A 72089-nucleotide genomic window follows, 5' to 3' on the forward strand; every position below is an offset into this window, starting at 1 on the left:
AAGTTTCTCGTGACTTCAGACCTAGCACCCTATCCCTTGTACCACCTAGTGGCTTACTTATACCAATGAATCACAGGTCCTAATCTTAGCCCTAAGTTTATATACAAACACATTGTATTAAAATATTTGTGGATAATTTCTTAAAAAGCATTTTCAGATAAGATTCACATTATTCAGTTTACAAAAGAGGACATAAACATTTCTTGAGGAAAGTCTATATAATTAGGTAACCAAATAGTTTAATTTAAGCTAAATCACAAGTATTCCATAAGTGAAAATTAGAGAGGTAGATTGGTATGGTTTTTAGATGATTGGCCTTGGAATCAGAAAGATCTCAAATTTTCTTAAGCACAACTGCAGAGTTTCTCTTGTGGATGCCTGGGGAGCAGTTTGATTTTACTTGCCAAGGGTGGTGGGGGGTTACAAAGGCCAGTGAAAAGAATAAATGAGGTTGGGAGCTGTCACAAGGGAGGGAGGAAGAAGAAGGGGGAAATGTTGGGGGATAAGGATAGATGTGATTATTTTGGAGACAACTCCTGTGTGTGGCTATTTTGAGGAGGGCAGGATGCAGCCAACTTCTCCCTTTTTTATTTGTCATTTACACATTCCTTGGGGTCAGGTCTGGCCCCCACTTTGTAGAGCATTGGTAATAGAAGATGGCTGTGTAAAGGGTCTAACACAATGATATTGAACTCAAATGGACAGGAGGGGGAGAGCTCTGCTTAGGGATGGCATATTTACCTAAAAGATCACACATTAACATTGTCTGTGTTAATTTGTATTTTCATTTATTTTGTAAAATATTTCCCAAATACATTTTAATCTGCTTTCCCTGCACTGGGATACACTGATTCTCACAGGATTTGACCGTTTTGGGCTAGCAGACTAAGTCATTCTTCTCTCCCCAATTCACTGCTGGCTCTAAGTCTTCTTTTTTAAGTTAACCCCTGTCCTTACATTCATGGGTTATATACTAGATGTTCAGGGAAGACTAGCAAATAAGGTGTTAAGACTTGCTGAGTACTTTTCAGGGCTGCTCATCCACCTTTGTTGTCCACCTGGCAGTCAACTCTCACCTGTGGCTCCAAGAAGCTGTAGCATACCCAGCACATAAAGAAGTAAAGTGACTTACCTATAGGGTCACGTAACCAGTATAAGTCCATGATGTGTATGGCATGTTCAGGAGGTCTAGCACCTCTGATATGAGGGCTTTCCAAGCACTTTCTGGGGCTGCTCATCCACCGTGGTGTGTGTGCACTTGATTCAAACAACTCTCACCTGTGGTTCCAAGAAGCCAAAGCATGTGCAGTGGCCATACCCTGGTAAACCATCTCAGCAGATAGGCTGAACCAGGTTAAAGGTAACCCAATAGGACTCAAATCTATAGGCAAGTTATAGGGAGATGTTTACCCCAATCATGGGAAGACTTCCCCTGGCAGCATGGGTGGATGAGAACAATTTTTTCAGATGGCCATGAAGGTAGCTGAAGTAACCACTGTGGAATGCTTTAGAGTTTAGTCAGACATGAAAGACACGAAGGTCATCCACTGTATCCTGGGCAGACATTGAATCCTGACTTTTGTCTTTCCACTGGACTTTGATGGCTTTGGAAGAGAACTTGGGCTGATGATTTTGTGCAACTGTACCTTACTTAAATCCAATTTACACATAAGTCAAGACATCATCTTCTGAAATCACTAGTCTTCTGAAAATGAACAACATTTAGGGACTTTAGTTGACATTTTGTGCCCCCTTCAAATTATCTTTCTTAAATCCCACTAGCCACACATGAGGACAGTCATACCTTTGGTGACATAATATCCCACAATTGTTCTAATTTTGACTTCTAAACCTCCTATCCTTCTATCTGTGTGCCTCACTCCTCAACCTACTCTTCAACATCAGTGTATCATACAGTCATCTCATGCTTCCACCTTTCCCTGGTACTTCCTCTTCTTAGTTCTATACTTTAAAACACCTCCATAGAAGTCCTCACCTTCTCCTTCATTTAAGAATTAAAGGATGAAAGGTCTGTTGCACCAGCCTGAGAGAGGAATGTCTGGCACACAGGGAGCAGCACAGACCCAGCCTGAGCAAAGTGAGAGCAGACGTCAGAAAACTGAATCACCAGCAGCAGTGTGGATTCCAGTCTTCTCAGCCCACAGATGTCAGAGACAATTTAGAAGGTCAGCGGTAGGGGTCTTTTGGAACTGGGTGAGAGAACTAGAACTGACAGTCCAGCGCAGGGCTTCAGGGTGTATCAATACAGTCACAGTACCAGAAAACCAGGAATAGGCCTTAAGAGTGACTGAATCAGAAGCAGTGGTGGCTGCAGTAGTTGTGGCAGCAGCTGCGGCAGGTGTCAGCACTGCCCCTGAAGCTATTAACCCCACAGACTTAATGTTTGAAAGTCACCCATTTCAACTTCCAGTAGCCAAGATGGCGGAATGAGCAGTAAGTTGCTCTCATCCTCCCTTACTGATCTCGAAAAACCCAGAGTATTGCCCCATGATAAATCCTGAAATAGTAGAGTCAGCAGAAGTTCTAGATACAGCAGTCTTTTAGCTCATGATGCTAGAGGGACTAACGAGAAAGTTCCCTCTTGCTGTGGCTAAAGGGGACCAGTACAAGAAGGGAGGAGTGCCAGCAAGCCAGTGGCAAGCCCTATCTCAGTAAAACGGAGATAGTGATGGGCTGGTTGTAAACAATAGCAGAATGGTATATGGAATATTTTAGAGGTATAGAATGCTATACGAGGGAGGGAAAAGTCAACTTTAATCCATTGAGTGGAACACTGAAGGCTTAATGGAGAAGGTGGCATTTGAACTGGTTCTTCCAAAATGGGAAAGATTCTCGAAGGCAATTGTTGAGGAGGGATGTGTTTGTGGCAAAGTAGCCATAAGGGAAAGACATGTATAAGGCAAAAAAAGTTCTAGACATGTACCACGAATCATTCTTAATAATTTCGGCTGAAATATTATACAGAAGGAGAATAGTATGATAGTATGTGATGTAACTTTTACCTTAAGGCTTTCAGACACAATACAATACACACAATATATATATATATATACATATATATATATATATATATACATATATATATATATGTATATACATACATATATATGTATATACATACATACATATATATATGTATATACATACATACATATATATGTATATACATACATACACATGTACATGTGTATATATAAATATATGTATGTTTATGCATGTATATATAAATATATATTTTATGTATGCTTGTATAAATTTATTTATATTTATGTGTATAAATACATGTATATAATATATTTGCCTTACTCTTTTAAATGTATTACTGGAAGCCATGACTACAGTTTAATTCAGCTGGTAAGTAATGCAAATCATTCGTCCAGTAGCCAAAATTAAAAACAGTATACTTTGGGTTTTTTTAGGTGAGTTTTTATTGATGCCTTCTGGGTTTTTTATTTTACAACATCATAATTATCCCCAGCATACTTCTCCTTCCTCCTAGAGTGCCATCTCATATAACAAATAGTATTTTTAAAAGATAAAAAAGAGAAGAGAAAAAAAAATCAGTACATATGGTCAATATGCTGAAAACATCTGAAAACATGCAGTGTGTAACATGTATCATTACTCTTTGTTTTGTTCATTTTTAAACAAATAAAAGAATTAAGAAATAAAATCATACAAAGTGTTATGAACATCCATTTTTGGATTTATTGCGTTGTGGTTTATGTAAATGTAGCCAGGTCGCTACTCTTGTCCTTGTGAGCTCTAGATTGAGATTCAGAGGAACTGGTCTTGAGTTCTGCTTGGCTGCTTGTTACCTTTGTGACACTTGGCAAAGAACTTCACCTTTCCTGGGACTCAGTTTTCTTTTCTCTAAAGTGAGTGATTTGAGCTAGTTAATGTCAGAGATCCATTTCATGTTGGTCTTAGGAGCCTCTAGTTGGGTCTGTGAGTTGCTTTGTGTTAAGGAACTTTGTCATTTGGCTATTCCTTGAGCAAAAGTTCTTCAGAGGTTTTGGTAAAGTCTGTTAGGGCTTTTGTTATTGAACCCTGGTTAATTCTTGGAGGATCTGGTTCTCCGGACACCTGCAGCAGCAGAAAACAGTATTGCATTAAGCTAGTTTTCTCATGTTTTTTGCCTTACACCATATCTTAGAGTCCCTAAGATAGTTAAGTTAGAGCTAGAGGGGAATGCCAGGTCCAGCTGGTCTACCTTTGTGCCTCCCCCCCATTTTACAGATAAGGAAACTGAGGATTAAAGACTTTAAGTGACTTGCCCAAGGCCAAACAGATAGTAGCAGAGGTGGAATTTAAACCCGTGACCTCTGAAATTAGAGCCGTTGATCTGTTTACACTGGTCGAATAGAATCCCTCTCTGCCCCAATCTAGTATTCCACATTTGTTCCAAAGGAAAAAAAATATAATTATATGTTGCCATTTTAGGGATAACCATAACTGAGTCTGTTTGTAACTTTATGCCTTTGGATAAATATGTATACACACAAACATATATATGTGTATATGCATAGATTTAACTTATGGTTTATATTTAAATATGTATATATTTGGGCAGCTAGATGGCACAGTACATAGAGTTTTGGGCCTGGAGTAAGGAACAATCATCTTGAATTAAAATCTGGCCTCAGACACTTACTAAACTGTATGACCCTAGGCAAGTCACTTAAATCTGTTTTTCTCAGTTCCTCATCTGTAAAATGAACTAAACAAGGAAATGGCAAACCACTCAAGATCTTTTGTTAAAAAAGACCCCCCCCCAAAAAAAAACAAAAAGGGTCATGAAGAGTCAGACAAAACTGAAAAACAAATGATATGGTTATATTTAGTTCACACTTCCTGAATCTTTTTCATCATATACCATTTCCTTGATTGTATTAAAAATTTGCTTCATCAGTTCTAAGGTCTGAATTTAGAAGCTGATATGCACATTTATTGTGCTATTTTCTAGGGAGAACATACCTTTTTTTACACTTGGAGGAAAATGAAGAGGCAGTTCTGAAATTCTAGAAATATTTCATGTATCCATGTTTTTACAATTTATCTAACATCTGATCTCATAGTTTGGGGACATGGAGTTGGAGACATTAACAATGTAGCATTTCAAGAAAGGAAATTATAATATGCAGATAGAACTCATCTGCAGTGAACTACCATATATCATTCTTGAAACCCATCTGCAAGAGAGCTCCTCCTCATTCAAGCCATTTCTGTTTTTATCTTTCCTGGCTTTGCATGCTGTTATCCACAGAGACTCTTTGTGTATAGCATTTTTAGTTCATTTCCCACCCCCACATGATTTGCAGAAAAGGAAAATACACAAAATTCTTTAGATTCAAGTTATACTTATTCTAGATTCTTAAAAGAATATGTTCACGCTCTAGCACTGTGAAGCTATAAATTCCTGCTGGCTGTGGTGTACTTTTCTCAGGTCTTCATATACAATAGCTACCTGCAATGTTAATCACTTCAGAATTCCTTGACGCAAAACAAACTATAAACCAGGTAGATTCTTTGGCTGATATGATTGATTTTGGAGCTGGAAGGAACCTCAGCGAATTGCTGGTCCAGATTTGACATTCTGATTGTATTATCACTGTAAGAATCATAGCTGGTTCCAGCAAAGTGTCTAGGATGGCAATGTCAGAAGCAGACTTAATGGTATGGACTTGTGGAAATAGTTGTAGTTTAGTAAATTTAGATGTGATAACCTTTATTTAAATCCTGCCTTTGCTGTTTACTACTTAAATGAAATCACACAAAATTATTTAAACTCTCTGGGCCCTAGTTTTTTTTTTCATCCACTAGAGAGGGGGTTGAATTCCAACACTCTACATGGAGTTATTCATTTCTAAAATCTATACTTTTATGTGACTACCCTGACTATTGAGACAGGTAGACATCCAAAGTGAGTGACAAATAAAAATTACAACTGAGGTAAGTCAAGTGGCACTTTGTTCTTATTTGCAGTTTTTATTTAGGGTTGAGATAAAAATTTGCTGAAATAATATGGCATATCCTCAGAATTTATTAAATTAAAAGGTCGGTATTTTCTATCCCAGCCATAGGGTTAACCTCTTGGGCTTTGCTCTTAGGATGCAAAAGTAGCACCATCTAGACACACTTCCCCCACTTAGCTCCTCTCTTGGTGGTATCCTTGAATCAGGGTCCATTTGCTTCCAGTTGAGTAAGGAAATTTAGAGAATATAGACAGCTTTGTCCTTTTCTATATGATGGCTTCTGTGTGCCTGCTGTCTTCCACCCACTTCCCTTCCCCTTCTTCTCCTTTCTAGAACAGTTAGTCCATTAGCAGTATGTGGTTGCACACCTCACTCTGCCCTCACCCCTACCTTTGAACCCTTTTTTTTCCTCCCCAGCACCCAGGACAACCTCTCTCCAGTAGGTAATTCTCTCCTCTCTCCCCCCAACTACTTAACTGGCTCTAGCAGCAAATATAATTAGTAAATATCATCAACAAAATCTGTTGCATAGGGACATTTGGATGGACTAAATGACCTTTTGAGATCCTTCAAATTTAAAATAATCTAACAATATTTAAAGCTGGTAGTCTGAAAATTCTCAAATGGAGTAATTCCTCTGTCATGAGCTGTGTTAAGCACTGCCTAGTAGTCACCAATCTCATGCTTTCTCTTTCAGATTAAGTTAATAATGTCAACCAAGCTGAAACATGTTTTACAACCCGATAATTTTATTTCCTGTCAGGATCCTTTAATTATATCATATAATATGAGCCACATAAATAAAATCAGTTCTCATTATCATATGCACAAGGTATTCAACACTAATTATTTCCTTTTATGACTTCAAAACCAAAAAAATTATTCAGAAAATGCTGTTATTTAGCAGAATTGATTTCAAACCTTTTTAACGATAATTTTTCTCTCTTGTTATCTTCTTACCTGCTGCTTCTTAAAGTAGAAAAACAAAAGAAACTAAATCTTTTCTACAGGCCAACAGGAAGCACTTAGATGCTCTATAGTTACTTGTTAGTTTACTAACCATGTTCCTGTATACAGGTAGGAATTAGAAGAATTCTGCAGGACCTCTCATCACCTCTAATAATGTATTTTTTTCTGCTCCAGCAATCAGTTTGGTAGAGAGAGTTGTTTACAAATTGATATTCTCTAAAAATCAGAACTCATTCCAGTGGGGTTCTGGAATAATCTGATTCCTATAGAAACTAGTTTAAAATCCAGAATTGGGAGTTGATCTCCATCTCAGTGATGATGATCTTTTGAGTTGGCTCTATATTTTTCAGACGTGCTGTAAATATGGGCATTGTTTTTGGGCCAAAGATATGTACTACAGCCATGGGTCAGTGGCATATTAAGACATGAGGGGATTTTCAGTTAGCTTACAGTGTTTCAAATTTTTGAATAGGATATCTAAATACAAAACTGCATCTTAAAAAGTTTTTTTTTAACATTTTAAGTTGTATTTTAATATGAATTAATACAAACATTTTACTTATTCTGGTCTGTTTTACTTTTATAACATAAGAATTTAAGGTTCTGAGAAAAATGGATAAACTATATGAATTATAAATTGAATGCAATTACAAGTAGTGTAAGATGAAAGAAAAGGAAGTTGAGAAAGTTTGAAAATGATTAAATGGAATCCTGAAATTGAGAAAGGAATGTTTTCCCTGAAATAAAACAACAATTTTTATGTATCTATTTTTTTAGAAATGTTGCCCCAGTTACATGTAAAAACAATGTTTAAAAAGCAATCTGTAAGCGTTCATTTGTTAAATTTTGAGCTCCAAATTTTCTCCCTCCTACCCATTGAGAAAGCAACCAGTTTGATATACATTATACATGTGTAGCCATGCAAAACATATCCATAATACCCATGTTGTGAAAGAAAACAGACAAAAAACCTCAAGAAAACAAAGTTAAAAAAAAGTATGCTTCAATCTGTATGCAGACACAATCAGATTTTTTTCTCTGGGGATGGATAGCTTTTTTCATCATAAATCCTTCAGTGTTGTCTTGGATAGTTATATTGCTGGAAATAACTAAGTCAATCACAGCTGATTATCTTACAATATTGCTCTTACTTTGTACATAGTACATTTCATTCTTCCTCAGCTCATGCAAGTCTTTCCAGGTTTTCCTGAGAGTATCCTGCTGATCATTTCTTATATGCAATAATATCCCCCCATAATCACCTGCCACAACGTGTTCAGCGATTCTCCAATTAGTGGGCATCTCCTCAGTTTCTAATTCTTTGCCACTAGACATAAGGTGTTATAAATATTTTTGTACATACAAATCCTTTTCCTGTTCTTTAAAAATCTCTTTTGTGGTACAGATCTAATACTGGCATTGCTAGGTGAAAGGGTATGCATGGTTTTCTAGCCCTTGAGCATAGTTCCAATTGCTTTATAGAATGGTTGAATTATTTCACAACTCCACCAACAAGATGTTAATATCTCATTTTTCCCACATCTCCTCCAACATTTGTCATTTATCTGTTCTGTCCTATTAGCCAATCTTATAGGTGTGAGGTAGTACCTCATAATTGTTTTAATTTGCATTTCTCCAATCAGTAGTGAGTTAGAGTATTTTTTTCATATGACTATAGATAGTTTTGCTTACTTCAGCTGAAAAATCTTCATATCTTTTGATCACTTATCATTTGGGAAATGGCTCTTATTTTTATAAATAAGACTCAATTCTGTATGTGTTTGGGAAATGAGGCCTTTATCAGAGAAACTTGCTTCAAAATTTGTTCACAGTTGCTATTGCTAACTGTATTTCCTCATCTTATTCCTCCCTCATGTCCCTGCTTCACCCTGTCCTCCTCAAAAGTGTTTTCGTTCTGACTACTCCATCTCCCAATCTGCCTTCCCTTCTATCATCCCCTCCCCAGTTCTTTCTCCTTCCCCTCCTATTTTCCTGTAGGGTAAGATAGATTTCTATACCCAATTCAGTGTGTTTGTTATTCTGACTTTGAACCAATTTGATGAGATTGAGGTTCACTCACTTACCCTCAATTTTCCCCTTTTCCCCTCCACTATAAAAGCTTTTTCTCACCTCATTTACTTGAGATAATGTACAGCATTCAACCTCTCCCTTTCTCTTTCTTCCAGTACATTTCTATCTCACCCCTTAATTTTATTTTTTAAAATATCATCCCTTCATATTCAACTCACACCTCTGCCCTCTTTCTATATATATGCTCATTCTAACTACCCTCATAATTGGAAAGATCTTATGAGTTATAAGTATCCCATGTAGGAATATAAACAGTTTAAATGTATCAAGTGCCTTATGATTTCCTGTTCCTGCTTACCTTTTTATGCTTCTCTTGAATTTTATATTTGAAAGTCAAATTTTCTGTTTAGCTCTGGGCTTTTCATGAAGAATGCTTGAAAGTCCTCTATCTTAATGAATATCCATTAATTCCCCGGAAGGGTTATACTTAATTTTGCTGGATAGATGATTCTTGTTTGTAATGCTAGGTCCTTTCCCCTCTGGAATATCATATTACAAGCCCTCTGATGCTTTAATGTAGAAGTTGCTGAATCTTGTGTTATCCTGTCTGTGACTTCACCATACTTGAATTGCTATTTTCTGGTTGCTTAAAATATTTTTTCTTGACCTGGGAACTATGGAATTTGGCTGTAAAATTCCTGGCTGTTTTCATTTTTGGATCTCTTTCAGGAGCTGATTGGTAGATTTTTTTCAGTCTCATTTTACCCTCTGGTTCTAGAAAATTGGAGCAATTTTCCTTGATAATTTCCTGGAAGATGATATCTAGGCTTTTTTTTAAAAAATCATGGCTTTCAGGTAGTCTAATAATTTTTAAATTATCTCTCTTGGATCTATTTTCCAGGTCAGTTATTTTTACAGTGAGATATTTCACATTGTCTTCTATCTTTTTTCAGTTTTGTTTTATTGTTTCTTGATGTCTCATAAAGTCACTGTCTTCCATTTGCTCAATTCTTATTTTTAAGGAATTATTTTCTTCAGTGAGCCTTTGGACCTCCTTTTACATTTGTCTAATTCAGTTTTTTAAGACGTTCTTCTCATTGGCTTTTTGGACCTCTTTTACCAAATCTATCTCTTTTTAAGATGCTATTTTCTTCAGTATTTTTTGTATCTCTTTTACCAAACTGTTGTTTCATTTTTCATGATTTTCTTGCATCACTCCTCTACCTCTCTTACTTGATTTTCAAAATCCTTTTTGAGATCTTTGATGGCCTGAGACCAATTTGTATTTTTCTTGGAGGCTCTAATAGACAAGAAAGAGAAGATGAAAAGAAAATTGAAATAAATTAAAAACAATTACATCATTAGCCTATAATAGACTATGTAAATAACCCATTTGACACAAGTTATGCTATGAAGTGGCAGTCACAGTAGTATATGTAAAACCACGATTTAATGCCCTATAAATATTGTTTTGGCTGCTGTATATAGAGAGTTGGTCTGATCCAGGAAGACCTGCCTCTTACTCTTGCTAATCAAATGGAAAAGTCATCTGACCTCTCAGTTGTTTCTCTTTAGTATAGAACACTTCTTACTGGAAATGTCATAGGTCTAGTCCAGGGGGAAAAATGCAATTTGTATTTTCTACATAAAATACAAAGCTTTTAATTGCTTGATCTCTTCCTTCTTTTCTTTTAAATTGCACGTGGTAGCTTTGATTGTCAGATGCCATAATAGCTTGATCTCCATCCTTCAACAGGAACTGATTCTCCCAAAGTTTTCTGTGATTTCTTACTTGCCACATTTAATGACTTTTAAAAAACATTCTTCTTTCTTAACCTCTTTATTGTCTTTGTCACTATTATTGGTCAGTCAATAAACATTAAGCACTTCCTCTGTGCCAAATGCTGTGCTAAGTGATGATAGTGGAAAAAAAGGCAAAAGATGATTCCTGCTCTCAGAGAGCTCTCAATCTAATGGGGAGAGAACAGGCAAATAACCATGTGAAATGGAAATTGGAAATTCCCCTTTAAATTAATAAGATCACTCAAATAAATAGGTTCAGTTCAAATCTCGGTCATGACCGTTCCATATCTCCTGAGTGTTCTTGGCCTAGCATTCCAGGAACTAGCCATTCCTAGGTCACGTTGACATGGAGGGTTGGCTCCTCTCCTTGTGAGACATGATGTTATCAAAAAAAACAAAATACCAAGCCTCAGGCGGATGGGAGCGTGGCTAAGGTCAGATGTGTATTGGACAAACCATGAATAGCGCAAGCATCAAAAAGGGGTTCTTGGCCCCAAGCCTTCTTTGTTTAGAACAATATAAAAACACTGCGTCCTGTAAGCCCGCTGAGCCTCACCCGCGGGAAGGACGCTTCGCCCGGGAAAATCTTTACACAATTCAAGTTTGTACAGGCTGCAACGGGGCTCCCAGCCGTTGATTGATTTTGGAGGTTCCCTTGAATTGGTGATGTATTCTCTTCCATTACCGACTCTCTTGATCGGTGCTATATTATTGATTGTTCTTATTATTTATGCTTTCTATGCAAATTCAAACTATCTGTGCTTTGCTTCTTCTAAATAAATTATCTATTTCCTATTATTTTCTGGTGCATTGGAGAGTGTCATTTATAGGAGCGAATCCGAACCTCACTAAATCCTATTAATACAAAATTGGCGTCACGAACAGGATTCGCTGTATAAATGCCTTTCTTTAAGAGCCCCGGGCTCCGGTAGAGGTCCCCGGTTGGGAGGACCCTCCGTTTTCCTCGCTCGCAAAAACCTGGTCACAGTGTACAGGACCTAGTGAGGATTGGGGGTGTTGGGGGTTCTCGTTTGGGGTGCGACGGATGGGCCGGTTGCCAGCAGGGATAATGGGGGGATACGACCAGTACATCATTTCCCTCCCTTTTGGGTTGTTTGCAGCCAGACAGCCAAAGGCTGCAGCAGGACTCTGAAAAGTTGCCTTCATTCTCCCCCTCTCCCTCCCCAGGTAACAGCAGCTTCAAAGCAGTGCGTGGATGGGAGAGGGAAAGAGAGAAGAATACTTTATTACTTAGGTTATATGGTTGGTAGAGGGCAAGTTGGGAAGGATTGTTGAAGTGTTAGGTCAGAATTAGAAAGGAATGAGATATGTACAGGTTTTAAGGGGATTTTAAATCATTAGAAAGAAAGGCAAGGAAGTTTAAGCATGTAGGAGAGAGGAGTGTGTGTAGAAAATTTGAAGGGTGAGTAAAAGGAAAGTGCGTGCTGTAATAGCTGTAGCAAATATGAATTGGGACCCTGATACTTGGGAAGGTGATATTTGGGATGAAGATGATGATAGGTGGGGGGAAGTGATAGAGGAGGAAATTCCGGACGTTAAGGATGGGGAAGCTCGGCCGATAGTTAGGAGAAAAGCCGAAAAGGAGGGAACTAACCCACCCCGGGTGACTGAAATCACGGAAGATTACTCCCAAAGAGAAATTACTGATTTGCTTAGTAGGTTTTCACAGCGATCAGGAGAGCCTGCAATCTCCTGGCTTGTAAGATTAAGTGATGGGGGAGCTGGAGGAGTGTGGCTAGACCCCAAGGATTGTCTAAAATTTTTGAGTTTGACCTCTATATTTTAATACAGGCAGAGAATAAAGAGGTGGTAGAGAAAAGATTAACTCAACTAATAGAACATATGAAGGAGAAGGGATGGGAGATTAATCCTGATAAAATTCAAGGTCCAGCTCAAAGTGTGAAGTTTTTAGGAATAATTTGGAATAAGGGTCATAGAGAAATCCTCCCCAAGGCCAAGCAAAAAATATTAGATTTTTCACCTCCTAGGGACAAAAGAGAAGCTCAAAAGTTCGTTGGGTTGTTTGGTTTCTGGAAGAATCACATTCCTCATTTAGGTCAGATTTTGAAGCCATTGTATAAAGTTACCCGGAAAAAGTATGCATTTGAATGGGGGGAAACAGAATCGAAAGCCTTTGAGGAAGCCAAAATAGCTATTCAAACTGCCCTGGATCTTTGGCCTGTACAGCCAGGGCCGATGGAATTGCAAGTTACAGTTTTGCATGGATATGCTGATTGGAGTTTATGGCAAAAACAACAGGGCAGGAATGTTCCTTTAGGATTTTGGTCGCGGAAACTGCCACCTGCTGGCCAAAATTATACTCCTTTTGAACAACAATTATTGGCTGCATATTGGGCCCTGGTAGAGACAGAACATTTAACTTTAAACCATGAAGTTGTATTGAGGCCAGCCATACCCATTATGAGTTGGATTATGGGACCCCCGCCTCACATAAAATAGGACATGCCCAAGAATCATCAATTATTAAATGGAAATGGTATTTGCAAAATAGAGTCAAGACAGGCAGATCGGGTATTTCCACCTTGCATGAAAAGGTATTAGAATTACCAAAACATTCAAATGATATTGATATACCACCAAAGTCTTATGATCAATCACCTGTTTCTTGGAATAATGGATATGATTCTCTAACCCCCGAGCAGAAGAAGCATGCTTGGTTTACTGATGGCTCGGCTAAATATATAGGATCTAAGCGATGTTGGAAAGCTGTAGCCTATAACCCTTCATGCAATACTATTTTGGAAAGCTCTGGTGAAGGCCAGAGTAGCCAATGGGCCGAATTAGTGGCTGTCTATCAAGTAATTCAAAAGGAACAAGGTGGCCAATGTTATATATATATATATACTGATTCCTGGGCCGTAGCCAATGGCCTAGCAGTTTGGATGCCAATTTGGAAGAAACACGAATGGAAAATTAGAGACAAAGATGTGTGGGGAAAAGAATTATGGGAACAAATATGGGAATGGTGTCAATGTACTAATGTATCTGTATTTCATGTAGATGCCCATGTGAATCAAGATTCTGTGGAACGTGAGTATAATGCCCGTGCTGATGAATTATCCAAACTTCAAGGAAAAGCTTTAAAGGTCACCCCCAGAGAGGAAAATGAAACACAATTAGGAAAATGGGTCCATATCACCGCAGGACATCTTGGCGCTCTTGCATCTTACAGTGTTTTACAGTGTTTGCCTGCTATACGCTAACTATGGCATGGACTCCAGGTATTCCAGTGGGAAATCCTCAGCAAGGACCGCGTACTGATTCCATCTACGGTGGTGAAAACAACACCCACATCATGAATTGGTCATACCCATTCAACGTAGAAGTTTGGGACGCCCCTTTATTTCCCCTAATGAGAATCAATTTAACTAGTTTTAATCTAACTGTTACTGCAGCAAACGGTACCAATATATCCTGTACCCTTACAAGTTGGCCACCTAGTCCATATTTTCCTAAAAGGTTAAGATCTGTAACATATAATTGGACACAAGTAAACTCCACCTACACTGTCTCACTATCACAAGCGGACGACAGAAAATATTTTTATTGTCGTAACACCTCCAATGGGATGGTATGAAGAATATCTAAACCAATTAGTATGGGTTGTACCTGTGACACCAAAACCCCCCGGAATAATTCGTGTCCCCCGCTCATGTACTAACACCTCTATCTTGCAACACAAAATAGTGTTTCATTATACTGTAACTTTTCCCTCTTTAGAAAGTTGTGTCAGGAAAAAAAGAGCTTGGTATGATACATTACTTGGTGGTGCAGGAACTGGTTTGGGTATAGTTAATTCTATAGACCTTGAGACCTTGGCTAGCAGACTGCGCAGTGCTGGACAAGATGTTTCTCAAGCTTTGACTGTGAATGCCCAATGGTTACCCACAACGATCCTGCCACACCAAAATACATTACAATATCAAGGCCAATTTTTACAAGTCTTTAATAATAGCATCCTTGTTAATTTACACCTTATGAAAAACATTGGTGTTTTATTTAATTGGACTAAATGTTCCTTGCAAAACTTATATACCCTCATACAGAAGGAAAATGCCCAAAGATTACTACAGGAAGGTAACTCTCACATATGGAACAATATACTTGACTTGTCAGATGTATGGAAAAAGCAAAAACCTGAGAATGCTAGATGCACTCCACTTTGGTGTGCTGGAACTATTATACTCTACCAAGTTAGAACTTGGACTGTTATGTGTCAATTTCATGTAATACCTTTTGTCTTACATAAATACTTTGCTTTATCTTATATCTATGGAAACTATATAGATTGGTATAATGTAACTCATACTCTGTCTGATTGTGTTGTAACTAATGGAGGGATTGTTTGTGGGATGATGACTCGGCAGATGGAACCCTGCCTTCTCTCACATTCATCCAATTTGTGTGATCTAACTTTATACCCAGTGAGTAACTTTTCTATGATATATGAAGTATCTACTCAATACATCTGTATAGCTTCTAATAACCGTTCTGACTTGTTATCTGTAAATGTTACTACTGTCCCATTTTCTGGTTGCTTACATAATGTATCTTTCCTACGCTGGCAAGGAAATGATTTTTACTTTCCACCAGACACTAACCTAGTTAAAAATTTTGCTTGGGTACCCCAATCTTTGCCTCTACCTCATGTGTCTCTATCTCTATATCCCCTTATGAACATCTTGAATCAGTCGACTGAAATCAAAAAGTTATTAGAGTCCAACCAACGCGCGTTAAATGAACATCGAATACAGACTCTTATAGCTGCAGGAAGACTAGTCGAAGCTTCTCATTTAGTGATCTCAGATACTAATCATCATTGGTATGATTTTCTTTTTAAATCTCCTACTGCTACTATGTATTTTAATTCCTTAGCTACCCCCATACTACTACTTGCTTTGTTCTTTTTATGTCTTTGTATATGCAATTGTTGTATGTATACCAAAATACGCACTATATACACTCCTGTCACACCTTTGCCCCTCACCTATTATTCTCATGATCTTAAGGCCAAGTGAAATGGAAATTGGAAATTCCCCTTTAAATTAATAAGATCACTCAAATAAATAGGTTCAGTTCAAATCTCGGTCATGACCGTTCAATATCTCCTGAGTGTTCTTGGCCTAGCATTCCAGGAACTAGCCATTCCTAGGTCACGTTGACATGGAGGGTTGGCTCCTCTCCTTGTGAGACGTGATGTTATCAAAAAACAAAATACCAAGCCTCAGGCGGATGGGAGCGTGGCTAAGGTCAGATGTGTATTGGACAAACCATGAATAGCGCAAGCATCAAAAAGGGGTTCTTGGCCCCAAGCCTTCTTTGTTTAGAACAATATAAAAACACTGCGTCCTGTAAGCCCGCTGAGCCTCACCCGCGGGAAGGACGCTTCGCCCGGGAAAATCTTTACACAATTCAAGTTTGTACAGGCTGCAACGGGGCTCCCAGCCGTTGATTGATTTTGGAGGTTCCCTTGAATTGGTGATGTATTCTCTTCCATTACCGACTCTCTTGATCGGTGCTATATTATTGATTGTTCTTATTATTTATGCTTTCTATGCAAATTCAAACTATCTGTGCTTTGCTTCTTCTAAATAAATTATCTATTTCCTATTATTTTCTGGTGCATTGGAGAGTGTCATTTATAGGAGCGAATCCGAACCTCACTAAATCCTATTAATACACCATGTTAAAACAAGCAGTTTATAGAATAAAGAAGAAATTATCAACAAAATGAAAGTGTAAGAGAGATTGGGAAAGGCTTCCTGTAGAAGTTGGGGTTTTAGCTGGGACTTGAAAGATACCAGGAAAGCCAGGAGGTAGAAATGAGGGAGAACATCACCTTCTTCTCCTTGGCACTCTCTTCTCTCCAGGTGTTTGCTACATTGCTTTCTTCTGGTTTTCCTACTTGTTTGACTGCTCTTTTTTGATCTCCTCTGCAGGATTTTTATTGAAATAATGATCACGTAAGATGAGTACCCCCTGGGATCAGTTCTGGATCTTCTGTCCTCCCTCTATACTATTTCACTTGATGATCTTTTTAGCCCCTATGGATTCAATTATCATCTCTATGTACAAGATTTCCTTTTTTTTTTGCTGAGGCAATTTGGTTTAAGTGATTTGCCCAGGGTCACACAGCTAGTGAGTGTTACATATCAGAGGCCAGATTTGAACTCAGTTCCTCCTGACTCCAGGGCCAGTGCTCTATCCACTGCACCACCTAGCTACCCCCATGTACCTCATTGTTAGTTCTTATCCAGTCCTAACCTCTCTCCTAATTGCCACACTCAGAACTCCAACTGCTTATTGGCCTAAATCTCAACTGAGATCTTAATTTTAACATGCCCAAAACTGATCTCATTATTTTTTCCCAAACCATCACCATTTTCTAACTTCCCTATTACAATTGAGGATACCATAATCAGCTAAATTTCATCCTCAACTACTCACTCTCTCACCCCGTCATGTCTAATCTGATGCCAAATGTTATTCATTGTAACATCTATCATATATGCCTTTTTTGCCTTTGACATGGCTGCATGATGCAGTCCATCTGAACCCTCATGCTTGGGTAACTACCAAAGCCATGGATTGCTCTCCCTGTTTCAAGTCTCACTCCAGTCCAATATCCATTCAGCTGTCAAAATAATCTTCCTAAAGCACAGATCTGACCATGTCATCCTCCTATTGTATAAACACTAATGGCTCCTTGTCACCTCCATGATCAAATGTAAATTTCTCTGTTTGGCATTAAATGCCTTCACAATCTGTTACCCACCTTCCTTTCTAGCGTTCTTATACCCTTCCGTGAAATCCAATGACAGTGGCCTCTTTGCTGTTTCCCACAAGATGCTGTTCCAGACTCTAGGCCGTGTTTTTTTTTTTTTTTGTTTTTGTTTTTTTGCCTTTTCTTTTGCCTGGAATATTCTCCTTATTCACCTCTGCCTTCTGACTTCTCTGGCTTCCTTTAAGTGCCAGCTAAAATCCCATATTTTATCAAAAGCCTTTGTTGACTTGCCCCTGATCTTCCTGAAGATCTTTATCACTTGATCATGAAAGCTGTTGTTGTTTGAAAGCATCTTGAGAGAAACAGAAAGGACAAGGATTCTAAATTCCATCTGATTCTGAGCGAAAGCCGAATTCACCGGCTGGCTTGGTACTACAAGACCGAGAGAGTGCTCCCACCCAATTGGAAATATGAATCATCTACATCCTCTGCTCTGGTTGCATAGATTTTGGTTTATGTACTAAAATAATAAAGTCACATCTAACTGGAAAGAAAAAAGAAAAGAAAAGGCCAGAGCTGAATAGAAAATTTGGCATTCAAACACAAGGCTCAAGAGAATCATAAGAAGGTAAATAAATATGAAAGAAAAATCACAAGGGACTAGTAAAATTAATTGTGCTCCTATATGGGAAGATGATACTATGTAACTCCTAAAAACATTATCAATATTAATGGACTTAGAAGGAGTCTACATGGATAGAGGCCACTGGTGTGAATTGATTATGTTGGGGTGATATTAAAAAAAATTAAGAAGTTATAAAGAGGAATACACTGGGAAAAGAGGGGAGGGAGAAGAATGGGGAAAATTATGTCACAAAAAAGAGGCACACAAGGAAGAACTTTTACTGTGGAGGTGAAAAGAGGAGGTTACAGGCAATGCTTGAACTTTATTCTCATTGGAATTAGTTCAAAGAATACTCTCTCTCTCTCTCTCTCTCTCTCTCTCTCTCTCTCTCTCTCTCTCTCTCCACTGCATATAGAAGTGTATCTTACCTAACAGGGAAATAGGAGGGGAATCTGCCCTTTCTTTTATTATCTCCACCTTTTTCTTATCCCCTTCCCACTCTTGTTTCCCTGTTTTCCCCTTTCCCATTCATATTCACACTTATGATTACTAATGGCATTTCCCTCCATCCTCTTTTCTTCTGTTTATTCTTCTGCCTTTCTTTTTTATCCTGTCCCCTCTCTAAATTCCATTTTGCTACTTTTTTGTCTAACTCTTACTTTCTTCCAGAGTAATGCAAAACGTTCAGGTTATCCCATAGACCCAGGGGCAGTTTCCCCCTGAGGTAATCCAACTCCATTCTTCCTCCCATCATCTCCTTCTCCTTTTCTCCCTGATTCAAACTCCTCCCAAAATATAAAGAAGCTTAACAAGATTGAGCTCCATCTTCATAACACAATAAAGCTACCCTGCTAGATATAGACAGAAATAAAATGTACCAAAGAATGCATAAACACTCATATCAGTAACCAATTTTTACTTATTTCAAGGAGACCTGAATAACTTATTCCATTTGTCTTTATCAAATCCTTTTTTGTTTCCTCTACTATCTCTAATGCTGAAGAAGTGTGGAAACTCCTGCTAGTGATTGCAAAAATGAATAAATAATGATTTTCCCCAGTAGTGGAAGGTATTAAACAGCTATTAAGGGTTTCCTAGCCATTTCTGTTGAGGGTGGAGGAGCTAATAATAGAATGTGTCTATCTACTAACAAACAAATGGAAGCACAGTAGAGATCCAAAACTGAAATAATTACCCCACTTTGGGGACCAGGAGAAGCAGCTAAGTGTTGTAAATTAAAGGAAAAATAAGAATAGTTTGTGCTAGGGAAAGGTAATAAAATCTCTTTCATCCTTAATTCACATTATAGAGGAAGGGAGGATGGGAGGATGTCATCATGGAGAAGTGAAGTAATGGAGTACCTTATCTGGCAACTTATGCTCTAGGAAGCTTGTTATTGGGAAAATTTCATCTCCTAATTTTTTTTTATCAACTTTGGGACTCCATCTCATCACTCCCCTGTGTCACTCCCTTGTTTCCTTCTGATTGGAGGTGGAACCAGAAACTCCAAAACCTCCATTTCAGGAGGATACCCAGGTTATAACATCTTCTCATTTCTCCTCTGGCTGCATTACTTTGAGACTTCTCTTAGTTTTTAACTATGCATCTGGATTGGGTACTTTCCCTGCATCCCCATCATCCCTTTTCAGCCATCCACCATTAGATTAAAATTCCTTGAGGGCAGAGCCTGTCTTTTTTCATATTTCTATCCCCAACATTTAGCACAGTGGACCATAAAGAGCAGGTGCTTAATAAATTTTTGTTGACTGACTAACCTATAAAAGGGATGGACTTAGTTTTAGCAGTTCAGGTATTATATATATAAAATGGAGTGGAGAGGAGATAAGTTAGAAATGTAGCAGCAGTTTAGCCCAATTTTTACAGATACCACTTAGAAGGACAAATCACAGACTAAACACTACTTTCTCTGGCTGAAAAAAGATGGACACAAGTAAAGATGTTTGAAGGAGGATTGGAGGTAAAAAGATCTTACTTCCTCACTCAGCTTACTCTAAGACATTCTTCTCACACTAGCTTTAGATTTTGTAAATTGTGAGTATCATTACAGTATGAATATATAATTCCCCTTCAAGTAGCATGGGGATGTGGGTGTACGTATGTGCAAGTTTTTGTCTGAAAAGGATAAGGAAGTAAAATGAGCAAAATATAAAAAGTGCTGAAGCTCTTTGGATTCATATTTTAGCTACTTTTAAGACATTTAGATGGAGGTCATTCTTGACTAGAAATCTTGCTAAGAACAGAAATCAACATAATTTATATAAAATGAAATATTTTCAAGTAATCCATGTGTGTGTGTGTGTGTGTGTGTGTGTGTGTGTGTGTGTGTGTGTGTGTATTAAGCTATTACTGTTTATGACTACCCTAAGAGTTGAGACATATATGTGTGCCTTTGTGTCTTGGTACTGTTGTACCGAGAAATCAGCGAGTGAGATCCAGGCATAATTTAAGATGTGGTTTTATTAGCGTGGGGCTGCCAGGGGTATTTACATCCAAATCAAGCAGCCCTGATCAGGGGTCAAGCTAGGGTTTATATAGAAAAGAGCATGGGAAAGAAATGTGAGGAACACTGATGAGGTAATCCAAAGATGCAGGTGTCTTTGAGCTATGGATGGGAAAGTACAGGGAGTATATAGGACAGGGAGGGGCATGGATCTTTGAAGTCTGGCAAGAGGAAGAGTTCTTGGGCTGGTCAAGGACACCCATCTCCCTCTGTCTTGATGAGAGAATGCTCTGCAACAAGGGAAAGCTTTCTCACAACACAGGAACTTACTGAGGAATTGGGAGGCTTCCAGAGACATGATCTGAGGTCTGGGGCCTGAGCAGCCCAGCTCTGTGTAGCTGTACCAGGGAGAGAGATAAGGGTCATTCTGAGGCCTATGCATGAATAACTGCTAAGCACAGTGTCCTTGGGCTGGGGAATGGTTGGTAGAGACCGTGTTTCTGAGACTAGTAAGATATTGGGGCACAAGTACAAGCACAAGCACCCAAGCACCCCATTATTACGGATCAGAGATCACACAAACCAGACCAGGTGTCCTGGTATCTGGTATAAACATAATTATCTAAAGCAATTATATTGCAAGCTTTCTTATCCATTTGCATTGGATGTACGGGCTATGCTGAGGTATACAATAGTACATTTCACTATTGTTTAGATTTAGGAGGAAAGAGGTCTTGGGCAAGATTAAGCACCAACCTTTGCTTTCCATGGCTTAAAGGGCCCTACTACCTAAATGGCAAAATAATGTTCTGCATTACAATACACAAAATAAAAAGGTCTTTATTTGAAAAAAAAACCTCAGAGTTTTAGGGGACTGCAAGCTTAATATGAGTCTCTTGTGCTTTACAGCAGCCAAAAGGAAGAAAAATAAAAAGTTAATTTGCTCTTAGGCTTTTGATCAGGAGAGGAAGAGTATTTAGCCAGGGGAGATGGCCTTCCTGCTTTATTGGGCTAGGATCACATCTGCTGTATTACTCAAATTTAGTCACCGCATTCTTGGAAGAATATTGATTAGGCAAAGAATCTCTTACTTGAAGGTTTCTATAATGCTTTACATAGATTATCTCATTTGAGGTTGTCAATGACTCTATCAATTTGGTGCCACAGTAAGTCAAATCAACAAGTATTTATCCCACACCTGCTAGGTGCTAGGCACCTGTGCTCAGCTCTGAGGACACAAAAAAGGTTGAAAGCCCCTGCTGTCAAGGAGTCCACAGTTGAATGGTGGAGACAAAATGCAAAAAAAAAAAACATGTACAAACAAGGCAGATACAGGAGAAATTCGAGAAATCTTGAAGGGAAGACCCTAGCATTGATAGGGATTGAGAAGGAGTTCTTGGAGAAGGTAGGATTCTAGCTTAAAGTTGAAGGATGACAGGAGGTAGAGATGAGAAAGGAAATAATTCCAGGAAAAGGAGACAGTGAAAATGAGGCAGTCCAGAGAGGTAGTTTCAAGTGAGAGGAACAAGGAGTCGAGTGTCACTGCTTTGTAGAGTACAGTAAAGTGGGAATAAGGTGTAAGAAGACTGGAAATATAGCAGGGGTCAGGTTATGGTGGTTTTTGAATTTGAAACAAGATCTTTTGTTTGATCCTGAGGGTGATAGGAGGTCACTGAAGTTTATTGAATTGGTGGAGGGGTGACATAGTCAGATGCTTTAGAAAGAATGACCCTCATCTAAATGGAGTATGAACTGAAATAAGGGAAGACTTGAAGCTGGGAGACCAACCACAAGGTTCTTGCAATATTCCAGACATGAGAGGTGATGAGGGTCTGCACCAGAGCAGTGATTGTGTCAGTAGGAAGGCAGGGGGTGTATGTGAGCACTTTTATAAAGTTAGAATTGATAGAAATTTTCAACTGATTCGATATGTGGGTGGGGTGTGAGAGACTGAGGAGTTTCAGCTGACAGTTTGTGAGCCTGGATGACTGGGAGGATGATTGTGCTCTTAATAGTAATAGAAAAGTCAGGAAGAGGTAAAGATTTGTTGGAAAATAACAATAAGATTAATGTGGGTGTGTTGAGTTTAGATTGTCTATGGGATGTCCAGTTTGAGATGTACAATAGTCAATTCATGATGAGAGATTTCAAGTCAGGAAACAGGTTTGGACTGGTAAGTAAATTTCAGGATCATGTGCATAGAGATGTTGATGATATCACCAAACAAAATAGAGTAGAGAGAAAAGAAATGAGGTAGTAGGATTGAGCTTGGGGACATCCACTGTTATCAGCAGTGACTTGCATGAAGATTCAACAAAGAAGATAAGGAAGAAGCAGTCATCCAGGCAGGAAGAAAACTGGGAGAAGGGGAGCAGAATCATGAAAACTTGAGAAAAGAGAATATTAAGAATAAAAGGTTGATTGACAGTGTCAAAAACTACAGAGAGGTCAAGGATAAGAATGGAGCAGAAGCCATTAAAATTACCAAATAATAGATAATTGGTAACTTTGGTGTGATCATTTTCAGTTGAATAATGAGGGCAGAACCCAAAGTTTAAGAAGTGAGTGAGAGGAAAAGTAGAGGTTATAGGTATTATTCCCATTTTCCATATGAGAAACCTAAGGCTGAGAGAGGTTATTCATATAACCTGGGTTTAAAATATCTAGTATGAGGTGGCATTCAAACAGAAGTGTTCTTGACTCTGAAATCCAGAACACTATTCTTGATACTATAAGTGCCAGACATGTGTGTCACACACACACACATATACACATATGCTCACATATATGTACACATGTATGCATGTGTGTACACATACATTTGTATATGTGTGTGTATGTATGTATGTATGTATGTATGTGTTTGTTGTTCACTCATTTCAGTCATATCTGTCTCTTTGTGACTCCATTTGCTGTTTTTCTTAGGAAAGATACTGGAGTGGTTTGCCATTTCCTTCTCTAGCTCCTTTTACAGATGAGGCAAGTGAGGCAAACAGGGTTAAGTGACTTGCCCAACATCATACAGTTAGTATCTAAGGCTTGATTTGTACTCAGGTCTTCCTGAACCTAGGCCCAACACTCCATGCACTCCCATGCCACCTAGCTGGCCCCAGATAAACACACACACACACACACACACACACACACACACACACACACACACCCGTTATATTTATCTATGTATGTGTAGAATGAAGTAAGGGGAGTCACATGATATACTGAATAGATTGCTCTCCTTGGAGCTAGGAAGAAGTGTTTATCTTGCCTCTGATACATATATGCTGGTTCTATGCTCTGAGCAAATCAATTAACCTGTCAAGTTCTTAGGCAATTCTAAGACTATAAATTTCACCACACTTGCTAACCTGAATTGCTACAAAGAATTTCCTCAACAGTTTAGCCATTCCAATAAAATGATGGGTCAATACAAAAAGCATAAAAGTATATGCATATGAGCATATTTGTATGCTAAAAGACATGCTTGTAAGTCAATGGTGTTAAACAAAAGTAAAAATGAGGGTCACTAAAATGGATGTAAGCATCTCTGCAAGGCAGCATATTGACATAGGAAAATACGTATTAATATTATCCATGTTTTAGTGGATTCTTATTCTGTTAACTATATCTGAATTGCATTTAATCTCTATTGGTCTCACTCAGGAGGCACTTATGAGTATTATAGATCATGTGTCTGATAACTCTTCTAGTTAATAAGTTCATGACACTTGTTGATTTTATGTATAGGTATATGGCAACTCAGCTTACACGCTCCAGAAATATTGTATATATTTAATCATTGAATTGAGAGTGTTTTCAGTAAACTTTTTTTAAATTAAAGGATGTAATAAGAATCACATTTAATCCTAACATTTACTATTAGAATCATTTTGTCACTCTGCCTACCCTCACACCTTACTGAAAGATTCTTCAAGGTACATGACCATCTATTAGGTCAATTGTGTCATTTTTCTATATTTTTCTGTATTAGAAGTTCTTAACAAGCTTTTCTGTGTCGTAGACCTCTTTGGTAGTTCAGTGAATTCTATATAGTCTTTCTCGGAGTATTATTTTTATGTACACAAAACAAAATATGTAGGATTGCAAAGGAAGCAATTCTGCTGAAATAAAGTTATCTAAATCCTTTTTTCTTTTAAAGTTGTCAGACCTCATACTAAGAGGTATTGTAAACAGAAGGAACAGAGGGATGTTTTCTTTTTGTTAGCCTAATCCAGAGGTTCCCAAATTTATTTGGCCTGCTGCCCCTTTTCAAAAAAAAATTACTCAGTGACACTTTGGAAATATACTTTCTTTCTCCCTTTCATTTTTTTTAAAATTTGCATCATTTTAAAACATAATTTTTTTAAAAAAGTGACACATCTGAAATTTAACAATTTATAGTAAATGTATGTTTTTTCCTGTATTGGAATTTAGATGACACAATATTGTGTCATGTGAGCAAATAATATTGTATCATAAATAAGTCATTACAGGCACATATTCCTGCTGTTTGCATGCTGGACTTCCCAACAACGTGCAACAACCCTCACTGCCAACACTTCCTTGTTAAGACCTGTTTTGCAGACTTGACTACTGATGAGTTATAACTTGCATTTTGTGTGTTTATTTGGAAAATAAATGCAATCAGTATGACTTTAACTCTTATACAACAGATGGAACATGTACAAATTTTTTTTCAAAATTTTCATATCTTCCTTCCTTATGCTTTCACCACCTACTTTTTTGATTCAATGTCCCCCATTTTCCACAGAGCTACCACCCCCACCCTGCTGCATCATTCTAGCACCCCCCAGAGGGCAGTATCCCCTACTTTGGGAACCTATGTAAAATCTTTGTTTTCAGGCTAGGGGGAAGAAGGATGAGGGAGAAAGTTTTAAGGGCTTATTGCCTGATTCTTGGCAAATTTCAAAGCTTTCTTTTTCTTCTCCTCCTACTCCTCTCTTCATTCTCTTCCTTCTCATTCTCTTCCTCCTCATTCTTTTACTCCTCCTCCTCCTCATCTTCTTGTACTTGTTCTTGTTCTTCTTCTTCCTTTTCTTCTTCTCCTACTTAATTATCATCATCATTGAAGGATGGTAAGGTAACCACTGGATATTAAAAGTGATGGAGGAAGGTCTTTAGCCAGTTGGGTAATGGGGATGGTGATACTTAGCTCTTTAACCTTACACAAGTCACTTCCTGTTGTGGGCCTCAGCTTCCTAGACCATGAATTAAGGAGGGTAGTCTAGATGATCTCTAAGTTACCTTCCAACATTAAATTCTGTGGTCTTCTGACTTACCCTACCTATTTATTCTGGTTATTTTGAATATCAAATGAGATGATGTACTTGAAAGAGTTCTCTAAAAGCTAAACAAATGTAACATTTTAGAATTATGTATGAGATCCTCTTTTCTTTTCCTCCTCCTCCTTCTCCCTCTTCCCACAGCTCTTGTAGCTCCTAGGATTATAGCTTTTGAGCTGAAAGAGACCTTAGAGGCCACTGAGTTCAACCTCCCTCATTTTACAGATTAGGAACCTAGTCAAAGGTGGATTATGAGTTCTTCAGAGTCAAATAGCTTTTAAGTGTGTCTGAAGTAGGATTTTAATCCCCAGGTCTTCTTGACTTCAAGTCCAATATCTTATAACGAGAGTAGAACACTGTTCCAATTCTACATCCTCCATCCCTAAAAGTCCTTTATTTCCCTGTGCTTGGGACCTAGGAAAATTGAATCTGGGCTGACACAATCTGTGCATCATGCCACTCACCTGCAACGGCTCTGAAGGAAAGAGTGAGGCTGATGATTTAGCACAGCCCTACCTCACTTAAATCCAATTCACTTGCAAGTCAAGACATCACCTTCCTGATGTCATTGGTCCTCTTCCAGAATGAAGGACCAACAAAAGGACCTTGGATAATTCACTTAACCTGTATAGGTATCAGTTTCCTAATCTGTAAATTGAGTGAGGTTTGACCAGATGAGGCCTGCACAACTCGAGGCAAGCTGGCTATCTGTGGTGTTGCCAAAGGCTTTCCTCTGTATATAAAGGATGTTTTCCTTTACATTTTTCATGGGCTTCCTGAAATATCTTTGCATGCACTAAGTGTCCTGAGGGTTAAGGACCCATAGGGCCACAAGATGTGTAGGCCTGGACTAGATTGCCTCTAAAATCCATCCTGATTCTTAATGTATGATTCCAAGATTTTACAAATTGCCCTTCTCAGGTCTGTTTCCCACAACAGTCCGCATGCTTCCAAATGACTCTTCTTTTTTTCCTTCTCTCCCATAAAAATTTAAGTTTCCACAATGTGTTTATCTCAATTAGGGTAACGGACTTAAACCTCAGATGGAGTTTTGAATTTTTTAAAAAGGGAACTCTTAAGTATGATGAATTGCTGAAACACATGGATGAAGTATTTTTTCTCTTTTTTTCTTTTTGAGCTCCAGAGAACCCTTTGCAGACAGCACCATTCACTGTCTCTTGTCTTTCTCTACACCCAACCCATCCTCTGCTAGAACAAGGGGTCAGCAGCTTGATGTCCCACATTGTAAAGGTTGCAGATCTCAGTTCTAAAGACATATTGAAGGCAATTAATGAAATACTTATAGCAGCCTCATAAAGCAGATGCAAAGAGCCAAATGTGCAACTTCTTTCTAGATCACGTCATTCCCCCCTACACAGTGTAAAACCAAATAGCCCTCATCATAGTTTTATTACAGCCTCTAGGATCACAGAAGAAGCATTAATGTTGAAATCTGAACATTTGCCTTTAGAAGGAAAAAAAAAGAAATCTTTAAAAAATACTCTTGACATACAACCCTTGCTGTGCCTGGCAAAACAAATGAAGTGAGACAACTGATTTACATGACAAATGCTGGTAGGCACCTAGGAGTCCTTGGAGGCTTGGCTTGCTGTTTTGTCACAGTTATTAAATATTCTATAGATTACCCTGGAGGGGAAAAATTTCATTGTGTATATTTTCATTTCCCCCCTCCCTTAAATACTAGTCTACTATACTGCTATGGAGAAAACTCCCTGCAGTTAACTGCCTATCCAAGGCTGACCTGCATTTTGCTTTAGACAGTTTGACAAAACTTAGAGAATGGGCTTTGGTCTTTTGGACCCTTATCAGTCAGTAAAGACAATGACAAGTCCCTCTCTCTTTAGAGGCCTGCTTTCACAACTTCAAAGTATTCTCAGTGCATAAGTATGAAACTCTCTGAGTCCCTATAAGGAGAACATGTTTGTCACTTGCTAAGGATGTTCCAGTCTTTGTGTTCTTTCCATAATATCTTGGTTGGGGGGCTAGGGGAAGACGGAAGCAAACATATGGCCCTTAGACTTGTCAGACTGGGAAAAGAAATTTATAATATTATGTTAGCAGGAGTGGTTGACTGATTGATAGGAATAAGAGATATACTAATGCTTTAAGGTCTTTAAAACTTTTTACATATGTTAGGTCATTTGATCCTCGCAACAATGAGTGAGATATAATCATTAATAGTATTTTGCAGATGAGGAAACTGAAGATGGGGAAGTTGTGAATTGTTCAGGGTCTCAGAGCTAGTAAGGATCTGAGGAAGAATTTGAACTTGGGTCTTCCCTGACTCTATCCAACTCTCTTATCTACTGTGCTAACCAACTAGAAGGGCTAGACCTGAGATTTCTTTGGCATGAGGAAACTCCCTCCCTCTGCCAATGAAAGTTAACACTTTCTCATCTTAGAGACTTGCCCAGAGCATGGAGAATTTAATTAACCTGATAGGTTAATGTAGCTATTGTATGTAAAAGGTGGGACTTGAGCCCATATCTTTAAGACTTCAGTTTTCTATCCTCTGCTACATCAAGGTTGGTTGATACTTAAATAAAGACACATAGTAAACACATTCAATTACCTATGCATTGACCCAGCAATACCATTACTAAGTCTATTTCCAAAGATGATTAGGGAATAAGGAAAAGAATCTTTAATGTTTATGAAATTTTTAGAAGCCTAAAATGTTTATAGTTTCTTTGTGGTAGCAAAGAACTGGAAAGTGAAAGGTTGCCCATCAATTAAGAAATGGCCAAACAAGTTATGGTATATGATTATGATGAAATACTACTATGGTATAAGAATTGATCAGCTCAGTGATCTTAGAAAAATGGGTTCTTGGACTTCTGGGAGCAAGATGGCAGAGTAAGAAGTAAGTCATTCTCAACCTCCCTTATTGATCTCTTAAAGCCCAGAAAATATCACCCTAGTAAAAACCCTGGAACAGTTGAGCCTGCAAAAAGAGAAGTTGCAACAGTCTTGTAGCCCATGAAGCTTGGGGGTAATGGGAAAGGCCCTTCTTTCTCTGGGTGAGGGGAGCAGTACAGGACTGGAAGCATCCCACCAAGCTGTCGGCAAGTCCCACCTCGCAAACCAGGGGTGAGCTTCAGGGTGGTGGGACAGGCAACCACCAACACCAGGAATCCCATGCGCTCACTCCAAGTGCCTCCAGAGAGGCAAGGTAACCGGAAAATACCAGCTCCACATGCACAGCATTCTCCATGAGATAAATTTCCCAATGCTTCAGCACAGCGCCAGTCTGGCAGACATCCCCCAGCAGCCAATCATTGGAGTGCTTTAAGGAAGCCTGGGTGAACAGGTGTCCCCAGGGAGAGACTCCCCACCCTCCATCCAATAGCTCCAGTGCTGCTGACCCGAGCTCAGTACCAGGTTAGCTACCAGATACCTATAGTCTCCGGCTGCCAGCACCTGAGGCCCCAGGACACAAAGCCAGTGACCAGTTCCCAGGCTCCCAGCATAAGAAGCTTGGGTCAGTGTTCCTGTGCTCCAGAAGGAGACTCAACCTTAAAAGTCAGGAGTAGGTAAATGCCAGGAGCAAAAAGCAGAAATGGAGAATGACAACAGATTGTTATTGTGGGAAAGGGAAGAACAATGCACAAATTCAGAAGAGGATAACATTGTTTATATACCCATATCCCAAACCTGAAATGGGAATATGAACTGGTGTCAAGCCCAAAAACCCTTCTTGGAAGAGCTCAAGGAAGGATTCTCAAAGTCAAATAAGAGAAGTAGAAGAAAAATTGGGAAAGGAAATAAGAGGTATGCAAGAGAGAATCAATAGCTTTGAAAAGGAAGGACAAAAATTGACCGTAGAAAACAAGTCCTTAAAAAATATAATTGGGCAAAAAAAAAGTGCACTGAAGAAAACAAGTCCTTAAAGATACAATTAGTCAAATGGGGGAAAAGTACACCAAAGAATTCAACTCCTTACAAAGTAGAATTGCCAAATGGAAAAGGATGTAGAAAATCTAATAGAAGGAAACAATTCATTAAAAATTAGAATTGGGGAAGTGAAAGCTCATGATTCTATGAGATATCAAAAATCAGTAAAACAGAAACAAAAGAATGAAAACATAGAAGAAAAATGTAAAATATCTTATTGGGAAAACAACCTCAAAAATGACCTGGAAAATAGATCCAGGAGAGACAATTTAAAAATGATTGGTCTGCCTAAAAAACATGATGAAAAAAAAATAGCCTGGACAGCATCTTTCAGGAAATTATCTAGGAAAACTGACATTAGGTCCTAGAATCATAAGGTAACATAGTCATCAAAAGAATCCTCTGGTCACCTCCTGAAACAGATTCCAAATTGAAAACAACAAGGTATGTTGTGTCCAAATTCCAGAATTCCCTTGTCAAGGAGAAAATCCTGCAAGCATCCAGAAGCGAACAATTCAACTATCATGCAACCACAGTAAGGATTACACAGGACCTTCCAGCTTCTACATTCAAAGACTGGAGGGTGTGTAATACTGTATTTCATAAGGCAAAGAAGCTTGGGATTACAACCAATGATTAACCACCCAGCGAAATTACGCATAATCTTTCAGGGGAGGAGACGGATGTTCAATGCAATAGGGGACTCCCAAACCTTCCTGATGAAAAGACCAAAGCTGAACAGAAAATTTTATTTTCAAATACAAGTCTCTAGAGAAGCATGAAAAGGTAAACAGGAAAGAAAAAAATATTATTAATAAGGGTGAACCATTTACATCCCTATAATGAAGATGACACTTGTAACTCTTGAACTGTATCTTTATTACAACATTTAAAAAGGGTATATATAAGATAGAGGATTTGGGCTGCCTTTATCTTATGATAAAAAAAATCTTAAGTGGTAAAACGGGATCGTTCTGGGAGAAGAAAGAGGAAAGGAGGAGGCGAACAAGGGTATATTACATCCCATGAAAAAGCACAAAATTCATTACAGTAGAGAGAAAGAAGAGAGGGAGATGAGTATTGTTTGAACCTTACTCTCATCAGATTTGTCTCCTTGAGGGAATAATATAAACATAACTACGTATAGAAATCTAACTTACTGTATATGAAATAGGAGGAGAAAGGGGAAAAAAATGGATGGAATGGATAGAAGGGAGAGACAAAGTAGTTAAGGGCAAAGGGGAAGAAAAGAGAAGGAGCTGATAGATGAAAGGGCAGACTGAGGGAAGGTGCGGTCAAAATTAGAACTCTAGTGAGGGTGGAAAGTGAGAAATGAGAGATAAAAAGCATAAACAGAATGGAAAATAGAATGTAAAGACACACAGATAGTGATAACTGCAAATGCAAATGGGATGAACTATCCCATAAAATGGAAGTGAAGAAAGAGATAGCAGAGTGGTTTAAGAACCATAATCCCACAATATGTTGTTCAAAAACTGGGAAATACTTATACGAACTCATGCGGAATGAAATGAGGAGAACCAGTAGAACCAGCAACCAACTCATTGTGTGATGACTGATTTTGATAGACTTATCTCATCTCAGCAATGCTAGGATCTTTGCTCCAAAACACTCATGATGGAAAATGTAATCTACAACAATAGAAAGAACTTTGGAGTCTGAATGCAGATGGAAGCATACTCTTTGCTCTCCTTTTCTTTTGTTGTTTTTTTGTTTCTTCTTTCTCATGGTTCTTTTCACTAGTTCTAATAATGTTTACATCATTCCTAATGTGAAAATGTGTATGATATGAGTGTGTAAGTAGAGTCTACATTAGATTGTATGCTGCCTTGGGGAGGGAGTGGAAGAGGGATGGGAAGAAAATTTAAAACTGAAAATCTTATGGAAGTGAATGATGAAAACTAAAAATAAATAAATTAGTTATTTAAAAAACATAAAGGAAGAAAACAAAAAGAAAATCCTGGATAGACTTGCACGAAATAATGAAGAGCAAAATGAGCAGAACGAAAGAGAATGTTGTATACAGTAACAGCAATATTGTTTTAATAATGACTTTGAGTGATTAATTTGACTATTGTAAATGCCCAAATGAACTGTAAAGGATATATGAAGAAAGATGTTATTTACATCTAGAGAAAAAGTTTTGAACAGAAGTATGTATAAAATAATTTTGAATACACATTCATATATGTATATATGCATGTGTGTGTGTATAATGGTAGCCATCTCTAGGGTTGGGGAATTAGCTGAGGAAAAAAAGCAATTTCTTCATTTTGTGGTATATTTGAAAGGAATAGCAAATAGTGCATAGTAGATTTACAGTTTTGTGTTTTATCTTTTGTATTGTATTATGTTATGGAAATGCTTGTTTTATTCCATAAGATAAATTTAAAAAAAAAAACGCATAGGGTGGCAGTATCTTACCTCTGCTGTTTGTGTCATCTCTTTAGGTAAATGATAATAATAGCTTACACTTAGAAAGTACTTGAAGATTTGGAAAGCATTGTATATGGTATAGTATCACTTCGAGTTCAGATCACTTAAAGAAATGTCAAAGAAATCTTTCCTTGTGTCAGACATTTTAGCAAATAATGGGGATGCAAGGAGAAAATGAAATGCTACCTCCTCCTTTTCTGGGTTCTCTTAACAACCTTGTGATGTTGGTACTACAGGTGTTATTATTATCATTTTTATATGATAAGGAATCAGAGGCCAAGAGATTAAGACACCTTGGTACAGTAAGCAGGGAGATTAGATTTGAAGTCAGAGATTCTAAATTCAAAATTTAGCTAAGCCAATTTTCCTCCTTTGTGACTTTGAACAAATAACTTAATCCTCCTAGGTCTCAATATTCTCATCTGGAAAATGAGAGTGTTGGAGTAGAAACCCTGTAAGATACCTTAAAGTCTTAAAACTGTGTCCTTTTAATTCTAAATACTTTGCCTATGACTACATGGTTAGGATGCTCATGAAGTTAAATGGTGACTGAGATTTTACCTGTTTCCAAGTTATGTTCTTTCTACTATCCTACACTTCAGACTTCAACTTTCTTTCTAAATGTATAATATTGGAGAGAAATGGAGGGAAACCAGGAAATACTGGACTGCAAAGAATGAGATGTGAGTAGAAAGAGAAGATAGTACAGGAAAGATGTCAAGGAAGAATGAACATATACAGAAAAGGAAGAGGGAGAGATACTAAAATATAGAAGAACAATACCATGCACCTCTTCCTTAAATAGTGGTTTTAATGCTGAGGTTCATAATTTGAAGTTGGATTTTTTTTTTTGCCAAAATTTGTATTACTTATTGGCAGGGACAGGAAGGTTTCCTTTCCTCTTATTTCAAAGCTTTTTCTCATTAAACTACTCTGTTTCAATTAACTAACACACAGACACACACACACACGCACACACACACACACACACGCACACACACACACACACACACAGTATTTGCACATGGTACCAGGAAGTACCGTAGTGTAGGGAAAGATCCTTTAGACTTGCCATAAAAAGGCATGTGTTTGAGTCTTGATTCCACAAGTAAATGGCCACATTATTTCATACAAATAATGGTTCTGGGCCTCAGTTTCTTTACTTTTAGAATGGAATTGTATGAAATGATCTCTTAGATCTCTTCTTATTTGAAATACTGTAACTCCAAGTTTATTTGTGTCTACCTTTCAGTCTCAAATACATACAAATATAGAAGGAGCAGGAAGAAGTGCAGTACAAGAATAAACAGGTATACCTGCTTGGAAACTCCTGTTATAAAGGCCAGGGACTATTTCTGATTTCTATCGTCTAATCCTTGACAATAATAATGCCTTTGGCTCCTTTATTGGGGATAAATTACCATCCATCCTACATAATGAGAGGATATGCTTCTGCAAATGGTTTATTTAAATCAGCAAGTACAGAACACATTCAGAAATACTTAGCATAAAGCATCTAAGTGGATTCAAAAATTTGACACCTATTAGTGGTTCTGCCAGAAAACTTTCTTAATTGTAAGTTTATAGTTGCCCCTTGATAAGAACACTGAAGCTGGAAATGATTGTGTGAATTTCATATTGTACAGTAACTCCAAAGTACTGTCACCTTATGAACAGGTTATGCAGACTTGTACTTTCTGAAAACTTCTTTTTTTTTTTTGTATAAAAATAGGACTATTTGAGCTTAATAGGCACTGGGCACTCTAGCTGAGGTGCATATCTTACTGTTCTAATATTTGAAGGCTCTGAGATATAAATACAGGGAACTCTTCTTAGATCTAACTTTTGCCATTCTGTATAAATTTTTGAAATACCATCATTTAGTATCAGGTATAAAGTTGCAAAATCTAGACATATAAAAACATTTTCACCTCTCTGTTTCTCTTTATTTTATTTTTTCTCAATTACATGTAAAACATTTTCAAAATTTAAAACAAAATTTTGAGTACCAAATTCTCTCCCTTCCTCCCTACCTCCCTCCTTGAGAAGGCAAGCAATTTGATACAGATTATACGTGTGTCCTCATGCAAAACATAGTTTCATATTAGCCATGTGACAAAAGAAAACAGATTTTCAAAATATTATCTCTTTTTAAAAGATCAAATGAAAATATAAGAAAAATTGATCTACCTGGGGTCCAAAAAACCAGAAATATTCTGCGATATACAAACCATTAAAAAAATGCCTATTCTTAATCATTAGTAATGGTAGAAATCATTCAGAGATTATCCTCAATCTGAATTTTCTCAAATTTTTTCTTAAACTTCTTTTACAAAATGGAAACTTGGTTTATATTTCCTCTCAAAATTAACTATATAAAATGTGTATTGTATTTTACAGTTTAAATTCCATTTACTATGTAGCAAATAGTATAACGGCAGAGTTTTGTTGGACTTGTCTGAAATAAGTTTCTGCATAATCAATAATAATAACTAGTATGTATAGAGCAGTTTAAGATTTTTGAAGTACTGCCCGTATGTAAGGATCATTTGATCCCTACAACAATGTTGGGAGGTAGTCGATATTATTATCCACATTTTAAATATAAGCAAAACTAAGGTTGAGAGAGGTTGATTAACTTGTCCTGACTTACACAACTAGATAGTATCTGAAGCAGGACTTAAACTGAACTCTTCTTCACTCCACATCCAGGGTTCTTAACCCACAATGTGCCATCTGGCTGCTTTCTACAATAATACTCAGCATTTACATGGCATTATAAAGTTTGCAAAGCACTTTAGAAACGTGGTCATCTCATTTGATCTTCACAACAATTTATTATCTCCATGCTCTTCATTTTACCCATTTCACAGATGAGGAAACTGAGGCAAACAAAGATTCAGTGACTTGCCAGGCTCACACAGTTAGTAAGTGTCTGAAGCTGGATTTGATCTCCAGTCTTCTTGACTCTAGTCTATTTCTCTCTCCCGCCATCTAGTTTCCTCTTACTTTTTTTCAGTAAGAACAAATATAGACTTACATTAGTCTTTTGTAGTTGATTTGTCAACAATCTACTTTCTCCCAATAGCCATCAGCCTAAAACCATCCTGCTCTGTCTCCTATCCCCTGGTTTATAATGTGTATCTATGTAATCTAGGGTTCTCCTGTTACCACCCTTTGCTTTTTCTCTAGCTCTTCTTCATGCACTCTTTCTCCTCCATTATTTCTAACAAAAGTATTTATATGTCTGTCTTTCTATCTATATCTATCTATATCTATCTATAGCCAACTATTATATAATATCTCTACGTACTGTATATTTTTGTCTAAGATCTTTCTTTTAGTCATTTTTTTTGCATGAATATATATATTTTACATTTGGGCTGTTTATAAGGATCAACCCCAGTATCATCGTACCTAGGTGTATCATTGATCATATCACATTCATCCCAGTTTGTGACTTAATAGTGTGGCCAATATCTTTGTGTCACCAAGGTAGCACTGCTATGGAAAGTAAAAAGTGAAGGAAATTCATAGGCTCATAGATTTAGAACTAAATAGTCCTTGTAAGTCATCTAGCCTAATCCTCTCATTTTATAGGTGAGGAAACTGAGGCCTTGAGCAGGGAAGTGATTTGCCCAAGGTTAATAGGTAGGAAGACATGGAGCAGTTATTGGAAGGTAAGCCTTTTGATTCCTAATTCCCTATTCTCTATGGTACCATGCTAGTTCCAGAATAAAATACCCAATAAGCATCATTCAGTTGCCTCAGTGAGAATGTTTCATTATAAGTATGATCTGAAGAAAATGGTAATTTACACCATTAGGAAATGTAAACAAAGCATTATTACATAGATCATGGGACAGCAGGGGATAACAGATGGGCAGCCCATGCATATGTTCTACTGTGCCCACAAAATGTGAAGAAACCTAAGTCCATTGGGTACATCATCTATAGATGTCACTGAACAAGTTATCTGGGGTCACATTGTGTCCATTGTATTGGGAGGATTCATGGGAGAACACTGATAAGAGTTAAGCAGGATTTAAAAAAAAAGATCAATGAGTTAAGGTCTGTCCAATTACCAGCAAAAATTCACTAAAATAGTAGAGGATAATTAAAAGCTAGGGGTATAAATAATACTTTTTAAATAATAACATTTCCTCACTTCCTCACAAAAGTCTTTCTCCAATGTGATAAGGTTAATTTTTTTTTTTTAATAATGATCTTGTTTTCAATGACTTTATAATGGCCATTAGGTTTTTATAATGAGAATCTAAAAAGGTAGTGGTGGTATTTGTAATTGAGGCAACTATCTTTTGGATTTAGAATATTACAACATCTCCCTTTTCCAGTTTTGACTTGTATATGTTATAATATTTACCAATTCGTCTTGCATATACTATCTTTGTATGTCTGCTTTTATGTCAGCTCCTCCTCAGAGGAATAGTAAGAAATTATATAGCTTTGAGAACACCATAAAAAATGTGGCATGGAAATTGTGCTATGGCTGGAGTTCAACCCATGCAACCCCTTAAGACTAATTTATTAGATCACAGATGTTGTTTGTTGATCCATGGATGGAGGGAGTTGACTGATGAAATCAGAGCTCTTTTGAATTAAGAATTTTGCATATTAGACTTCTCATCCTAAGGTAAGTGTTAAATATCACCCATGCACAGGAACTAGTCATGTATAAGCCTGTGACAAAGGAATCCATTGAGATACTCTTCTTCCTTTCTTTTTCTCTTTGTTATCCTTGAAATAATGATAACAGCAATAATAGCTAGCATAACACTTTACTTTTGCAAAACACTTTGTAAACATTATTTCAATTTATCCTTACAACAACCCTTGGCAGTAGGTGATGCTATTATCTTCATCTTTCATTTGGAGAAACTGAGGCAGGTAGAGGCTAAGTGATTTGCCCAGGGTCACACAGCTTAGGAAGTGTCTGAGGTAGTATTTGAAATCAGGTCTATTTATTGCACCACTGAGTTACCTGTAAATTAGAAATAATAATAATAAAAATATATTACATACACATGTACATATGCAGCATATAATTATACTGTCTATATGGAATATATGTCAATATAACAATAAAATCAAAATATATAATGTACAGTGTAAGTAGAACTAAATAAATAAAACATTTTGAGTAAATAAGTTATTTTGACTATTATAAACACCCAAATTAGCAGTAAAGGACATATGAAGAAAGATAATATTTGCATCCAGAGAAAGACCTTATAAATAGAAGTATGTATAAAATAACTTTACATATATATATATATATATATATATATATATATATATATATATATATATATATATATATATATATATATATATATATATATATATATATATATATATATAATATTGTATGTATGTGTATGTATGTGAATATGACATGTATACATGTTTTATATATATATGTGTATATATATGTATGTATATATATATATATATATATATATATATATATATATATTTTTGTTTGTTTGTTTGTTTGTTTCTGATCGTCATCTCTATGGTGGTGATGGGGGAGGAAGAAAAAAGGAAAAAAAATTGAAAATTTCATAACTTCCTTATACATTCAAAAGGAATAGCAACTTGTAGATAATAGATTCACAGTTTCATGTGTAATTACCTTTTTTGTACTATGTTATGGAAATACTTGTTTTATTCCATAGATTAGTAACAAATTTAAAAAAAAACACATAAAACTATAAGTAAATATGTACAAATAGATACATATGCAATAACACATGTTTGTATAGCATTTTAAAGTTTGTCAAGAATGAACCACATTATCTGAAGGGTAAAAATTGAGCTTCTTTGGGGGCATTGCTAAAGATGACATTTGCTTACCAGGGCTTGCCCTCCTCCAAATTGTTTTGTATTTTATTATATATGTATTATAAATGGCTCTTCCTAACTCAATGAATGTTCCTTGAGGAATGAATGAATAAATGAATGAAACACTTATTAAATGCTGAGTGTATGTAAAACGTTTTGCTGATAACTAGGGATACAAGTAGAAAAGCCACACAGTCTCGGCTCTTGGACCTTACATTCTGATGGGGGAGGTAACATACATGGAAGTTTCAGCTCTCATTCAGATGGAGAGATCTCATAGGGGACAATAACAAATCAGGTAATAATGCCTCTTCTGTACCATCATTTCCACTGAAAAAAATCCCTTCTGTTTCTGATATTGAACCATTTGACTATGCCAAGGAATTTGGGGAATGGCTAGAACCCTTCTTTCTGGGTCTTTGGTAGCTGTGGTATACTTGAGGGAAGAAATTTATTCATTTTTATTTCTGAATCTCCTTGTAAATCATTGCCTAGCACATTAATAGAGTTTTCAAATAATTAATAAATGTATGTTAAGTGAATAAAGCCAACACTCAAATCTCATTTCATTAAAATGTTTCACAAACCTTTATCTTTTTAACTTTATAACTGAAGAGGCATGGTATCTATTTAAAAAGAAATGTTTGCATTTATATTCCCTAAAGGGTATATTTGGGGCTAAAAAAATACAGTCCCCAATTCATGAGGGATGACTAAGTGGTTTATTCTGATGATGATGGAATTATCAGACCGTTTCATATGAAATAACACTATACGTCTTTTTTTTCCAATCAGTTATACTTATTAATTCCAGTGCTTAGCATGGTGCTTGGCACATAGTAGGTGCTTAATAAATATTAATTCCAGGTATTCTCTTACATTCAGCAGACAGTTATTAAGTGCCTACTATATGCCACATACCCCTGCTGACTGGCAGTATAAAACCCAAATCTAAATCGGCCCTGCTGTCTCGGAGGTAACTTTTGTGCGTATAAGCTTCTCTTCTGGGCATTTTAAAGGATGTGAATCTGACCATCAATCATTGATAGTTGAAACAAGACCACCAGGAAGTTATACTGAGACTTGAGTACGTTATTCCCATGTTTTTAGCTATCAGATCCTGTAGCCACATTTTTGTCTTGGCTAAGAGTGTCCGGATTAGAGAAGCCTATTTAGTTCTGTGTGAATCCATCAGAATGGATTAATTTTTGAGCTTTTGTCTCACCCTAGGACTATTCTGGTATACTTCAGGGTCTTCTAGGAAGTTTTGTTTGATAATTAATTTTTCCCTGGTAGTGGAAATTATTGCTCAAAGAAGGACTCATCTGAGCTGAGACAGACTAAAGATAATCTAGATGTCCCAGGCCACCATGGACAAGAACTCTTAGACAGGATTTAGCCGCCATCGAGCCTCTGAGATCCCTGAGTTTGCTAGTGCTTATGCCATAAGCACAAACTGTGAAGGAATAATTTCGCCTAATACTTAAATGACAAAGGAAAGTGAATACAAGGGGGACATACATTCTTATCTGCCATTGGGCCCAAAGGGAGACAATAAAAGGAATTTGTCCTTTTGATGATAGTTTTCTATGATAAAATAGATTTGTAACAAAAGAAAATAAAAACTCTGCATTCTACCCCATTCACTATCACTGTGAACTAGAAGCAGCTGGTCTTTATCATGTGAAAAGTAACTTGCTCAGGATGAGGCAGAGATTGTTTCTTCTGTCTGCCCCTAAAATAGAGAATAAGCTGGGGATTACATTGTTTTCCACAGAAAAGGCTGTTTCTCAGACTAGTGCCTCCAGGATATTATCCAGCTCACTAGAAGGCAGAATGACTAAGGAAATGATAGAATAAATCTTAGGATGAATGAAGGAAATCTTTCTTTTCAACACCTTGCAAACAGATTTCCAGGGATTTCTCAGAGGATTTCCATTTCTCTGCCACAGTCTTTTGGAAGGTAGGAAATGTTGAACTTTGAACTTTCATGTATAATTCAAATAAGAGTTTGTGAACATTTTATTGTTTGCCAGCTTTAGGGTAAATGTGGCTTAGTGTAAAGGGCTTGGTGGTCAAGGAAGCCTAGTATTTGCTAATAACGCTTCAAGGAAGCCTAGTATTTGCTAATAATGCTTCATCTACCACTAAGTGAGGGTGGCTTCCAGTCCTCAGTTTATTTATCAGGAAAATAAGAATTTGATTCCTTCGTTCTCTGAGACTCTATGTCTTTTTACATGTGAGTAAAGTAAAGTCAATTTCCAATTCTTTGCCATGAGAAAAGAGCTGGTATAAATAGTTTTGTACATATGAACCTTTTTCCTTTTTTTAATTTCTTTTGGGATACAAACCTGATAGTGGTATTGCTAGGTCAAACGATACGCACAGTTTTAAAACTCTTTGAGCATAGTATCAAATTGTTCTCCGTAGTGGTTGGATCAATTCACAACTCCAGCAACAACGTGTTAGTGTTCCAATTTTCCCACATCTTTTCCAACATTTATCACTTTTTATGTTTTGTAATGTTAGCCATGGATTAGCCAAATTAAAAAAAAAACTCTTACATTAGAGTGGTTATGATCAACATCCATGAAAGGAATAGTCCATATGGACAATGTTACCTATTCTTAAAATAGTGTAGGATTATTATTTTATATACAAGTAGGATGTAAGAGAGTGCATAGATCTGGTCCCATTTGTCTTGTATGCTGATTTCAAATAATACAACATCCCAATTCTGAGTCTTTTCTTTCTTGCTTATGATGCTACAGATGGCTAGTTTTTTCTCTTATGCTACATAGCTCTGTGTGTTGTTGTATCATTCTCCAGCTCATTTTACAAATGAGGAAACTGAGACAAACAGGGTTAAGTGACTTGCCCTCAGTCTCATAGTAAATCTCGCAGGTTAGATTTGAAATCAGGAAGATGAGTCTTCCTGATCCCAGCCCAGTGCTCTATCCACTGTGCCACCTAGGTGCCCCACCTCTGTTATGAGGAAGCTATAATTAGCAGGTATTATGGTATAGTCGAAAGAGTCCTGGAGTTGAATGACTTCAGTCTGAATACTTGTCCCAAGTAGCACCTTAATGACTATTCTGTCCATCCTTTTCATGTTACAACTGAAGAATCAAAAGCCAAAGGAGATTCAGTGACTTGCTCATGGTTTATGTAGTAAATGTGAAAGGTGAGATTTGAACAGTATTCAGCTGACTTTCAGACCTGTGCACTGTACCACCTCGCCACCCCTAACATTTATAGAATGTTATACTATGTAATGCTTAGTGCTTTACAATTCTTATCTCATTTGAACTTTACAACAACCCTGGGAGATAGGTGTTGTTATTATGCCCATTTTATAATTAAAGAAACTGAGGTAAATGAGTTAAATGACTTGCCCAAGATTGCATAGTTAGTAAATATCTGATGCCAGATTTGAATTCCAATCTTCCTGACTCCAGGCTTCCTTATCACTCTACTCTGTCACATAGGTGTACCATTCTGCCTTCTCTTAGGCCTCAGTTTCCTCATCCATAAAATGAGATAATTGGAGAAAATGGGACCTAGGGTGCCTGCTAATTTTAAGTCCTTTGTAGACTATGATCTATTGATCTGAACACTGCGTTGTAGTAGACAAACACTTTACAGATGTTTTTAATATCTCTGAGATACTAGGGATAATAGTTTATGCTGCTTCTTCACCAACCCAGTTAGGTGGAGCAGTGTATAAATACCCTGGGCTTAAAGTAAAGAAAACCTGAGTTCAATTGTGGCCTCAAGTACTAGTTATGTAAGCCTACGGCAAGTCATTTTACCTCTGCCATAGTTGCATCAACTGTAAAATGAGTAATTTTAGCACCTACCACCAAGTTTGTTGTGAAGATCAAATGAGATAATATTTGTAAAATGCTTAACACTGCCAGGTACATAGCAGGCTCTTAACAGAAGCTTGTTTACTTCCTACCCTTCCCATTCCCTTTCCCCTTCCTTCATTTTCCATAAGGTAGTAAAAAAATTGAAATTTACAGACCTGTAGAATAATCTTGTCATTTGCCTTCAATTAATCCCATAGAGTGGAAAGTTAAGGCTGGCTGCAGCTACTCCTTCTGGCATTGTGTGCTTGGATTTAATGAGATCTGAAGTGTTTTTAATGGAGCCTTTACCAGCCTGGTACTCTGTGTAGGAGACATGGTTTGGCCACCTTCCACAGCACTGGGCAGGTTGGAGCCAAGTGAAGATGAGCTTCTCCTGGTCTTATTTTACACCGTCTGTTTGATGTTCACTTGCAAAGTGAATTTGAACACTTCTGACAAGTGTAGGAGTGACACCCCTGGAAATCTGGGCAGAAAATATGAGGAATCAAAAGGGTCCTCTCTTTGTGACTTTTTATTGGGTCGTGGTCAAGGAGAAGAACCAATGCAAATTTCTCTTTGTGTGGCCCAGGGCAAGAGAAGGGAACACCCTGGAGGTGGAAGTGATCCGTTTAGGAATTTGTAAATAGAGCAGCATTTAGTTTCTTCTAGAAATCACCACTTTTGTTGTTGCTTCACATTTTAATTTTTGGAATGGGCCTGTGATTTAATTAGTATGAAGAACTCTCAAGAAGGAAATGCCCTTTAAGAAAGCATATGGGTACCTGCTCTGAAACTTAAAGGTTATTGAATTCCCAGGGCTCAATAAGGGGCCAAGTGACTTGTCCTGGGTCAAACAGGCAGTGGGTATCAAAATTTTGACAATTAGGTCTTTCTGTCACCATAGTCAGCTCTGTATTCATTATGCCAAGTACTCTCTCTTTCTTCTACATAGGTATAATAATTCTACAATAACTATACAATTCATATACCATGTCCCAGTATACACTGTTGTTAATGTACACAATATGGTTGGATGTTCCCAATTTAAAGTATGAAAATGTCAGAGTTTGATTCTGGTCCAGGCTGCCCTCACAGGAAGATGATGTGAAGTAACCTCCTTGTGTAATACTATCAGGGCCACCAAGAAAGCATTTTATTCTCCCCTCTGCTCACCCTGACCCCCACACAAATGTCATCTCACCCAACTAGTGAATTTCTATATTTATACAATTAGAGCTTTAGTCCTTTGACTTAAGTCAAAGCAGGACTTTGTTTGCTTTGAGAATATGAAAGCTCCTGGGGAGTGATGGTGCATTAAATCTTATTAAGTGTTCATACCCAGTTTATCAGGACCTTTCTTGACAGAAGGTTTTGGTAACATCATGGAAAAGAAAGTAGGAGGATATAGGAAGAAAGGTGGGAAGAAGAATAGAAAAAGAGCACTCAAAGCATCCAAATTCCAGTTCTACTTCAGTTAGGTGGTTCAGTGCATAGATTGCTGGGTCTAGAGTCAGAAAGATCTGAGTTCAAATCCAGTGTTATATACTTTTTAGCTGTGTGTAACCCTGGGTTAATCATTTTGCCTCTGTTTCCTCAACTTTAAAATGAGTAAACCCACAGAGGCATTGTGAGGATTAAATGAGGTAATATTTGTAAAGGGCTTGGGTACAATGGCTGATATTGTACATATCAGATGCTATATGAATGCTTATTTCTTTCCTCCTCCTCCTTCCCTGCACAGACCTAAGACATACTTGGGATGCATAGATTTAGTCTGAAGTGGACACAGAAATGTTTTATTTGTTCGCAAACAACAGGCAGCTGAGCTCTCTGTCTAATCTGTACTTAAAGATGTGAGAATTCTCTTCTGAGAGTGCTGTTCCTCTTTGGGAAGCTTCAAGTCAATTTAGGAAGCCTGAGGAATAAAACACATCTTCCACACCCCTCTACATAATCCAGAATGTGATTGCCCTTTCTTAGGGTTCTCTAGATGAGGATCCTTAGAAGAGTGAACACCTTCCCTTGGCCTCCCTGGAAAATAAAGCATCATTGTTATCATTATCATTTATATATTGTTTTAAGGTTTGCAAAACTCTTTACATATGTCATCTAAGTCAGTCCTTAGCCCATGAAGTCCGTGCTATTATCGAATGAGATAATATTTGTAAAGAGCCCTGCATAGTGCCTAACACATAGTAGGCCCTATATAAATGTTGGTTATTAATATTATTATTAATCATTCTAACTTTATAGATGAAGAAATTGAGGCCAAGAGAGGGCAAGTGACTTGCCCAAGATTATGCAGCTAGTAAGTGCCTGAGAAAGGAACTTAGATCTTCCTAATAAGAAACGTAGTTGCTTTTGATATATACTCAACAGGACAGGAATTTCCCTAAAGCTCCAAATGGTCCTGGGTTTCCCTGGGTCTTTTCAGATCTGTCACCCAGACTTAGAATTTATGCAGTGATCTCTCTGGAGTATAAACAGAATTCATTTCTCCAAGGTTTCCAGGAGCAGCTATTCTGCCACATTTTTCTTTGCCTTTTAATAACCTTGTGGTCTCCTTGTTAGTAGTAGATTGGCTTTTTCATTCTGGTCCTAACATTTCTTATTTTGTGTGTGTGTGTGTGTGTGTGTGTGTGTGTGTGTGTGTGTGTGTGTATGTGCCACACCAGATGCATCTACTCTGTGGAGTATAAAGTCATTCAGTCTTCGTATACTTGACTCCAGTCCAGAAAATGGGTTCATACCTCTCCTAAGTATTGTTTTCTTCCCCTTACACTTTCCATTATTACAGCTTATAAGTGATTTTCTTCTTGAAGTATTTCCCAAACTAGAATCCAGCTGCAGGACTTAATGACTGAGAGTTCTAGATGTTTTTTAGGATACACTTACCAAAAATTGAAATGGAGAAAGGCCTGATAAAGATTTGTTTTTCTTTTTGTTAGCACAAAACTGGACAATTTGGTACAGTGGAAAGAAAAGAGACCCCAGGTACTGGAGATCTGGCTTCTTGTGCTGACTTTCCTAAAGTGCTTTTCAAACCTTCATTTACTATGTCAAGTCAGGTTTTCTGATTAATAACTATCTCCCTTTTCAGTTATTTTTTGTGGGATTTTCCCACATTTAAAACAAGAAAAGAAAGTGAATTAGATAAGCGGTAGGAAATCTTTGTGGTCTTTACACAAATTATTCAGATGCTATCTTTCTCCCCAGATGATGGCCAGTTTAAAGAATCGGTGCATTTTTACACTGGGAACTTGAAGGGCCACTGAACAGGCTTGAAATATTTTGTATACAGGGTGTGGTAAAACAACCCTGAACTGACCTGGAACTCCACTTCTTGAACTTAGTCTTCCAAATCTCATCCAAAGCTCAGCCTTTAGGCTCCCTTAAAATGGAACTCAGGGACTCATCAATCTGCCAGAAGTCAATGTGTTTGATTCCAAGGTCAGAGGGGGTAACAAGAAAATTAATGTCATTCTCTCTAGTTAGCAAGAGTGGTGTTGTAGGTTAAAATGACCTCTTTTAACTTGCATAGCAAGCCCAGTGATCTTGTTTGGGTATATTACCCTCAGAATTAAGTTTAGGAACATAAGGGAGACAACAGACAAGTTGGTCTGAAATGGGAAGTGATAAGAAGAGGAACATTAGTTTAAAATTTAACCAATTCTTCCCTATTCCCTAATGCACTTCCCCAGAAAAGTCCTTTTGAGACTTAGCTCCCTGTTGCCAAGCCTAATCAGAGGATAAAGCATCCTTGTCACTCTTCATGTCTAGTTAGCACATATTGCCATATTTCTGCTCCAGATCTCCATGCAAATAAGGTGCTTCTCCCCTCCTGTGAAATGGGCTCTTCACCATGGTTCTTAGAGGAGCAGGCCTCCAAATGGGATCTTAGGTTCTTTACAAAATCCCTCTAATCAGGTTAACAAAGATAATTACTCTAAATTAATGTGATCCCTGATGATTCATGGGAACTGTTATTCCTCTCCCGGTTTCTTAGCAACAGGAAACAACTACAAGACTCATTGTAAATATCTTTATTGCATCTCAGAATTCTAAAACCCAAGAAGAAACAGATGATCAAGGGAAGGGTTGCTATAGAGTCTGTGTAGAATAGGGATACTTGGGGAAAAGAAATGGAAATTTACATCTCATATATATACACACACACACACACACACAACACACATACACACACATATGTATATATATATGTGTATATATGTGTCTATACATATATATGTGTATATGTATGTACACATATATATATATATGTGTATATATGTATGTATACATATATATGTGTATATATGTATGCATACATATGTATGTGTATATATGTGTATATGTGTATATGCATGTGTATGTATATGTATATGCATGTGTATGTATATGTATATATGTGTATGTATGTATGTAGATATATATGTATATATGTGTATGTATATATATATGTACATATATATAAAGCGTTCATTAACTATCTATACACCATGCTGGGAAGCCTTGGCACCAGGAGTATTACTAGCATCGATTTTGTCTTTTCATTAAAAAAGGGGTTGAGAATGGTCTATGCTTAAAATTCAGAGTTTTTTTCAGGGCAGTCTTGGGGAGTTATTATAGCAATAATATTAACAATCGCAAGTATTTATTATTATCATTATAAATAGAATTTATATAGCGCTTTAAGATTTGAAATCTGCTTTACAAATGTCATCTCATTTCATCCTCACAGCAACCCTGGGAGGTAAACGCTATTATTATGCTCATTTTACAAATGAGGAAACTCAGGCAACCAGAGGTTAAATGACTTGCCCAGGGTCATACAACTAGGAAGGGGTTGATTCAGAATTTGAACTCAAGTCCTAACTTGACCTCTAGTATCTTATCTGCTTTGTCACATAGCTTCCTCTGATAATTTGCTTGAGAGAGTTTGCTATTTCACCTAAGAGTTGACAGTATTACTCAGCAATATCTTATCACATGTCTATCTGTAATGCAGTGTCCAGTGTGACAACCAAAGAGTATTTATACACTGAGATTGCTCAACCTATTTGAATTCTAAATGAGTGATCAAGAGGATGCCTTTTTCCTTCAAAAGGAAAATGCAGAGTTTAGGATATTTATGGAACTATACTGTTCCTTCTCTTCTGGTTTCTCATCCACTCCTTTTTTTATCTTTTCACAGCCTATTTTCAGATTGTTCTATGGCAAGTCACTACAGGAAGGAAAAAAATTTTTTTTTGTTAGGAAAGAAAATGTGTTTATATAGGTGGTACAATGCATAGAGTGCTGTATTTAGAACCAGGAATATCAGAGTTACAATCCTGAATCTTATTTTCCCTACCTCTGTGACCCTGGGTGAGTCACTTAATGTTTATATGACTCAGTTTCCTCATCTGTCAAAAATGGGATATTAATAGATGTTGTGAGGATAACATAAGATATTGGTGAAGGGTTTAAAAATGCTTATTTCCCTTCTTTCTATCCTTTTCTTCTTTCTTTCTTTCCTTCCTTTCTCCCTTTCTTTTCTTTCTTCCCTCCCTCCCCTTCCATTCTTCCTCCCTCCCTCCCTTCCTTCTTTCCTTCCTTCCCCTCTCTTGCTTGAGCCCCAGTGTGATAAAATGAGTTGGTATTTATAAAATGCTTTTTAAATCTTAATGAACTATGGACGTGCTAACTATCATGTTGTTATTATTACTTTGTTTAATTGGGGGCAGGAGGGGGGTCTAGGCCTTTGGTTTCTTTGTGACTTTCTGAAGGCATGACAGCCACAGTGTGTCAGAGGTGTGACATAAAGTCAGATTTTCCTGAATTTCAGACTAGGTCAATTGTGATATTAGAATGCAATCTGTCAATCTCAAACACATTTGCTCATTCTTTATTTCAAATCCATTCAACACATATTAATTTTGTCTTCTTTGCCAGTTTCTGTGCCATTTAGTAGTGATATGAGAAAAAAATAAATGTCTGTCGTCATGGAACTTATATTTTGTTTCAAACGTTCTTATTTTGATTGCATTTTCAGGCTCTTGAAGTCTTTTCTTCCCCACATCCTTGTGAATCAGGTGGAACAAGTTTGATTGTACCCATTTTACAAAGTAAGGAAACCAAACAACTGACAAATAGAGTACAATATTCAATAGCATCCCCTTTTCTTCCCTTTTAAAATAAAACAGAAAACCTTCAGAACTATTGGAGGACTTTTACTTTACTGTACAAATTATTTTCTCATTTTCCTCCAAATTCCCCATTTTGTAGTTTTCCAGAGTAAGTTTCCAAATGAAACTGTATTTCCTGCTGTTTTATTTCAGGATCTGAATTTGAAAGAGACAGGAGAAGCACCTTTGGTAAGCTGCATAATTATGTTCAGAGAAAGTTGTGTCAGGACTGCCTGGGCTGGAAGGATGAGGGAAGAATTCAAAGGGACGAACAATAGAGATAATACCCAACTGATGAGAATGAATGGCAAACTTGCTGCTGCGACCCAAAATGATTTTTCACCAATAATGGGTTCCTAATGGCCTTTTCTGAGCACCAGGCAGGGGCAAGCAAGTCTTTGTTAGGGAACATGTAAGAATGTCCTTTATTTCTTCAACCCAAATCTCAAATTTATGATGATTAGGACCATGGTTAAAAAGACATATATCCACCCCTTTTCCTGGCATGACACATGTTGATTTGGTAGTTTGTAAGGTGGCATTGGCTCTTTAAAATTTTGTTCTTTGATATGTTCCCATCTCTTTTGGCAAGAAATGTAATTTTACATGGGAAAATGAATGAATATGATCATTGTTATTACTCTTTTTTAGTATCTTTTGAGTGAACACAAAGCATTATATTCCATAGATTCCAGAATTTCTATCACCTGGCTACACCAGGACATTGCTTTATCTGTCCCATTCTCCACTTTGGATTTTGGAGATACCATATAGATGGCAAGCAAAAGCAGCAGGGGACATTAAGTAATGGAAGGGCTGTTTGAATTTAATTTAAAAAAAAGATTTCCCATGACATATCAGTGTCATTACATTTCACATTGATTTATTTATTGAATACCTGCTCTGTGCTTAGCATCGCCAAGAGACGTGAATCATTGCCTTCAAGGAGTTTATATTCTTTAGGGAGAGCTGAAATATATAGCCATATTAAGCTCTTCATAATAATATAAGATGTTATGTGATTAATTGCTAAATTATGTGCTGTAGATGGTAAGTGATATAGGAGTTTGGAGAAGGGCAAATCAGTGTAGGATGATATTGTCAAATAAAGACTTTTGACAAACTTGGAAGAAGAGAAAAGAAAAACGCTTTTCCTTTCATTCGTTACAAAAGTCAGGGCCTATGATTTATTGCTGTTGTTGTTTGGTCATTTTCAGTTGTATTTGATCCAAATTGGGGTTTTCTTTCTAAAGGTACTGATGAGGAAACTAAGGCCAACAGGGTTTGCCTAGGGTAACATAGATAGTGCCTGAGGCCAAATATGAACTCAGAAAGATAAGTCTTCCTGACTCTAGGCCTGGTACCCTATCCATTGTACCTAGCTGCCCCATCATGAGTATAGAATATTGTATGTCCTAACAGGCACAGTTCATATGTTATTAGTTGGTTTTTGCCAAAGTACTTTTGAAAAATCTTTCTTTTAACACCTGTATAACAATGGATGGTTCAGTTATCTTCTTATGGCATTGTTGATTGTAGTTCTGAGCTGAAAAAAAAAGTGTTTTCCCTCTAGCTTATGTTCTTTTCATTCAAGTAAAAATGTTTCAAGGAATCAAGGATTTTCCATTGCTCTAAATTGTTCTTTACAATAATAATCAGTATCTACTTGCATATCCATGAAATAAATGACACTTTAACAGCGTTTTCACTGTAACTTTCACAAGCAAAGAAATGCAAAGGAAAGAAATTGTTTTGATTTCTTGAGAGAGATTAAACTCATTGCTCAGTATCATCAGGAAGTAGGGATTTGAAATTTGTAGTTGGCATCCATTTGATCAGTCTTAGTGCTCTACTAATTTCTTTATATTTTCAAGAAACTGTTCTTCCACAAAAAAGGTAAATTTCTACTAAGCTCCCTTCATGTATGCACAAACGGAGCATCTCCTACTTTGACAACAGTGTTTCAGAGCTTAGGATGACAAGGACAAAAAATAAATGAAAAACAGTCCCTTCCATCAAAGAACTTACTTCGATTGGAAGGTAATAACATATAGATGTAGATAGATATATAGGTATTTATATCGATAATTGAATACTAAATATATGTATACAAAGTAGAAAAAACAATGGTGGATGGAGGATGGAGCAATAATAGCTGGGGGGATCGGTATGCAGTGGATTCTCTGAAAGCTGATGCATCCTATTAATAAATGGCTTGTGGATTATGAGTAAATTTCAAGCATCCTTGCGAAGTTCCGTTTCCTTCCTAGACATGTACATATCAAAAGGCATTCTAATTAACGTCCATTTCTCTCCTTTTCTCCCTCCCTCCTTCCTTCCTTCCTTCCTTTCTCCTCTATTTCTTCTTCCCTCCTTACTTCTTTCCTTTCCCCCTTTCCCTTCCCTTCCCTTCCCTTCCCTTCCCTTCCCTTCCTTCCCTTCCCTTCCCTTCCCTTCTTCCTTCCCTTCCCTTCCCTTCCTTCCTTCCCTTCCCTTCCCTTCCCTTCCCTTCCTGTTTCTCTCCTTCCTTCCTTCACTCCTTGATCTAGTGACTCTAGATGAAAAGGGGGATTTTCAAATCCTGTCATTTAAGGTTTTTTTATGACATTCTTCTATATTCATTAGTATATAGTAATTCCATCTGGCAGAGATAAAGAGCCAGTGTAAGCTATAAAATAAGGTTAGACGTGTTTGCTGGACTCCAGTGGCTAATAATCTGAATGAAGACACACGACACAAACATTCTTTAGGCTTAAATGTTTAGTCTACCTTCCAAAGGGAAGCAAAATTTAAGCTCCCCGCTATATGACAATTTCACTTGATCTTTAGGGTATTTTTTTAAAAGTGACCATGTACTTAATTCCCAGTTGGACTGTAAGCTCTTCAAAGGCAAGGTCTGTATCTTTTAAGCTCTTTGGTTTCCTACTGCCTATAATATTGCTGTTATTCTTTCTATTTCTGTTGACGGTGATTTCTCCACTTGTATCTTTTCTTTTTTAAATCCAAAGCTAACCCTGTTTTCCAGAAAGACAATTTGCTGGAATACAATGGATCAGAAGGTTAAATGCTCACATGTCTGCATATCTAGTGAATCATTCTAGGCCATTCCATTTGTAGGATGCAGAATTCTCCTTGCAGGAGAACTCTGTGTCTTTACTAAGGAATATCCCTGTGAGCTGGGATGTTCTTGGCTTTCCCAATCAGAGGACCTAATTTGATACAAAAGAAAGAGGCAAAGGACTCACTCCATTATGATTAAATATAGAGTTCGATAAATGGTTTTAATAATCATAGTATATTACTTAGCATAGGGGCCAGTTTGTGAGGGCTGTCAGGTGAAATAGTCTCAATAATGAATGTATCCCTGCAAAGACCCCAGGAAAAGCCCAGTGGTAATTATAGAAATCAAAAAAAGTGAGGTGGAGCCATAAATTATATCACTACTGATTGGTGGATATTTTGGGTTTCTGCTTAGTAATGAGCTCATTTCTGAGTTGGGTGTTAAGTCAGAGTAAAATGCCTAAACGCAGGTTTATGTAGTGATCATGTATAGATCATGAACTGGTCACTATGTCCATGTTATGACTTCCATCTTTCACAGTATCTAAGTTATGACTCAATGTCTGAATTATGATTTCTGACAGGTCAACATGTCAGGTCTTCTACCTTTCACAGAGTTTAAGTTTATGGCTTTCACTTCTTACTATATTTCATGGCCTTTACCCTGATGAGGACCCCATAGCATTCATTACCCTTTATCAAGGTGAAAAGGTCTGGAAAGTATCCTAATCTAAATGATTGTGAATATACCTTCTCATCTAATAATAAGAAATATTAGAGAAAAGTCTCAAAGCTCTCCAAAACTCAAGAGAAGGGATAAGGAAATACTGTCTTAAGCAAAATTTGGTTCATGAAGGGAAGAGTGGGCTGCATTGTAAATGAAGTTGAATTGTATCTCTGGCTTCCTCAGCTGTGTGAGATGGGATAAGTGACTTTAATTTTTCTGGGCCATAGTTCTCTTTTCTATAAAATGGAAAGGCTACACTGGATTCTTAAGGCTCCTTCTAGCTCCAACATTTTATCACATAAAGCTCATAGAAAGAGAAAATATAAGAGAGACTTAGAGTGTTCCAGTGTTCCTGAAGATATAAGGCTTATTATAATGTGATTTTTCTTAATTATTTTGTCCTTAAAATTTGCCAACAAAATTTGGTTTACCAACTACCCTAAAGAAAAAAAAAACATAGGGGATCGTCTTCTTAACTTTTCATTTCTGTAGTACTGCTCAATTATTTCTGAAAATTTGATCTGAAAATTTGAGCTTTCATTGCCAATGAATAAGAGGCTTAGGAGAATATTGGATACTCGCTACTTTGTGTAACTGTTATCTGCAAGAAGTGTGAAGGTTTGTTTTCTTAAAAACAACATGTAGTACTAATGATTGATGCTTTGGTATACATTTTTCACTTCTATAATTGCAATCTTGAATTGAGGGAAAATACACTTGTTATTGTTATTGATTTAGTATCCAAAATAAGAGCTTTTGGGTATATTACGTACAAAATTCATGACAAGTATATAATCATTTTCTTAACTTTTAAATTTGTAAATAATGCCCATGAGTTTTCATTCTTTGGATTTTAGTGGAAATTAAAACTAGGATGGGGTAGCATAGAGAAGTTAGAGGGCACCATTCTTGGGGTGCTTTTGCTCTTGTTTGCCTTGCCATCCCAGGACTGTTCCTCACTTTTCAGAGGTCTCCTACCTTTACTCTTGATATAGGTGCAAATATCATAGTTATTGCTTTGCTCATCACCCTGTCAGCTGACACTTATTTATCTCCTCCTCATGAAATTTCCACATTTATAGTGCAATATGTGTAAATCTTCATAGCTCGGGGCTGACGTACAAGTATTAACTCTTCAAAAGTAGCATGATTTTGTTCTTGTCACTGCTTCATGCTTTTTGGCAGCTTCATTTGGCATTAAGCAGATGCAATTTGTCGACTGCCAAGGTTTTTCCTTTTGCCTACACTATGCAAATATGTAAGTTATTCTTGCAGTTAATAATAATGAATTTGTTTCTCTTTACCAGAACGAATGGAAGTAGGCTACCTGAGAGTAAATAAATTTTCTATGAATTTTCTTTCCATTTGATTTAATCTAGACAGCATATTTTGAGGAAATTGAGTTGCATTTGTAGTTATCAAGCTTTTGAGCAAGAGATATATTACAACAATGCTTTGTTAAATGATTACATGCTAGATTGGGGCTTGATTCTTCCCACTGGGAAGGATTTCCTTGGGTAAATAGGATATCTTCTATATTTTTGTACAAAGTCAATGAGGGAATTTGCTTTACTCAATATTCATATATGTTACTAGAGTTTTCTTTTTCTTTCTTCTTTTCTTTTTCACTTGCATGGTGGGGGGAGTATGGTAATAGAGAAAATAATGCTTGTTAGTATTTTCAACACAATGAAATTAAAAAGAAAGAAATTCGATGTCTTCCTCAGATTCCTTGATGGGAATGATGTGTACATCTTTCAGAATCTTTTTACCACGTCTACATGTTTCTAAGTGATTTTGCTACCAGATTTATTTCTGAGGAATCCCTGTTTATGTTACATCTTTAAGAAGTGCCTTTCCTAACTAAATAATTATGCAGAAATGTCTTTAAGAATTATCTTTTTCAGGAGCAGCTAGGTGGCGCAGTGCATAGAGCACCCTCCCTGGATTCAGGAGAACATCAATTTAAATCTGCCTCAGACACATAACACTTACTAGCTGTGTGACCCTGGGCAAGTTACTTAAATCATTGCCTAGGGGAAAAAAAGAATCCTCTTTTCATGTAAATGATAAGTATTGGAGAACATGTGGGAAAATTGGGACACTAACGCATTGTTGATAGATTTGTGAACTGATCCAACCATTCTGCAGAGCAATTTGGAATTATGCCCAAAGGGCAACAAAACTGCATATGCTTTGATCCAGCAATACCATTCTATCCCAAAGAGATAATAAAAAAGATAAAAGCACCTACCTGTACAAAAATTTTTATAGCAGCCATTTTTGTAGTGGCAGAACATTGGAAATTTAGAAGATGCCCATCAATTGGGGATTGGCTGAAGAAGCTGTGGTGTATGAATGTAATGGAATTCTATTATAGAAATGATGGACAGGCAGATTTCAGAAAACTCTGGAAAGACTTGAATGAAGAACAAAGTGAAATGAGCAGAACCAGGAAAACATTTTACACAGTATCAGCAACATTATGTGATGATCAACTATGATAACTGCGGATCAACTATGAACATAGCTCTCCTCAGAAACACAGTGATCCAAGACAAGAACAAAGGACTTACAATGGAAAATGCTATCCATATGCAGATAAAGAACTGGTGAACTCTGAATACAGATTGAAGCATATTTTTTCACTTACTTTATTTTTTCTTTGCATCTGTTTCTTCTTTCACAAGTGTGACTAAGATGGAAATTTTTTTTATATGATAGCACATGTATAAACTGTATCAAATTGCCTACATTTTCAGAAAGAGGCAGGGATGAAGGATGAAAAAACTGGAACTGAAAATCAAGTAAAAATGAATGCTAAAGATTTTCTTGATATGTAAGTGGGTAAAAGTAAAATAGTATAAAAAAGAACCTTTTTTCAACTATTTTTGAATAATGGCAATAAACTCACTTCAGTAAATAGTTATTCAATACATATTACATTCAAAGCTGTATTGTAGGTATTGAGGGAGATAAAGGAGTAATTAAAAAAACCAACAATTATGTATTGGAACATAAATCTAGTAGGGGAGATGAAACCTGAATACCACTAACTATAAGAGAGGTGAAATAGTTGAGAGAAGGCAGAGATAAGGATTGATGACTCTTAAAAGTTCTTTTACTTTCTGTTTATGGGAGGTACTTGGGGCAGTGTAGTTGGAAATGGTATGATTGGCAGTATTCTTGATACCTTCAAACATGGTGACTTGGACAACATCCTGAATAGGAACCATATGAATACCCTGGTAAATGAGAGTTGAGTGTTTGTTATATTTGGGAGTCCAGAACAGCCTTCAACAAAGAGTTGTCAAATGCAGGTGGCTTCATGATAGTCATGGACTTGAATGGGAAACCTATTACCAGTTGTGCCTGAAAGATTCAGGTAGAGTTAGAACTTCCTGCCATCCTAACATCCTAAAAGAGAAATGGCCATTTTTGCCAGGATAGTTTGTTGAATATGTGATGTGTTTGTAAAAGTAGAGCACTTCACAACCTAGCCCCAGTCAACCTTAATCCATATTCATTCCCATTATATAATCCACCATCAAAACTAAGTGGCTTTCTTACTATTTATCGCAATTGATTCTCCATCTCCCATTCTCATGCATTTAGACTGGCTGTGCCCCATCCCTGAAATTACTCCTTCCTCACATCTGCCTCTTTGAATTACTATCCTTCTTCAAGATTAAGCTCAAGTGCCACCTTCTGCATGGTGCTTTACCTGTTTACCACAGCTAGGAGTGTGTTTCCTCCCATAATTACCTTATATTTATTTTTATGTACTTTTTGTGTATACATACATACGTACATGTTGTCTACAAGCACCTTGAGGGAAAGGAGTTTTCTACTTTTGTATGTGTAACCTCATTACCTAGCATAGTATCTAACACAAAATAGATGCTTAATAAATGCTTGTTGATTCTTAATTTTTTGTGTCTCTAACTTTTTCCTCTTCTCTATGTTCTCTCCATGGAAATGTATGTGAGATTGTATTATCAGGGGAGAAAATGGAATCTGGCCATAAACTCAATGCAGTTGCATCTCATTGAACAGTTATCTCTTCCACATCATGACTTTCCCTATCGGGGTTTTAATATATTTCTGGTTGTCATAAGAAATTAAATGGGAAGTTTTGGGAGGTTTGCAGAAGCCACAGAAGACGTAGAAAAAGTCTAAAATGCAGAAAATATATGTGTAGTGTTGTATAATATCAATATATTTTATCTTTTAATACCATAAAAATTTAGACTCCTTTTTTGGTATGAAGAGAGGACCAAATCATTTTACACAGATATGCTAGATTGTGGGATCGCCATGCCCTGGACACCACCACATAGAAGAGAAAACTGTAGATTCAGAGCCATGGGAACTTTACATGTCCGTGAAAGTCCCCCTCCTATGTGATTAGGAAACTGATTCTGAGCCTAATTCCATACAGACCTTATTAAGTGGCAGAACTGGATTCAAACTTGGAATCTTTGACTCCTAAGCTGAAGTTCTTTCCACTTGCACCATAGTTTGAAAAGAAGCACTTGTTCTTCTAATGTTCCTTATGCACAGTCTTCTTTGCCTTTGTGCCTAGGTCAACCTCGTTCAGTTCAAAGTATTCAAAGAAAGTAAATCAACACTTGGGGCTCACTCTATACAATTTTCTTAGAGTTTATGAAAGTTCAAGGGGAAGTGATTAATAAAAGATAGGTCAAATCTGCTGCCTGCTGCAATTTATGTTCTGGCTTGAAACAACTTCATAGCAGTAAATGACAGGGAGAAAAGACTAGGAAGCACATACATGGGAAGGGGGAGTGGGGATTAGGGAGTTCAGGGGAGCTGAATGTAACTCACCCTTAGTGCTAACTGCTTTTTCAATAAAAGTAAAAACTCACAGTTTAACAGTCAGTAGTGCACCCTTTACTTATTGTCTTGATTTTCCATGTTAGAGTTTAACAGACTGCTGCTGAAGGCCTCCCAGCTTGCAAGAGCTTTTCTGTAGCAAGCATTGTTGACTATCTTTGGGGGACCATTTACTTTTGGCTTCTCCCCTTTGATTGTAGCTAATCATCTAACAATATTTGAAACCTTTTCTGCATTTTTATTCATGATCTTAATTCTATGCTTCTGCACTATTTCGTAACTTGAAATCTTATTGTTTTGGGTGACTAATTTTGAGATTCGTGTTCAGAATCAAATGATATGGAGTAGTTTGTTTTGAAAGGATTGAGTATAGAGAATGTTAAATATCTGAAATGTTGAGAGTGTGTAGGAATAGAGCAGTTGGCACTCAGATATATTACTATCTACTGGTGTTCATTTTCTCCATCGTACTCCAAGGGGCTTCCTCCTAGGAGGATCTGGGCTAGAGGAGATTTATGGATTTATTTTCCTCCTTAACCTCTGATCTGAGGCGTCAGAATGTATCTTCCAGCATTTGTTACTTGCATATCCCCAGCCAAGGCATTTCCTAACATCAGACCTCATTCAGTTTTTCTGTCCAATTACTGGTTCTGTGTCACAAAGAGATCATAAAAAAGAAAAGTACCCACATGTTCAAAAATATTTATGGCAATTTTTTTGTGGTGACAAAAATTGGAAATTGAGTGGATGCCCTTCAGTTGGAAATGGCTGAACAAGTTGTGTATCTGAATGCAATGGAATACTATTGTTCTATAAGAAATGATGAGCAGGTGGATTTCAAAAACCTGGAAGACTTAAATGAACTGATGCTGAGTGAAGTGAAGCAGAACTAGAACAACATTGTACACAGTAAGAGCAACACCGAGTGATGACCAACTCTGATCGACTTAGCTCTTCTTGGCAAAGAATGATCCAAAACAATTCCAAAAGACTAATGATGGAAAATGTTATCCACATCCAGAGAAAGAACTATGGGGTCTGAATGCAGATGAAAGCATACTATTTTACTTTTTTTTCTTTCTCATGTTTTTTCCCTTTTGTTCTGATTCTTCTTTCACAACATGTTAATGTGGAACATGATTGTACACGAATAACCTATATCAGATTGCTTGCTATCTTAGGGAGAGGAATGGGGAAGGTTAGAGGGAAAGAATTTGGAACTCAAAATTTTACAAAAATAAATGCTGAAAACACTCTTCATATGTAATTGGAAAAAATACTATAAGGAGAAAAACTGAAAATTAAAAAGAATTTTCTCAAAAAAATTTACTGCTTTGTACTATAGTTTAAGATTTGGTTCTCCTAAAACACTCATTCCCACTGAATTTCTTTACTTCTTTTTAGAGTCTTGACCTTTTTGCCTCCATATGAATTCCATTATTATTTTCTAGTTCTACTAAGTAATCTGTTAGTAATTTGACTGATGTGGCACTGAATAAGTAAATTAATTTAGGTAATATTGTCAGTTTTGTATTGACTCATCTTGACTGGGAACAATTAATATTCTTTCATCTATCTAGGTTTGTCTTATTTGTAAACAGTAGTTTATATTTATATAGCTTTTTTGTGCATCTTAGAAGGTAGACTCCCAAGTATTTTATACATTTTGAGTAATTTGAAATTGATTTTTTTCTTTCTGTCTCTTCTAGATTCTGAATTTTTTAAAAGTTAATGTTTCAATATTTTTAGTTGACTCTTTTGAGTTGTTTGAATACACCATCATGTTATCTCCAAAATGTTATAATTTTGTTTCTTCTCATGCTTATTCCCTCAGTTCCTGATAAAGGTCTCATTTCAAGATGTGTAAGGAACCAAATAAAAGTTATAAGGAAAAGAGCCATTCCCCAATTGAAAATTGTCTAAGTGTATGTACAGACAGATTTCAAAGGGGCAGTGCACTTTCAGATAACCCAAGTTATCTCTGGTCATAAGAAAAAAAGTTCCAAATCACTACTAAATAAAGAAATGTAAATTGCAGGAATTTTGAGGTTCACTTCACATCCATCAAATTGACCAAGTTGAAAAAAATGAAAAAAACATAAATGTTGGCAAGGCTGTGGGGTATATTGATGCACTGTTGAAGGACTTGTGAATAGGTGTAACACTTTGGAGGATAATTTAGCTTTACACGCAAAAGTTACTAAACAGTGCATGCCCTTTGACCCGGTGCTAGGCCTAAAACAGATTTTTTAAGAGGTCCTATATGTACAAAAATATTCAGAGAAACTCTTTCTGTGGTGGAAAAAAAAAAAAACAGAAACATCATAAACTGAAGGTTCCCAGTAATTCATGAATGGCTGAATAATTTATGTTACATACATGAGATGGAATATTATTGTGCTATATGCAATGAGGAAATAGATAACTTCTAACAGACATTAGAAATATTTATATGAACTGATGTAGAAGTAAAAGAGCAGAACTAGAAGAATAATTTATAAATTACTATAAGATAAAAAACTTTAAAAGCCATAATAGGTATGGTCATCCAATGTGATCCAATGTACAATGACCATCCAATAGTGATCGATTTAGGTTGCAAAATGAGACATAATGTTTTTCTTTATGGCCGAGGAATTTGTTTTGCTTGGCTATTTGTATATTTCTGAGAAATTTTATTTCTTTTCTCTCTTTTTCTTTATTGGGAGCAGATGGTAGGAGGGAGAAAATAAATTATTGTTAAGTAAAAAAATATATAGAACGGGCAGCATAATACAGATGTAGAGTACTGTATATACTTTCAGATAAGGCCATCATGTTGATAGTTTTACTTAAGTTACTTGTTTTTAATTTGTTACAAGAGACTTCTTAAGCAGTAGAAGGAATCTGTAAATATTTGTAATATAAAAACATAGCACATCGATGAAACTTAAAAATCAAAATCAGAAAAAAAACACTTAAAAAAAAGCAAGCTTACAACTCCATTAGAATATCAGTGTATTCATGGTATCATAGGATCAAATGTTTAACCTGAGCCCCTCATTTTGCATGGAAGGAAACTGAAGCCCAGGGAAGTTAAGTGAGTTTTCCAAGGTCACATAATTGCTAAGTATCTGAGAATTTTAATCCAGGTGTTCTGTCCAGAACCAGTGATCTTGCCACTATTCTTGGGCCTTAACCTATGTAATTTTTTGGAAGTTCATAAAAGTTTTGGAGGAAATTCTGAATAAAGAGATACTAAATCAGCTCTACTTTCTGTTTTATTAAAAAAAAACACTAAGAAATTATAATGAGCCACAGCATGATAGAAGATCAGGTGAGTGTACAGAAAAAATTTTTGAAATGCTTTATGTGACTTAAGTAATCTATACCTTTGAGTTGTTATAATTCAGAATGAAAACTATTCTGTTTTGAAGAAGGGTTTGTCTTACTCCTAGCCCAGTGCCAGACATGTAGTAGATGCTTAGAATACTTGGTGTTTGTTAATTTGTGGATTCAACACAAAGTTGTTGTTGTTTTTTAAACAATGGCCTTGAAAGTTATATGACTAGAGATTAAATTTAACTCATCATTAATGAAAGGAGTCACATTATTGGAGTAAACCACTCTTGAGTCTAGCTGTTATTATCCTTCATTTTCAAAGATGACGAATGACATGATGCAAATTGGATTTAAGTGAGGCAGAGTTCTGCAAAGTCTTCAGCCTCACTGTTTCGTCCAATGTTACCTAAGTTCAATGGCAAAAAAAAAAGTCAAGAAGACTGGCAATAGTTGAGGATGCAGTGGGGGACCTTGTCATCTTCAATATCTGACTAAGTTCTAAGCGTTGTATAGCACATGATTCAGCTGGGGTTTCATGGCCATTGGGACAACTTGATCTCTTCTGCCCATTCCACTGGGGGAAGTCTTCACATGAGGTCTGTCAGTTGCCCTCAACCTGGTTCAGCCTATCTGCCACAGTGCATTATGGATGAGGAGTGCCAAAACACCCATATTTACATATCAGTCACATGTACTTCAATTGGGACAGTTTGACTATCACTCCTAGATAATACTTCTAAACCAGCATTAATTACTTACGTGGTATTCTCAAACTTTTGTTTTGTGTATCATCCAGAAATAAAATACTTATTAGCAATAAATTAATATAAATGAGAGTTAATATCATTTGAGTAGGCTTATTGTCTGTCTCTTTTAAGATTATGTAATGGAGTCAGTCTCTTACCTTTTTTCTTAAATGTGTAAAAGTTACAAGAAGGCCTTGCTAAAAATAACAACACAGGATCACAGCTGGAGAGCTGAAAGGACATAGAGATCTGTTAACAGCCTTTGAATGGCGAGGATAGTAGCAAGATTTAGGGAATCAAAAGGTGTATCATTCAATAACAGTAGCTTAGTTTCATATGTTTTCTCATTTGATTTATATAACCGGGGCTGGTTGACCACTTCTCCATTATGCTGCTCCTGAAGATTCTTTTTCCTGGTATTCGTTAGACTAGATGTCTCCTGAGTTTCTTTCCAACTCTGAAATTTTTTGATTCTATGATTGCTATTGAAAACTGTGTGTGATTTAGAGAATCATATTCATCAAGAGATAAGAAGATACCACAAGTGTTCAGAAAAGCAAGAAAAATTACCAAAATGATGGCTCTGTTTGGCTCCAGTGGACTCCTGAACTCTTACAAATGCAGGATCCATTTAATAATTGTGCCTTAATTCTAGATTCCTTTTGGCAAAACCAGATGATGTCCACTATTAACTTTCCTGAGTTCAGTCTACAAAGCAAATGAGATCATATTTGTAAAGTGCTTAGCATATTACTGGACACTGGGTTCTTTAATTTTTAGCTGTAATCCCCTGGGATCTTTTTTCATACCTTACATTGCTGCATTGTCATGCTTTGGATGTAGACAAGGCAATTCCAATTGTCTTATCTTGTCCTGTCTGATGACCACTCCTTGACTCACACCATCATTGCCAATTTTTGATAAAGAAGCATCATGCTAGACTTAGCAGTCTTTGAGGTATAAGTAACTTAAGAGGTCATGTAGTTCAATGCTTTCATTTTAGAAATGTTTTGAGATATGCTCAGGCTTACCCAGGATGGAAGTAGCAGATGTGAGAATCAGGAAATTTTATTCTAAATCCAGTGTTCTTTCTGTAATTTCTGTTCATAGGATTATGAGAGAATAGATTTAGAGTTGGAAGGAACATTACAAGGTGCCAAGGACAAACTTCCTCCCCTTCCACCCCCCCTCCCAATTTACATATGAGAAAATGAGTCCCAAAAATATGAAGTGACTTTCCCAAATTTACAGAGATAGAAATTAGTAAAGCCAGGGTTTGAACAAGGGTAGGTAGGTGGCACAGTGTATAGAGTGCCTATCCTGGAGTCAGGAAGACTCATCTTCCTGAGTTCAAGTTTGTCCTCAGAGATTTACTAGCTGTGTGAACCTGGGTAAGTCAGTTGATACTGTTTGACTCAGTTTCTTCATTGTGAAATGTGCTGGGGAGGAAATGGCAAACCACTTCAGTGTCTTTGTCTAGAAAATCCCAAACGGGGAGATGAAGAATCACATGCAACCGAAAAACTGGGAAACAAAGATTTGAACCCCCAAGATTCCAAATTCAATGCTCTTTACATTATATTATCCTGTGGATTATAGCAAGTGATTCCCCTAATGGCAATAAATTTCCCAGAAGATGAAAGCAAGTTGTACACCACAACCACTAGTAGTTTCTACCATTCTGGAAAGAACTTTTATGATGGTTTCATTGATGGGTTACATGTGTTTTTCTGAGGACCATCCTTGTGTTTTTTTTTTAATATAAATTTATTTACTTTTAGTTTTCAATATTCACTTCCACAACTTTTGAGTTCCAAATTTCTCACCACTCCCCCCACCCCAAGATGGCATGCATTCTGAATACCCCTTCCCCTGGTCTGCCTTCTCTTCTATCTCTCCCCCCTCCCTTCTCTTATCCCCTTCCCCTTCTATTTTCCTGTGAGCAGGATAGACTTCTGTACCCCATTTCCTGTATTTCCTATTTCCCAATTGCATGTGAAAATATTTTTTTTAAACATGTTTTTAAAACTTTGGTTCCAAATTTTCTCCCTTCCTCCCTCCCCACTCCCTCATTGAAAAGGCAAGCAACTCAATATAGGTTGTACATGTGCAGTTATGCAAAACACTTCCTTAGTAGACATGTTGTGAAAAACTAACTCTTATTTCCTTTAATCCTATCCTGCCCTCCCATTTATTCTATTCTTTCTTTTGACCCTGTCCCTCCTCAGAAGAATTTGCTTCTGATTACCCTCTTTCCCAATCTGCCCTCCTCTCTATCATCCCCCTGCTCTCTTGTCCCCTTCTCCCCTATTTTCCTGCAGGTAAGACACATTTCCATACCCAATTGAATGTGTATGTTATTCTCTCCTTAAGCCAAATCCTATGTGAATAAGATTCCCTCATTCCCTCTCACCTTCCCCTGGTTCCCCTCTACTGTGAGAGACTTTTCTTTTCTTTTTTTTTTTTTGTGAGATAATTTACCCATTCTACCTCTCCCTTTCTTCTTCCGAGTATCATCCTCTCTCATCCCTTAATTTTATTCTCCAGATATGACCCCTTAGTCTTCAACTCACCCTGTTCCCTCTGTCTATCTATATATATACATACAATTTTTTTTCCTTCAACTACCCTAATGCTGACAAAGTTCTCATGAGTTACAAATATCATCTTTCCATGCAGGAATGTAAACAGTTCAATCTTAATAAGTCTCTTATGATTTCCCTTTCCTATTTACCTCTTCATGTTCCACTGGAGTCCTGTATTTGAAAGTCAAATTTTCTGTTTAGCTCTGCTTTTCATCAGGAATGCTTGAAAGTTGAGGACCATCCTTGTTTGGAGATAATCATAACTCAGTTGACTACAGGGTGATGAAGTTTTTGGCCATCTTCTAAATCATAGGCTACAATTTGTACTGGTGGTCACAGTGAAAAAAAAAATCAGATGCTTGAAAAATTAAAATACTACATACATACAAATTTCTTCTTCCTCTTCCTCCTTCATCTTCCTTCTTCCTCCTTTTCCCTCTCTTTTCTTCCTCCCTCCCCCTCCTCCTGCTTTTCCTTCTCTTCTCTTTTTCTACTTTCCTTTTCTCTTTTTTCCTCATTCTCTATTTTTTCCCCTTTGCCTCCTCATTCCTCTTCTCATTACTATCATTATCATCATCTTTATCTGATAGTCTGGAGTGTGGGGAGCTGATAATATCCTCATAATAACCTTAAAAGGTTAGCTGTGAGTACTGAATTTTTTAGCTCTTTCTTTTTGTCGAAATACACTTGATTCCAGGCAGGAAAAATGGGTTTATACCTCTCATAAGTATTATTGTTTTCCACCTGTTGAACTTTTCATTATTATAACTTAGAAGTTTTTTTTTTTCTTGAAGTATTTCCTAATCTGGAATCCAGCTGCATATATAAGGAACTGTATTAAGGAACTAACTTTTTACTTTGTCAAAGCTGCTTCGGTGTTCATTCTAAAAACTTTTAAAAAATTAAGTCAGAAAAGAATAAATCATTATGCTAAGCAAGTTCATCTAATAGCATTTAATCTTATCTTTCGTTATAGAAATTGTATGCTATATATAGCAAAATTCATCTGTCATAATATTGGTGCTACCTATCCCTATCAAGCTTGATTCTTCCTGTCCTGTAGTTGAATTCTGAATCACATTGATTCCATGAATAATTTTCTGCTCTTTAAAGAATCATAAAGAATAGCCTGGAGACCCCTTGAAGGTCATGTGTTTTCATCCTTGCATCAAATCTGAAAAATACTACTCTCTGTAGGCTTGGAGTCTGTCAGCTAGAGACTGGAATGGGAGCTTTACCTTGTTAAGGAATCTGTTCAACTCTTTTTTATGGATAAGTAGCACATGATTTACTTGTGATGGGTGTTATTCATATTCCCTCTTAAAGGACCTCTTCCTTTTATTTAAATAATGAAGTTACGTGTGGAATTCAGCTTTTACTTTCAATATACTGCTTTTTAAAGCCAATTATATTAAATTTTCCAATTTTGCTATTTCAAGATCTTTCTCTAAGATGGTAAGTTCCAGAGTGAGCATTGGTTGAGAAAGTAAAAATCAACTAAGAAAAAGAAATCTCATATCCCTTAATTTAGATAATTTGAAATCTGAGATTTGTCAAAAACCTTTAGGGAACACATTGTTTAATCTAGGCTTCTATAAATTGTTTCTATTCAGTGATTTTAGTTACAGAATTTTATGAGTGTAAAACTGACTCATTGGAGCTTTGTAGAGGATTAAGAATAGTCTTGCATGTATTTAGATGCTGATTAATGTGCTTGATAATGGTGGTTGTTAGCAAGCCATGTTACTGTACATGTGGAGAAATGGTGAATTTACAATATTCTTAGTTTCTTTAAAGGTACTTTTTAGATTCTAAGATATTTTTGCCAAACTATGTATTTTCCTTTAAAGAACTATGTTACTAGATTCTAAGATATTTTTGCCAAAATATGTATTTTTCTTCAAAGCACTATGTTACTAGGGCCCCTTTTTACTTCTTAAAAATCTTTGCTTATATACTTACCAATCAGATCACAAAGCCTATCATTAGAATTCAACAGAAGGCTGTTCCAAACAAGGTACTGAACTAGATTGTAAGATCCAAAAGACAAACATTATATTAAATGCCCACTGAGTGCCAAGGACTAAACTAGATACAAAGAAAAAAAGAAAAGAAATTATCTTTTCCTTCCACTTATTTCAAGAAGCCTGTCTCAGTCCCCCTCTTTCTTCCTGCCTTCCCTCTAAGATTGTCTCCAGTTTATCCTGGATGGATCCTGTTTTGCATATTGTCTTCTCGATTAGACTGTAAGCACCTTGAGAGAAGGAGCTTTTTTTTTCTTATTCCTTAGCAAAGTAAAGTGCCTTACACACAGTAGGTTCATAATAAATACTTTTTGACTTGATTTGACTCTAAGAGCTTATTTTTTGCTAGAGTGTGGGGGAGAGGTATATTTCTGCATAAACAGAATATAATTTGATAAGAGAGAGCACAAACAATTAGGAGAATCAGGAAATGCTTCCTTTAGGAGGAGACATATGATCCAAGCCTTAAAGGCAGCACAAGATTTGAAGAGATAAAAGTTCATTCCAGGTATGCAGCATAGCCTATATAGAGTCTAGCTACTAGCCCCTATGATATTGTTGATAAAGTGTAATTGAATGTCAGTAGAAATAAATCCGCATAAGCATAGAGTTCTATATTTTTCATTCATCTTAGGGGTGAAACTGGAATAATAATGGGACTGTACTCAACCTCTCTACAGACTTACTCTCAAAAGAGTTGGCTGGGTTAATGGCTCTCAGCCAGCTAGGGTGTCTGTTAATGCACTGGAACAGTAATGCATTACCTATATCCTGAAAAAGTTATTTGCCTTCTTCAGTACCCTAAGGAAGAGCCTGATTTCAGCTGAGATAGGAATTGAATTGGATGGACTTTGTGGGAAATTAACCAGCAAGGTTCCTAATATGCTTGTGGGCTAAATGTTTAAGGGCGCACTGATAAGCTGTTCAGCAGGACCTGCGTGCCAAGTCAGCCTAAATCACATCTTCATATGATTAATGAATTATGAAAAATAGATCAGATATGCATATGAAATTATTCACAGTGCAAATCAGGTAATAATGGTTGTAAGTGGTGTTTATAATACAGCCAGCCCTTTGAAATATCTTGTACTGGAAGTTAAGCTTTCTCTAGAATTGGCTTTCAAAATATATTATTTATTTTTTAAGATTTCATTTAAAAGGGAATTGCTACTTCAGGTTAATTCACATGTTTATTTAATCCCTCCACTCATTAGCGATCTGAAGCATCCTTTGTATAATGGATAAAGAATTTCCTCCAAAGTATCTTAAAATATACACTCATATACTCACACACGTGTATATATATATATATATATACATACATATATATATATATATATATATATATATATATATACATACATATATATATATACACACACACATCTTTTTTTACACATCTTATTCAGAATGGATGTGTTGGAAAAGAAAATACCTGGGAATGAGAGAGGGGAGAGAAAGGATATAACGAGTATGTTTAAGAACTTGTTGGAATGACATGCAGGAGGGATGACCCTTGCTCAGCTTGTCCTTTTGTAGTCCAGTGCTTTCACTTGTGTCTAACTCTTTGTTACTGGGCAGGAAAGGGGACTGAATATAGGATGGAGAGAATAAGGTTGTCAGTTTAATAATAACGAAAAGTTCCTGGCAATGAGACCTGCCTAAAAGTAGAATAAACAGCCTCAGGAGCCCGTAAGCATAAAAATCACATGTATGTACATATATGTGTGCATACATGCACGCACACGTAGATGTAAAGTGCACAACATGTTACATATATGTATCAGTACACATACATATGTGCACACAAATATGCACAATGCAACATAAATGCGCATGTGCACACATTCATATATGCAGTACACATACATGTATGCACACATATGTACATATATGTACGTGTGTGCAGTGTGTATAACCACACCTGCACATGTATATGCATGTATATGCATGTATGCATATATGTATGTGTATGTATATTGTATAAATACAAAATGTAAACAAAGCACATGCACTATAAAATATAAAACCTGTTAGTATATATTTAAAATATGTTAATTGTATGTTACATCTGCCTTAACATATAAAAACAGTTAAACTATGGCATGTGTTTATTTATATATATGTGGACATACTATACAGTAATACTATCAGAGCATATCCTATGCGTCATACTATATTATTATATAACAGCAATAGCTAAGATTGACAGGACTTCCTTCAGTTCACTTCATATACTTTGACTCAACTTGCTTCTTGCTATATACCCTTTTCTCATCCTTGAATATATTTTCTTAGCTCTGATGTTGAAATTCTAAAATCCTCAGGTAAGGCTCCTCTTCCTTGACATATTGTCCTGGTCAGAAGCTATTCTCTTTCTTCTCAGAATTCTGATAGCTCTTCATGTGTACCTCTCATTTGTAAGAGCTTATTATGTACCAGATACTAAACTGGGTTTCAGGGATATAAAGATAAATATCAAACAGTTCCTGTCCTCCAGGGAGTTACAGAATACTGGAGAATACTAACATGTACATTAATACGAAGCAGAAAATATAGGCCAGATGATTTTCTTTGTTGAAAGAGAGACACCAGCAGCTGAGGGGATCAGAAATGTCCAGTTGAAAGTGATCCTGGAGCTATGTTTAGGAAGCCCTGGAGGAAGTGCCTTCTAGATATGTGGTATAGCCAGTGCATACGCACAGAGAGGAGAGACTTGTGTCCCATATGAGGAACAATAGAAAGGACAGTTTGATTGCACCAGTAGCACACATGAAGTTTCAATTTGAGAATGCTAAACAGTGGGATTTGCTAGAGGTTTTTTGCTCTATTTTTTTTGAGTAGGGGAATGACATGGTCCGACCTGAAAATGTAGAAAATAATCACTGGAAGAAAAAAAAAAGAAAATAATCACTTCAACTGTGTAGACAGATTAGAGTGAGGAAATACTTAGGTGGAGGCCGATTAATCTAATGCAATAGCCTTCCAAAATATGAGGGAGGCCTCTACTAAAACACAATCTCTCCTCAACTCTGCCTACTAATCTCCCTGACTTCCTTTAAGTCCCAATTAAAATCTAGTCTTTTACTGAAAGCCTTTCCCAACCTATCTTAATTTGAATGTCTTCCCTATTTATCTTAAATATAGATTGCTTTGTAAGTTTTTGTTTGCATACTATCTCCCCTATTAGATTATAAACTCCTTGAAGAAAGTGACTATCTTTTGTCTCTTTTTTTGTATCCTCCAACAGAGTAGGTGCTTAATCAATGCTTATTGATTAATTGATTGGTTTAGTGGGAGAACAGGTAAAAGATGTGAGACATGTGAATTTAGACTGCAAATCTGACAAATAACCTGATATATGACTGAGGTTCATAACCTGAGTAACTAGAAAGAAAGTGATGCTGTTGAGAATAATAAGCACATCTGGAAAGAAGGTGGGAGTCAAATGGGAATGACAACATATTTTATTTGGGGCATGTTGAGTTGGAGATACCCAAGTACATTTAGTTATAAATGTTGGAAATGTCCTACCATCTGGTATTGTGAGATTAGAACTAGAAAGCAACTAGGGCAGAATATATGGATCTGTGAGTCATCCCTATAAAACTTATCATGAACCTGCATCACTAAGTGATATTGGGAGAAGAGAAGAGTAGTGGGCCCAGGATAGAACCCTGGGGATATAGGAATGATGATCAAGCAAGGAGAATGAGGAAAATTTTCTAGTCTCTGTGGTATGATAGTAATAATGATGAACATTATGATTGTGATGATAGCATTTCATAAGACACTTTAAAGTTTGCAAAGCATTTTACAAATATGATTATTTTATCTGATCTTCACAACAATCTTGTGAGGGCAATGACTTGCCTAGGGTTACAAGGCTAGTAAGTGTCTGAGATGAGATTTGAACATATATTCCTAACACCAAAGCCACCACTCTACTGGCTGTGTTGGTCTGTTTTACACTGTGATATTTTTCTGTCCTACTGCTGCTCTTGCTCCATCTTCCTAAACAGACCATAAGAGACTATGTCTGGTAGAAGCTAAGGTATCCCATTTTGTGTTCCTTAGCATGGTGCTTTTTCCCCTTCACCCTGGCCATTGTCTTACCTGTTACCACAAAGCTTTCTGCTCCTACTAGCCCTGTCCCCTGCCATCCCACTTTTTACTTCTTGCTCTGAGATTGTTATCAAATCAACACTACCATTGCCTCTGGGAAGATTTTGTCAGTGGACTCCCCTGTTGATCCATTAACCCTTCCCTGACTACCACTCACTTGTATATATTGCATTCACCATTAGAATGCAATGTTCTTGAGGGTGGCAGTTATCTCACTTTTGTATTTATATTCTCATAGCTTAGCATTCTATTTGGTATACAGTAGGTGCTTAGTAAGTGTTTTTCAATTTGTTGTTCAGCTTTTTAGTTCAACAGTTCAACTCTTTGTTAACCCCATTTGGGGTTCTCTTGGCAAAGATACTGGAGTGGTTTGCCATTTTCTTCTCCAGATCATTTTATAGATGAGGAACTGTGAGGCAAACAGGGTTAAATGACCTGCCCATGGTCATAGAGCTATTAAGTGACTGAGGCCAGAGTTGAACAGAAGGAAATGTGTCTTCCTGACTTCAGGTCTGCCACTCTATCCACTGTGCCAGCTTGTTGCCACATTCAGTTTTTCTTTAATTTATTCTACGCTATATAATAAGCTGCTTGAGAGTAGTGGCTATGTGTTATCTATCTTTACATCTGCCTTAGTATTATTGCAGTTTTATGATGTGTTGTGGGAGAACCATCTCAAAGAATTCAGAGTCAGACCACCTCTAATCCAAGTATATTTATTGAGCTTGACACCTGTCATGAAGTGGGCTAAATTCCAAGAAGACCCAGCAACTTCAGGAAAGACAGACAGATTTTTATACGATAAAGATGCAATTACATAACAGAAATATGAATATTATAAAGGCAGGAGGGGTTTGTTAAAGGATTAGGTTATAGGGGAGGGGCTCCCAGCCTCAATGGAACTGCACATGCATACCCACAATGCATACAGAAAAGAAATCATAGGGGTTTGTATATGTATGATGATGATTTTATAATAAGCCCCTTTACATCATAAGTTCACCTAAAGGACAGTTTTTGCTGTAGGTGCCTACTTAAGAAAAGTAAGTGCCTTTTATTGTTTTGGGGTGAACATCCTACTCAGTCATCCTGGTGGTACTGCTTTCTGATTGACTGTGTATTGTGGTCCTGTCTGAGGTTACATGGATGTACTTGTGGTGGAGTACATGGACATACCTGCTTTTTCCGTAGGATATATAAAGAATGAGTCTGGGGAGCAGTGGCTAACTAGAGGATGTGGCTGAGATCCCATCACATTGACACACCTGCTGTTTCTGTGAGAAATAGGAGTTCATGGACCCTCTTGCTGTTCTAGTAAGCGGTGAGGTATATATGAAGACATTAGGATATTGAGTGGGGGATCCAATCGCTAGGTAGGGGAAGTGGGCTTGCTGTTCAGTGAGGCCTATGATGAAGTTAGTATATTGGGAGTGGGAGAAACTCGATCAGGATTCCATCCGTATCCTACACATTTTGCTGGAGCCAATAATGTTTAATAAATTGTTTTTGAATTAGTAACTAAGGAATGAGTGAATGAGAAATATTAGAAGTAATGATCATGAAAATATTAACTGGAATATATAGTATTGTAATTCAGATGTGATATGAATGAATTACCTCTTAACTAACATTTGTTCATCTAGAATTTCCCTCAACCAGTATTTTCAGCAAATCTCAGGGAAATTGTAATTGATGTTCCTAATAATATTGATCCAAAGTCCCTGTGGCATTGTAAGATAGTAAAGGATGATTACTTGGAAGACAGAATAAATGATTTTTCAGGTCCAGTTTTTATGGTCTGCATGTTAATGAGCACTCATTTTTAAGAAATTGGTAATCCATGCATAACCATAATACTTAATTGTGAGAACACCCATTCACCCAATCTTGCCATGAACTCTTCATTATAATTTGGTTTGTGATGCTGAAAGTGACCTTTAGCAACTAGCTAAATTCTGTTTAAATTATTAGAAAGCTGCCAATTCACCTATTCCAACAACTATATGTCAGTGGCGGCAAGGCAGGGCTCTTCTTTACATGAGGTGTGGATTTAGTTAAATTATTGTGAATGACATGTTGAAATCTAACTCTATAGAAATATAATTAAAAACTATAAGTCTTCTGTTTCAGTTCCTCAAACATTAAAATTTTTTGACCTCTTGAATGAAATCATTAACGTGATTCCCTGAGGTTTGATGGATTATTTTTTATTTAGTTTTACCCATAATTATAACAGGTCTAACACTAAAGACATATTCCTCTTTCTTCTATGGCCTCAAGTTCCTTATTAGGAATGAAATGAAATAACATTTGTAAAGTGCTTTGGAAATGTTAAAGCAAAAAATAAAAGCTTAGTGATATTATTACTATTATTCTTTGTTTTGCTTATGCTATCATTAGGAATAGGTATACAGTTATTTGTTTTCTTATACTTTTGTTCA

General features: G+C 36.8%; 1 long non-coding RNA gene across 1 annotated transcript; it reads left to right on the forward strand.

Annotated features, from left to right (window-relative positions):
- The first annotated feature begins 11001 nt into the window (after window positions 1-11001).
- LOC144455382 (uncharacterized) lies at window positions 11002-16454 on the forward strand. Its single transcript, XR_013484115.1, has 2 exons — window positions 11002-11462; window positions 13842-16454. It is a non-coding gene; the product is annotated as an uncharacterized LOC144455382 (long non-coding RNA).
- Window positions 16455-72089: the final 55635 nt, after the last annotated feature.

The sequence above is a fragment of the Phascolarctos cinereus genome, unplaced genomic scaffold (assembly GCF_003287225.1).
Source record: "Phascolarctos cinereus isolate Bilbo 61053 unplaced genomic scaffold, phaCin_HiC Scaffold_27;HRSCAF=530, whole genome shotgun sequence".
Taxonomy (NCBI): domain Eukaryota; kingdom Metazoa; phylum Chordata; class Mammalia; order Diprotodontia; family Phascolarctidae; genus Phascolarctos; species Phascolarctos cinereus.